The 58,244-nt window shown below is 43.4% G+C and overlaps 1 protein-coding gene and 1 long non-coding RNA gene across 2 annotated transcripts; both read left to right on the top strand.

Moving 5' to 3' along the window:
• The first annotated feature begins 15,664 nt into the window (after positions 1-15,664).
• Positions 15,665-43,262, top strand: LOC124262946 (adhesion G-protein coupled receptor D1-like). Its single transcript, XM_046697561.1, has 18 exons — positions 15,665-15,741; positions 16,595-16,671; positions 18,533-18,739; positions 19,015-19,053; positions 22,069-22,177; positions 29,172-29,261; positions 29,683-29,849; positions 30,548-30,597; positions 31,232-31,346; positions 32,011-32,114; positions 32,333-32,432; positions 35,537-35,754; positions 37,691-37,757; positions 40,004-40,089; positions 40,501-40,627; positions 41,706-41,747; positions 42,026-42,178; positions 43,053-43,262. The coding sequence occupies exons 1-18, from the start codon at positions 15,669-15,671 to the stop codon at positions 43,080-43,082; spliced, it is 1,854 nt and encodes a 617-aa protein (XP_046553517.1). The 5' UTR covers positions 15,665-15,668; the 3' UTR covers positions 43,083-43,262.
• Positions 43,263-45,980: 2,718 nt separating this feature from the next.
• LOC124262947 lies at positions 45,981-47,625 on the top strand. Its single transcript, XR_006894731.1, has 3 exons — positions 45,981-46,018; positions 47,109-47,150; positions 47,538-47,625. It is a non-coding gene; the product is annotated as an uncharacterized LOC124262947 (long non-coding RNA).
• Positions 47,626-58,244: the final 10,619 nt, after the last annotated feature.

Genomic DNA, 58,244 nt, shown 5'->3' with positions numbered 1-58,244 from the left:
TGTGGTCTGTGTTGGTGTATTTCGGCTTTAAGGTGAGGTCGCCTACTGCTGGAGGTGAGATATATGTATTATCCACCACCAGGATGTAGCAGTGATGTGGTCTGTGTTGGTGTATCTCGGCTGTATGGTGTGGTCGTCTGCTGCTGAAGGTGAGATATATGTATTATCAACCGCCAGGATGTAGCAGTCATGTGGTCTGTGTTGATGTATCTTGGCTGTGTGGTGTGGACTTCGACCAAAAGTTAGATATATGTATTATCAACCATCAGGATGTAGCAGTCATGTGGTCTGTGTTGGTGTATCTCGGCTGTATGGTTTGGCCGTTTGCTGGAGGTAAGATATATGTATTATCAACCAACAGCATGTAGCAACCATGTGATCTTAGTTGGTGTATCTTGGCTGTATGGTGTGGCCGTCTGCTGGAGGTGAGATATATGTATTATCAACCGCCAGGATGTAGCAGCCATGTGGTCTGTGTTGGTGTGTCTCGGCTGTATGGTGTGGACTTCGGCCAAAAGTTAGATATATTTATTATCAACCGTCAGGATGTAGCAGTCATGTGGTCTGTGTTGGTGTATCTTGGCTGTATGGTGTGGTCGCCTACTGCTGGAGGTGAGATATATGTATTATCCACCGCCAGGATGTAGCAGTCATGTGGTCTGCGTTGGTGTATCTCGGCTGTATGGTGTGGTCGTCTGCTGCTGAAGGTGAGATATATGTATTATCAACCGCCAGGATGTAGCAGTCATGTGGTCTGTGTTGGTGTATCTCAGCTGGATGGTGTGGCCGTCTGCTGGAGGTGAGATATATGTATTATCAACTGCCAGGATGTAGAAGTCATGTAGTCTGTGTTGATGTATCTTGGCTGTATGGTGTGGCCGTCTGCTAGAGGTAAGATATATGTATCATCAACCACCAGGATGTAGCAGCCATGTGGTCTGTGTTGGTGTATCTCGGCTTTATGGTGCGGCCGTTTGCTGGAGGTAAGATATATGTATTATCCACCTCCAGGATGTAGTAGTCATGTGGTCTGTGTTGGTGTATCTCAGCTGGATGGTGTGACCGTCTGCTGGAGGTGAGATATATGTATTATCAACCGTCAGGATGTAGCAGTCATTTGGTCTGTGTTGGTGTATCTCGGCTTTAAGGTGAGGTCGCCTACTGCTGGAGGTGAGATATATGTATTATCCACCGCCAGGATGTAGCAGTCATGTGGTCTGTGTTGGTGTATCTCGGCTGTATGGTGTGGTCGTCTGCTGCTGGAGGTGAGATATATGTATTATCCACCGCCAGGATGTAGCAGTCATGTGGTCTGTGTTGATGTATCACGGCTGTATGGTGTGGACTTCGACCAAAAGTTAGATATATGTATTATCAACCGTCAGGATGTAGCAGTCATGTGGTCTGTGTTGGTGTATCTCGGCTGTATGGTTTGGCCGTTTGCTGGAGGTAAGATATATGTCTTATCAACCGCCAGGATGTAGCAGCCATGTGATCTTAGTTGGTGTATCTCGGCTGTATGGTGTGGCCGTCTGCTGGAGGTGAGATATATGTATTATCAACCACCAGGATGTAGCAGCCATGTGGTCTGTGTTGGTGTATCTCGGCTGTATGGTGTGGACTTCGGCCAAAAGTTAGATATATGTATTATCAACCGTCAGGATGTAGCAACCATGTGGCCTGTGTTGGTGTATCCCTGCTGTATGATTTGACCGTTTGCTCGAGGTGAGATATATGTATTATCAAGCGCCAGGATGTAGAAGTCATGTAGTCTGTGTTGGTGTATCTTGGCTGTATAGTGTGGCCGTCTCCTGGAGGTGAGATATATGTATTATCAACCGCCAGGATGTAGCAGCCATGTGGTCTGTGTTGGTGTATCTCGGCTGTATGGTTTGGCCGTCTGCTGGAGGTGAGATATATGTATTATCAACCGCCAGGATGTAGAAGTCATGTAGTCTGTGATGGTGTATCTTGGCTGTATGGTGTGGCCGTCTGTTAGAGGTGAGATATATGTATCATCAACCGCCAGGATGTAGCAGTCATGTGGTCTGTGTTGGTGTATCTCGGCTTTATGGTGTGGCCGTCTGCTGGAGGTGAGATATATGTATTATCAACCGCCAGGATGTAGCAGCCATGTGGTCTGTGTTGGTGTGTCTCAGCTTTATGGTGTGGCCGTCTGCTGGAGGTAAGATATATGTATTATCAGCCGCCAGGATGTAGCAACCATGCGGTCTGTGTTGATGTATCTCGGCTGTATGGTGTGGCCGTCTGCTGGAGGTAAGATATATGTATTATCAACCGCCAGGATGTAGCAGTCATGTGGTCAGTGTTGGTGTATCTCAGCTGTATGGTGTGGCCGTCTGCTGGAGGTGAGATATATGTATTTTCCACCGCCAGGATGTAGCAGTCATGTGATCTTAGTTGGTGTATCTCGGCTGTATGGTGTGGCCGTCTGCTTGAGGTGAGATATATGTATTATCAACCTCCAGGATGTAGCAGTCATGTGGTCTGTGTTGGCGTATCTTGGCTGTATGGTTTGGCCGTCTGCTGGAGGTGAGATATATGTATCATCAACCACCAGGATGTAGCAGTCATGTGGTCTGTGTTGGTGTATCTCAGCTGGATGGTGTGGCCGTCTGCTGGAGGTGAGATATATGTATTATCAACCGCCAGGATGTAGCAGCCATGTGGTCTGTGTTGGTGTATCTCGGCTGTATGGTGTGGCCGTCTGCTGGAGGTAAGATATATGTATTATCAACCTCCAGGATGTACCAGTCATGTGGTCTGTGTTGGTGTATTTCAGCTGGATGATGTGGCCGTCTGCTGGAGGTGAGATATATGTATTATCAACCACCAGGATGTACCAGTCATGTGGTCTGTGTTGGTGTATCCGGGTGCATGGTGTGGCCGTCTGCTGGAGGTGAGATATATGTATTATCAACCGCCAGGATGTAGCAGTCATGTGGTCTGTGTTGGTGTATCTTGGCTGTATGGTTTGGCCGTCTGCTGGAGGTGAGTTATATGTATCATCAACCACCAGGATGTAGCAGTCATGTGGTCTGTGTTGGTGTATCTCAGCTGGATGGTGTGGCTGTCTGCTGGAGGTGAGATATATGTATTATCAAGCGCCAGGATGTAGCAGCCATGTGGTCTGTGTTGGTGTATCTCGGCTGTATGGTTTGGCCGTCTGCTGGAGGTGAGATATATGTATTATCAACCGCCAGGATGTAGAAGTCATGTAGTCTGTGTTGGTGTATTTCGGCTTTATGGTGTGGCCGTCTGCTGGAGGTGAGATATATGTATTATCAACCGCCAGGTTGTAGCAGCCATGTGGTCTGTGTTGGTGTGTCTCAGCTTTATGGTGTGGCCGTCTGCTGGAGGTAAGATATATGTATTATCAGCCGCCAGGATGTAGCAACCATGCGGTCTGTGTTGATGTATCTCGGCTGTATGGTGTGGCCGTCTGCTGGAGGTAAGATATATGTATTTTGAACCGCCAGGATGTAGCAGTCATGTGGTCAGTGTTGGTGTATCTCAGCTGTATGGTGTGGCCGTCTGCTGGAGGTGAGATATATGTATTATCCACCTCCAGGATGTAGCAGTCATGTGATCTTAGTTGGTGTATCTCGGCTGTATGGTTTGGCCGTCTGCTGGAGGTGAGATATATGTATTATCAACCGCCAGGATGTAGAAGTCATGTAGTCTGTGATGGTGTATCTTGGCTGTATGGTGTGGCCGTCTGTTAGAGGTGAGATATATGTATCATCAACCGCCAGGATGTAGCAGTCATGTGGTCTGTGTTGGTGTATCTCGGCTTTATGGTGTGTCCGTCTGCTGGAGGTGAGATATATGTATTATCAACCGCCAGGATGTAGCAGCCATGTGGTCTGTGTTGGTGTGTCTCAGCTTTATGGTGTGGCCGTCTGCTGGAGGTAAGATATATGTATTATCAGCCGCCAGGATGTAGCAACCATGCGGTCTGTGTTGATGTATCTCGGCTGTATGGTGTGGCCGTCTGCTGGAGGTAAGATATATGTATTATCAACCGCCAGGATGTAGCAGTCATGTGGTCAGTGTTGGTGTATCTCAGCTGTATGGTGTGGCCGTCTGCTGGAGGTGAGATATATGTATTTTCCACCGCCAGGATGTAGCAGTCATGTGATCTTAGTTGGTGTATCTCGGCTGTATGGTGTGGCCGTCTGCTTGAGGTGAGATATATGTATTATCAACCTCCAGGATGCAGCAGTCATGTGGTCTGTGTTGGCGTATCTTGGCTGTATGGTTTGGCCAGTCTCTGCTGGAGGTGAGATATATGTATCATCAACCACCAGGATGTAGCAGTCATGTGGTCTGTGTTGGTGTATCTCAGCTGGATGGTGTGGCCGTCTGCTGGAGGTGAGATATATGTATTATCAACCGCCAGGATGTAGCAGCCATGTGGTCTGTGTTGGTGTATCTCGGCTGTATGGTGTGGCCGTCTGCTGGAGGTAAGATATATGTATTATCAACCTCCAGGATGTACCAGTCATGTGGTCTGTGTTGGTGTATTTCAGCTGGATGATGTGGCCGTCTGCTGGAGGTGAGATATATGTATTATCAACCACCAGGATGTAGCAGTCATGTGGTCTGTGTTGGTGTATCCGGGGTGCATGGTGTGGCCGTCTGCTGGAGGTGAGATATATGTATTATCAACCGCCAGGATGTAGCAGTCATGTGGTCTGTGTTGGTGTATCTTGGCTGTATGGTTTGGCCGTCTGCTGGAGGTGAGTTATATGTATCATCAACCACCAGGATGTAGCAGTCATGTGGTCTGTGTTGGTGTATCTCAGCTGGATGGTGTGGCTGTCTGCTGGAGGTGAGATATATGTATTATCAAGCGCCAGGATGTAGCAGCCATGTGGTCTGTGTTGGTGTATCTCGGCTGTATGGTTTGGCCGTCTGCTGGAGGTGAGATATATGTATTATCAACCGCCAGGATGTAGAAGTCATGTAGTCTGTGTTGGTGTATTTCGGCTTTATGGTGTGGCCGTCTGCTGGAGGTGAGATATATGTATTATCAACCGCCAGGTTGTAGCAGCCATGTGGTCTGTGTTGGTGTGTCTCAGCTTTATGGTGTGGCCGTCTGCTGGAGGTAAGATATATGTATTATCAGCCGCCAGGATGTAGCAACCATGCGGTCTGTGTTGATGTATCTCGGCTGTATGGTGTGTGCCGTCTGCTGGAGGTAAGATATATGTATTTTGAACCGCCAGGATGTAGCAGTCATGTGGTCAGTGTTGGTGTATCTCAGCTGTATGGTGTGGCCGTCTGCTGGAGGTGAGATATATGTATTATCCACCTCCAGGATGTAGCAGTCATGTGATCTTAGTTGGTGTATCTCGGCTGTATGGTGTGGCCGTCTGCTTGAGGTGAGATATATGTATGATCAACCTCCAGGATGTAGCAGTCATGTGGTCTGTGTTGGTGTATCTTGGCTGTATGGTTTGGCCGTCTGCTGGAGGTGAGATATATGTATCATCAACCACCAGGATGTAGCAGTCATGTGGTCTGTGTTGGTGTATCTCAGCTGGATGGTGTGGCCGTCTGCTGGAGGTGAGATATATGTATTATCAACCGCCAGGATGTAGCAGCCATGTGGTCTGTGTTGGTGTATCTCGGCTGTATGGTGTGGCCGTCTGCTGGAGGTAAGATATATGTATTATCAACCGCCAGGATGTAGCAGTCATGTGGTCTGTGTTGGTGTATTTCAGCTGCATGATGTGGCCGTCTGCTGGAGGTAAGATATATGTATTATCAACCACCAGGATGTAGCAGTCATGTGGTCTGTGTTGGTGTATCCGGGGTGTATGGTGTGGCCGTCTGCTGGAGGTGAGATATATGTATTATCAACCGCCAGGATGTAGCAGTCATGTGGTCTGTGTTGGTGTATCTTGGCTGTATGGTTTAGCCGTCTGCTGGAGGTGAGTTATATGTATCATCAACCACCAGGATGTAGCAGTCATGTGGTCTGTGTTGGTGTATCTCAGCTGGATGGTGTGGCCGTCTGCTGGAGGTGAGATATATGTATTATCAACCGCCAGGATGTAGCAGCCATGTGGTCTGTGTTGGTGTATCTCGGCTGTATGGTGTGGCCGTCTGCTGGAGGTGAGATATATGTATTATCAACCGCCAGGATGTAGCAGTCATGTGGTCTGTGTTGGTGTATTTCAGCTGGATGACGTGGCCGTCTGCTGGAGGTAAGATATATGTATTATCAACCACCAGGATGTAGCAGTCATGTGGTCTGTGTTGGTGTATCTCAGCTGTATGGTTTGGTCGCAACTGCTGGAGGTGAGATATATGTATTATCAACCGCCAGGATGTAGCAGCCATGTGGTCTGTGTTGGTGTATCTCGGCTGTATGGTGTGAACTTCGGCCAAAAGTTAGATATATGTATTATCAACCGTCAGGATGTAGCAAACATGTGGTCTGTGTTGGTGTATTTCGGCTGTATGGTGTGACCTTGTGCTAGAGGTGAGATATATGTATTATCAACCGCCAGGATGTAGCAGCCATGTGGTCTGTGTTGGTGTATCTCGGCTTTATGGTTTGGCCGTCTGCTGGAGGTAAGATATATGTATTTTCAACCACCAGGATGTAGCAGTCATTTGGTCTGTGTTGGTGTATCTCAGTTGGATGGTGTGGCCGTCTGCTGGAGGTGAGATATATGTATTATCAAGCGCCAGGATGTAACAGTCATGTGGTCTGTGTTGGTGTATCACGGCTGTATGGTTTGGCCGTCTGCTGGAGATGAGGTAGATGTATTATCAAGCGCCAGGATGTAGCAGTCATGTGGTCTGTGTTGGTGTATCTCGGCTGTATGGTGTGGCCTACTGCTGGAGGTGAGATATATGTATTATCAACCACCAGGATGTAGCAATCATGTGGTCTGTGTTGGTGTATTTCGGCTGTATGGTGTGACCTTGTGCTAGAGGTGAGATATATGTATTATCAACCGCCAGGATGTAGCAGCCATGTGGTCAGTGTTGGTGTATCTCGGCTTTATGGTGTGGCTCTCTGCTGGAGGTAAGATATATGTATTATCAACCGCCAGGATGTAGCAGTCATGTGGTCTGTTTTGGTGTATCTCGGCTGTATGGTGTGGCCGTCTGCTGGAGTGGAGATATATGTATTATCAACCGCCAGGATGTAGCAGTCATGTGGTCTGTTTTGGTGTATCTCTGCTGTATGGTGTGGCCGTCTGCTGGAGATGAGGTAGATGTATTATCAACCGCCAGGATGTAGCAGCCATGTGGTCTGTGTTGGTGTATCTCGGCTGTATGGTGTGAACTTCGGCCAAAAGTTAGATATATGTATTATCAACCGTCAGGATGTAGCAACCATGTGGTCTGTGTTGGTGTATTTCGGCTGTATGGTGTGACCTTGTGCTAGAGGTGAGATATATGTATTATCAACCGCCAGGATGTAGCAGCCATGTGGTCTGTGTTGGTGTATCTCGGCTTTATGGTGTGGCTCTCTGCTGGAGGTAAGATATATGTATTATCAACCTCCAGGATGTAGCAGTCATGTGGTCTGTGTTGGTGTATCTCGGCTGTATGGTGTGGCCGTCTGCTGAAGGTGAGATATATGTATTATCAACCGCCGTGATGTAGCAGTAATGTGGTCTGTGTTGGTGTATCTCGGCTGTATGGTGTGGTCGTCTGCTGGAGGTGAGATATATGTATTAGCAACAGCCAGGATGTAGTGGCCATTTGGTCTGTGTTGGTGTATCTCAGCTGTATGATGTGACCGTCTGCTAGTGGTGAGATATATGTATTATCAACCGCCAGGATGTAGCAGTAATGTGGTTCCGTGTTGGTGTATCTCGGCTGTATGGTGCTGCCGTCTGCCAGAAGTGAGATATATGTATTATCAACCGCCTGAATGTAGCAGTCATGTGGTCTGTGTTGGTGTATCTCAGCTGTATGGTGTGGCCGTCTGCTGGAGGTGAGATATATTTATTATCAACCTCCAGGATGTAGCAGTCATGTGGTCTGTGTTGGTGTATCTCGGCTTTAAGGTGTGGTCGTGTGCTAGAGGTGAAATATATGTCTTATCAACCGCCAGGATGTAGCCGTCATGTGGTCTGTGTTGGTGTATCTCGGCTGTATGGTGTGGCCGTCTGCCAAAAGTTAGATATATGTATTATTAACCGCCAGGATGTAGCAGTCGTTTGGTCTGTGTTGGTGTATCTCGGCTGTATGATGTGTCCGTCTGCTGGAGGTAAGATATATGTATTATCAACCACCAGGATGTAGCAGTCATGTGGTCTGTGTTGGTGTATCTTGGATGTATGGTGTGTCCGTTTGCTGGAGGTGAGATATATGTATTATCAACCACCAGGATGTAGGAGTCATGTGGTCTGTGTTGGTGTATCTCGGCTTTATGGTGTGGCCGTCTGCTGAAGGTAAAGTACCCGGTATATGTATTATCAACCAACGGAATGTAGCAGTCACGTTGTCTGTGTTGGTGTATCTCAGCTGTATGGTGTGGTCGCCTACTGCTGGAGGTGAGATATATGTCTTATCAACCACCAGGATGTATCAGTCATGTGCTCTGTCTTGGTGTATCTCGGCTGTATGGCGTGGCCGTCTGCTGGAGGTAAGATATATGTATTATCAAGCGCCAGGATGTAGCCTTCATGTGGTCTGTGTTGGTGTATCTTGGCTGTATGATGTGACCGTCTGCTGGAGGTGAGATATATGTATTATCAACCGTCAGGATGTAGCAGTCATGTGGTCTGTGTTGGTGTATCTCGGCTGTATGGCGTGAACGTCTGCTGGAGGTAAGATATATGTATTATCAACCGCAAGGATGTAGCCTTTATGTGGTCTGTGTTGGTGTATCTTGGCTGTATGATGTGACCTTCTGCTGGAGGTGAGATATATGTATTATCAACCGTCAGGATGTAGCAATCATGTGGTCTGTGTTGGTGTATCTCAGCTGTATGTTGTGGCCGTCTGCTGGAGTTGACATACACGTATTATCAAGCGCCAGGGTGTAGAGGTTATGTGCTCTGTGTTGGTGTATCTCGGCTGTATGATGTGGACGTCTGCTAGAGGTGAGATATATGTATTATCAAGCGCAAGGATGTAGCAGTCATGTGGTCTGTGTTGGTGTATCTCGGCTGTATGATGTTGCCGTCTGCTAGAGGTGAGATATATGTATTATCAAGCGCCAGGATGTAGCAGCCATGTGGTCTGTGTTGGTGTATCTCTGCTTTATGGTGTGGCTCTCTGCTGGAGGTAAGATATATGTATCATCAACCAGCAGGATGTAGCAGTCATGTGGTCTGTGTTGTTGTATCTCGACTGTACGGAGTGGCCGTCTGCTAGAGGTTAGATATATTTATTATTAACCGCCAGGATGTAGTAGTCATGTGGTCAGTGTTGGTGTATCTCGGCTGTATGGAGTGGCCGTCTGCTGGAGGTAAGATATATGTATTATCAAGCGCCAGGATGTAGCCTTCATGTCGTCTGTGTTGGTGTATGTCGGCTGTATGATGTGGCCGTCTGCTGGAAGTGAGATATATGTATTATCAACCGCCAGGATGTAGCAACCATGTGGTCTGTGTTGGTGTATCTCTGCTTTATGGTGTGGCTCTCTGCTTGAGGTAAGATATATGTATTATAAACCAGCAGGATGTAGCAGTCATGTGGTCTGTGTTTTTTTTATATCTCGGCTGTATGGTGTGGCCGTCTGCTGGAGGTGAGATATATGTATTATCAACCGCCAGGATGTAGCAGCCATGTGGTCTGTGTTGGTGTATCTCGGCTGTATGGTGTGGCCGTCTGCCAAAAGTTAGATATATGTATTATTAACCGCCAGGATGTAGCAGTCGTTTGGTCTGTGTTGGTGTATCTCGGCTGTATGATGTGTCCGTCTGCTGGAGGTAAGATATATGTATTATCAAGCGCCAGGATGTAGCCTTCATGTCGTCTGTGTTGGTGTATGTCGGCTGTATGATGTGGCCGTCTGCTGGAAGTGAGATATATGTATTATCAAGCGCCAGGATGTAGCAGTCATGTTGTCTGTGTTGGTTTATCTTGGCTGTATGGTGTGGCCGTCTGCTTGAGGTAAGATATATGTATTATCAAGCGCCAGGATGTAGCCTTCATGTCGTCTGTGTTGGTGTATGTCGGCTGTATGATGTGGCCGTCTGCTGGAAGTGAGATATATGTATTATCAAGCGCCAGGATGTAGCAACCATGTGGTCTGTGTTGGTGTATCTCTGCTTTATGGTGTGGCTCTCTGCTTGAGGTAAGATATATGTATTATAAACCAGCAGGATGTAGCAGTCATGTGGTCTGTGTTTTTTTTATATCTCGGCTGTATGGTGTGGCCGTCTGCTGGAGGTGAGATATATGTATTATCAACCGCCAGGATGTAGCAGCCATGTGGTCTGTGTTGGTGTATCTTGGCTGTATGGAGTGGCCGTCTGCTGGAGGTAAGATATATGTATTATCAAGTGCCAGGATGTAGCAGTCATGTGGTTTGTGTTGGTTTATCTTGGCTGTATGGTGTGGCCGTCTGCTTGAGGTGAGATATATGTATTATCAAGCGCCAGGATGTAGCAGTCATGTGGTCTGTGTTGGTATATCTCGGCTGTATGGTGTGGCCGTCTCCTGGAGGAGAGTCATATGTATTATCAACCGTCGGGATGTAGCAGTCATTTGGTCTGTGTTGGTGTTTCTCGGCTGTATGGTGTGGCCGTCTGCTGGAGGTGAGATATATGTATTATCAACCAGCAGGATGTAGTAGCCATTTTGTCTGTGTTGGTGTATCTCGGCTGTATGATGTGACCGTGTGCTAGAGGTGAGATATATGTATTATCAAGCGCCAGGATGTAGCAGTCATGTGGTTCCGTGTTTGTGTATCTCGGCTTTATGGTGCTGCCGTCTGCTAAAAGTGAGATATATGTATTATCAACCGCCGTGATGTAGCAGTCATGTGGTCTGTGTTGGTGTATCTCAGCTGTATGGTGTGGCCGTGTGCTAGAAGTGAGATATATGTATTATCAACCGCCAAGATGTAGCAGTCATGTGGTCTGTTTTGGTATATCTCGGCTGTATGGTGTGGCCGTCTGCTGGAGGGGAGATATATGTATTTTCCACCACCAGGATATAGCAGTCATGTGGTCTGTGTTGGTGTATCTCGGCTGTATGGTGTTGTCGTCTACTGCTGGAGGTGAGATATATGTATTATCAACCGCGAGGATGTTGCAGTCATGTGGTCTCTGTCAACATATAGCATAAGAATTTTTGTGCAATCCGTTCTGATAAATGTCATTCTGATAATGAGAATATTTTTATCTATTTGCGTTTCAGCGACGTGCGCACACCCAATCGACACATCAAGGGCAGTGTTCTCTTCTAGTTCCGGTACAGTTTCAGTGAAGACAGGATATGGAGGAAACCATGGCACCTGGTGCCCGGATGACACCGACGCAAGCCCATGTCTACACATGGTCCTTCAATACACCGTAAAACTAGGGTATATAGAGATACATGGTGAGAAAGTGGTTTATCGAGGAATATACAACACTGTACACGAGTACAGATGTTCCTTATTTTTGGTTGGCTCTCCGAGACTAATAACATAAGAAATTACATAAATCTTTTCCTGGTTTATTTTACACAACAACGCTGGAGATTTGTAGAAATAATTTAAAATCAGCATCACGAACCAATGCAAATCAACCCAAAAGGCTGAAATACTTGAAAGCACATTAAAATCATGTTCCACAGAAATCAGATAAAAAACTGCTGACGCAGCTGTTCATTAGTCAATTTGAACCGCACGGGTAAAATAAAGTATTAAGCAATGTCAGATAATGGTTGAACCAATTCTGATAAAAATGGTTATTTGTAGGTGATGTTCTTCATACTGTTATCACAGTTGTCATTCTTTCATCGGTGTTCTAGAAGTTCATGAGTCAGTAATGAAGCATAAAACTGTTTTGGCTGACAATGTATTTCAACGTAATTCTTCCCTATGGGCTGTTTTACTTACTACTCACTCACTCACTCACCTACTCACTCACTCACTCACCTACTCACTCACTCACTCACTCTCACTCACTCACCTACTCACTCACTCACTAACTCACCTACTCCATCACTCACCTACTCACTCACTCACTCACCTGCTCACCTACTCACTCACCTGCTCACCTACTCACTCACTCACCAATCCACTCACTCACTCACTTCAGGTGAAGACCGTAATGGGGGCTCCTGCCGTGCAGACAGATTATGGCTGGGAGTCAATGGGACAAGTACCATCCAACTAGACGTAAGTTCTTTAGTCAGCAATGAGATGTAACAGGCCTACGTGCATGCACGTGTGCGTGTGACTGTTTATACACTCGGGAGAAATGCAAGGTTTATCACTTGCCGACTGGCATATAAACTGTTAACAATTATTTGCATTTTCTGCAACATGTCACAGCATTGGCAATGGGTGGTCACTATTTTGGTCACGTGGAGTACATGTATACTCTCCCAAAAAAGAAACGCACATGGTGTTTTCACGAAATTCTGCTAACTTTAAACTGATGTGACACATGTTAATTCTGCATCAGTTGTAGCCAAAATTCACAGTATAAAAGATCAAATGTGTGTTAACATGTATAGCTTATAAATGGTTCAATACGTGAAGGCGTCTTTTCCCAGACTTCAATATCTGTTGTGGTCACCTTGAGCCCCCCAAAACTGCTCTGCACCGTCTCGGCATGAACTGATTAAGTTTTTGATTTCGGCCTTTTGGAATTCTTACCCATTCCTCTTGCAATGCCTGCGACAGCTGATCTAACATCTGGGGTGCCGGTTCACGTACGTGTCGGCCGAGGTCATCACACAAATGTTCCGTGGGGTTGAGGCGGGCGATTTTTCATCTATGACATTTTCATGCAAGTCGACACTTAAACATATATATACCTGCATTAACGTTTCCGAAGATGCGTTTCGGCGCTGTGCATTCGTTTCATTTACACAGACCAGCATTACAAAAGTATAACAATCAACCACTAATTTGGCAAAATATTTAAAATTTCATATATCAAATCTCACCTATGCGTTTCTTTTTTTGGATTGTATATTCCTAATAATGTATACATAGAGGCAGGGTAGGGTACTCTCCTGCTTCGTCAAACACCTCAAAGAAGAAACAGGGTTCATGTATTTACCAGCAATGACGACATTTTCTAACTGATTTTTTATCAATCAATCAATGTTTATTGGGCCCAGGCTACACTGACTTACACCGGCTAACTGACTTAATACATTCTGCCCCAGAAATCAGACCCTAAATTTGAAACCGATCTTTTTCCTGAACTTGATTGGAAGAGACAGAAAGATTACTCAGGCTGAAAGAACATAACACATGTATAGTAAGGAAGTATTAACTGCTTATTGTTTAAAATACCTTATATTTTTACAGACTATGTATTAGCTTGGGTGCTACAAACATATCATATTGCATCTTCGAGAATATGTGAATGTTCACGAATGTTCGTCATTTCGTTACAACAATCGGGATTTCGCCATTTGTGACGTCACAATTGTCATGGAGTTGCATTATGACGGCGCAGGAAATATCAGCGAAACAATAAGACGTCATTCACAAAATCATAGATAAACTAAATATGTGCTTTGGTGTATAATGAAAAGACTTCAAAATTTATATTGTTTCCTGTGAGAATGCCTGTGTGTGATCCGCAAGAAACTTGGCGACTAACAGGATCGTGTGGTCAGGCTCGCTGACTTGGTTGACATATGTCATCATATCCCACAGACATATAGCAATATTCCAGCTACATGAAATGGGATAAACATTAACAACAACATGTAATTGATCTGCTGTTGTTAAAACATATTGTGTATATATTCCCCTCTACATCTGATTGTATTCACTTTTAGCTTGATATCGATGTAACAATCTACATCGAAACGTCGCTTATGCAATGAACAAGAAGTTGTCATCCATAAAGTTGTATGTTTCATTTTTGAGTCACCAACTTCTAGAATGCCCATCAAACAATTGGAATATTGCTGTTGTTTAACAACAAACAAACGCAAGAAACTTACAGTTTCAGGAAAAAAAAGGAGCAGTAGGGTATATGATATACGTTGACGAGTTGTCTCATAGGTCAGCGGTACTGCTTCTGATCCACGTCCGGTTCTGGATTTTACCATATGTCCATACCCTGATTGGTGGTTGCTGTGGTAACCTGTAATGGTTGAGCATATCAAGGTGGAAATGTTGAATAACAAAAATAATGTTGTGCTTAACTCGTCTCGATGGTGTATACAGTTCCATGCCACCGTGTACCTAAACTGCCATATTTATCTTGTCCTCAGAGAGTGAATGGCACCAAGTCATTCAACAACCATTCATATCCGGCCCTGGAGAACAGCGTCTTTCAGATAAACACCCCCGCCAACAGCAACTGCTGCTTCCGGTTTCTTCTGATGGGATGCATTGTGGGTAGGTTTGTTAAATAGCATAGCATTGAGGTGCTCCGTTTGTTGGAAAGTTCAGTAGTAATGCTTAATACTGAAATCTGAAATCGTTTCTTTCTAACAAAAAAATAATTAATTAATTTATGGGTAACTCATTTTTTTTTGAGTTTTCAGAGGAACAAAATGTCTTGAAGTAGTGATCGGAATTATCTTCTGTCTTTAACAAGCATCCAATGTGACCGTTTTCTTTCGTTATAGTCAATAGTTCTATATTGCAGTGGCATTAAGGTGTTCTGTTTCAGGTCGTAAATTCTCCGTATTTAAGTCCAGAGATCACCTCCCTGCTCTAGTGGATAGTCTCCCGGGGCTAGCAGAGGGACCACAACATCGTAATCTAGACCCGTGAAGATCCGGGTTAGCATTGATCTTCAGTAACCCATCTTGTCGTAAGAGGCGACTAACGGGATCGGGTGGTGAGACTTGCTTATTTGGTTGACACATGTCATCGTATCCCAATTGCGTAGATCGATGCTCATGCTATTAATCACTGGATTGTTTTGTCCAGACTCGAATATTTACAGAGCGTCGCCATATAGCTTGACTATTGATTAGTGCGGCGTAAACATAAACTCACTCTGACTTCAGATGTTTGTTAGAGACAGAATATTCGTTTGCTTGACTTCTAAAGTCGTTAAAAGGTGTACTTGATGTTGGCCCGCCTGGCGCCGAGCAACATTGGGAATAAGAGACGGACCATTGTACATACACTGAACCACTGGTATGCGCATGCGTGCGTATGGCTACGGTGTTAAGGGACTGGGATACCGATGTGGCAGTTTAGCATGGATACCCTACACAGACTCTGAGCTAACCAGTCTCTTTAACATTGCCAGGCAGGGTAACATAAAGTATCATCTTATAACGTCCTTGGTATCACACAGTCACGCATGTGAACCCCCTTTCCGGGTTGACGTTCTGCCAACAAAACTCCGAAGCCGGTCAACTCTCTCAAAAGTTATCAAACACAATAAAAAGATGTTCCCTTCCTTGCAGGTAACAAAGATAGCGACAGTGTCGTCGGTAGAACCACGAGTCCTCCAGCCAGTAATTTGAGCTCTTCAGCCGTCACGCCTCCCATGACTAACGTCACCAAAAATGTCAAGGGCATGCCCCCCTCGGATCGTAATGGCGTCGTAAACAAGCCTTGCAATTGTTGCAAGGGGCAGGAAGACTTACGAAGTAATTATTCATATTTTCATTTAGAAAATGTTTTGTTTTCATTCTGCTATAAACGTGCGGAGGATGATGACTGAAACACACATATGAGTCCAATCTTTTACATATACATCTACAATAGTAACTTCACTGCGTAGTAAGGGACGGTAGGGAAGCCTAGTGGGGCAATTTGGGGCGGTGGGGTAGCGTTCGCTTGTCACACCGAAGACCCGGGTTCGATTCCCGAAATGGGTACAATGTGTGAAGCTCATTATTGTGTCCCTCGCCGTGATAATCAAATAAGACCGGGATCATTGTTTCTTCATCCTGACAAGCACCCCAGCGCCCCTCTAACAGTAAAGGATATCTGTGGTGTTTAGGCAAAAATGCACACAATGTTTGGGAGTTGAAAGTCACAATCAAAACGCTCTTCAAAATAGTTACGTTTTTTGGGAAAAATAAGGACCCAAAGCACCAGGCGTGTACTGAATTTTGTTACTATGACTGACTGAGTGAGTTTGGTTTTACGCCGCTTTTAGCGATATTCCAGCAATATCACGGCAGGAGACACCAGAAATGAGCTTCACACGTTGTACCCATGTGGGGAATCGAACCCGAACGGCCAGCGTGACGAGCGATAAGCTTTGACCACTGGGCTACCTCACCGCCCCCTCAGTTTATATGAACCTGAACCTGTTCAGCGCAACAGCGCAACACAAACCCAGGAAGCAGTAGTCCGTAAGTGGGCGTGGCATACTCTATTTAGCTTGTGGAAAAATTAAGACAAAGATATTTGCTTGGTGATCAGTCAATTGAAGATTATGTTAAATGTATTGTACAGTCAAATTTATAAACTTGCACTCCAATTTACTTGAAGGTTGCAGTAGACAGAGGAAGAGGTATTCGGGTCCAGAGAAGAAAAACATAGAAAAAGACGGAGAGAATATGAAAAAGGTGATAAGTACGGTGTGAGTGAGTGAGTTTGGTTTTACGCCGAATTTAGCAATATTCCAGCAATATCACGGCGGGGAACACCAGAAATGGGCTTCACACATTGTGCCCATGTGGGGATTCGAAACCCGTGTCTTCGGCGTTACGAGCGGACGCTTTAACCACTAGGCTACCCCACCGCCCGAACCAACTGTAATGTGATATACAGTACAACCAGAAATTATTGAGAATTTAAAGATTGTAATTTTTTATATTTTTTAAACATAACTCCAGTTCAAAGACAGGTGAACAGTTAGTATTTTGTCAAGTCACCATGGGCAGCAATGCAGGCTTCAATGCGGCGGGCTATACTATTGATCAAAGAAGTTAGAAAGTCGTGGTCCATGCTGTCCCAATATCGGACCACCTCTTCTTTCATTTCAGCAATATTTGTCAGAATGTTCTTATTGACACTTTCCTTCATAAGTCCCCAAACATTTTCTGTTGGATTTAGGTCAGGGCTATAGCTTGGCCAATCTAATAATGTCATATTTTGCGTCCGAAACCAAGCCTGTGAATGCTTTGAACGATGTTTTGGGTCGTTGTCCTGCTGGAAAGTCCAAACATTTCCACAGAACACGTGAGCAGATGGAAGTAAATGTCCCTCGAGAATATCTGTGTACCGCTCACTGTTCATATTCCCTTCAAATACACAGAGGGGCGTTGCCCCTAACACAGATATGCCACCCCACACGTTAAATTTGGGACTGTACTTTGGGCGCTGATACAAAGGTTTTCAGTTTGTTTGGTCCAGAATTTCAGTGTATTAGGAAACAGCCACACAGAACTTTCATCTGAGAAAATTACATTGTCCCAGTTAAAATTTCTATGCTGTAAGCACCAGTTCAACCTTCGCTCCTTCTGTTCAGGTGTCATGATCGGTGATGGAATTCCTCGACTTTTCTGCGAACCATTGCATGCAGCTCAGTTCTAATTGTCTCCTTACAGACAGCCACAGTTCCTCTATCAATCATATCCAGCCTTAAGTTTTCTAAACTCCTTCGTTTGTTTTTAGAAACAAGAATACCAAACCGCCTCCTGTCACCGACAGTCAATTTTCTGGGCCTACCTGCGCCTCCCTGGTGCTCAATGCCATATCAATTTGCAATATTTTTCAAAACACGATAAACAGTGGACAAAGGGATGCCTGTTCTACTTGAAATCACTTTAGCTGATCTGATGTCCTTGTTATAAAACAAGACTGAACAAAGGGGGTAACTCTTCACTGAAAATGTCGTCTGAAAAACAAAGGATAACTCTTCACAAACTAATGAAAAGAATTAACGGAGTTGTCTCTCTTGAATGAAACCAAGCACTTGATAGCTGGTCAAGGTTGTTTATGCTAGAAATCCAATTAAACATATTCCTAAAATTCTCAATAATTTCTGGTCATACTATAGCTATAGTAGTACTGACTGCGCCGTAAAACAACATTCAGTGAGACAGGCAGTACTCACATGGGAGTGGGAGGTGAGTCGGGTCTTACACCTTTACTAGAGAAAACCGCGGACAACAGTATAGCGATGCCTAGGCCTACTACCTTGACGAAAGATACCCGTTTATCTTTATAAAATGGATTTATATATCCTATGAGTCAATCAGTATGTTTCTGATTGACATGTCTCAATAAATTCTTTTGTCGTTTTGTATGGTAATATTAAAGGTCATATTTCGATACCTGTCACAGCGAACACGTATTTCTAAGGCTATTGTTATTTGGATATACTTCAATGTAATATACATTTCACTCATACACAACCGTTTTCACAATCAACCCAAGTATTGGCAACGTCTAAAGGTATCTTGAAACCGATATCTTCTCCAGAGAAAACACCCGTACACGGCGTCAGGTGCTATGGCAGACGTCAACGCCTTTCTACGCCAGAGGACGCCTCATCGGAAGGGCAAGAAAAATGAAGATGATTCCGGCCTTGACCTTGAAGCGGCGGAAGCATTGCTGTTGACCGTCCTTGAAACAGAGGTCAACGTCACAGATCTGGACGGGGACGTCTATGCAGGAAATCTCACAATGGTCAGTTGAAGTTGTTGGTTGAGATTGATGTGAGACGGATTCTAGGTTCTGATTTACACGATGAATTTGTAAGGCACACACGCACGCACGTGTGCGTGCAGGTCGCGATGCCACTGCATTTGTACGAACGTTTCGGAGTCGGTATATTGTCTCTGAGTGGGCTATCCATTTCAAACTGTCCTATATGGTATATCGGTGTGCAATCATATCTCTGTAGACGTTTAACCCTATGTTACCTCACTCCTGACACGAAGCTTATGTTTCATGATTTCCAGGACGTTCTGGAGGCGGTGTCGAGGATAATGTCGCTACACGTGGGTATTCCTTACTTTACATGCAGACCATGTATGTCAGATCAGCTGTTCCGTAGTTCCATGTGAATGTCACATATGTTAACATATGTGACATTTGGCCAGTTTCTAAATGGCATAGTGTAATCATAGCTCTCGGCCGTGGGAGCCGTGCCAATTTACATTTATTAGAGGGGTACACAAAGTCCGAAGTCTATACTACCAGTTATCAGATTTCCATTTTTTGTGGAAGTCGCGGTGGCTGAGAAGGTTAGGCGGCTGACTTTGTGTGCTGGCGATTAGGTGCCTGACTGAGAGGGTGTGGGTTCGAATCCCGGATGGGACTCAACCCAACAAAAGTACTAGAATCTGTACTTCACTAAGAAAGTGTAATCCCAAATATAACATATGTTACATATGACCACTTTCTAAATGGCATTGTGTAATGATGAGCTATCACCTGTAGATTCCCTGTTGATTGTCTGTAGATCAATTGTAGACTATATAAGCTGAAGGTCAGTTGTCAGTTATTACCAGCAGGTAAGCTGTATGTCAGCTGCAGTCAACTGCTGTAAATCTGCAACTTAGAATTGCAAACAAAGTGAAGACCAGCAGTAGGTCCTGTGTGTGTTGGATTGAAACTGTCCAACATCTGTAGATTACAAGCTCATGACAGGTGCGTCCAGATGGTCCACACACATGACTGAAACTGTCCAACATCTGTAGATTACAAGCTCATGACAGGTGCATCCAGATGGTCCACACACATGACTGAAACTGTCCAACATCTGTAGATTACAAGCTCATGACAGGTGCATCCAGATGGTCCACACACATGACTGAAACTGTCCAACATCTGTAGATTACAAGCTCATGACAGGTGCATCCAGATGGTCCGCACACATGACTGAAACTGTCCAACATCTGTAGATTTAAGCTCATGACAGGTGCATCCAGATGGTCCACACACATGACTGAAACTGTCCAACATCTGTAGATTACAAGCTCATGACAGGTGCATCCAGATGGTCCGCACACATGACTGAAACTGTCCAACATGTGTAGATTACAAGCTCATGACAGGTGCATCTAGATGGTCCACACACATGACTGAAACTGTCCAACATCTGTAGATTACAAGCTCATGACAGGTGCATCTAGATGGTCCACACACATGACTGAAACTGTCCAACCTCTGTAGATTACAAGCTCATGACAGGTGCGTCCAGACGGTCCACACACATGACTGAAACTGTCCAACATCTGTAGATTACAAGCTCATGACAGGTGCGTCCAGATGGTCTACACACATGACTGAAACTGTCCAACGTGTGTACATTACAAGCTCATGACAGGTGCGTCCAGATGGTCTACACATGACTGAAACTGTCCAACATGTGTAGATTACAAACTCATGACAGGTGCGTCCAGATGGTCCACACCCCTGACTGAAACTGTCCAACATCTGTAGATTACAAGCTCATGACAGGTGCGTCCAGATGGTCCACACACATGACTGAAACTGTCCAACATGTGTAGATTACAAGTTCATGACAGGTGCGTCCAGATGGTCTACACATGACTGAAACTGTCCAACATCTGTAGATTACAAGCTCATGACAGGTGCATCCACATGGTCCACACCCCTGACTGAAACTGTCTAGACTACGCGTAGTCTCTGAATATACATAACTGTGCTAAACCCATTCAAATTGAAAATAAAACACAGGGAGGCCAGCGATTCACCTGAACCTGAGGAAATCAAGACTTGCTCCATTTAGAGCTTAAGCATTACAGGGATGGCTAGACTGTGGAGAAAATAATATGGTTCAGGGACTGTGAGACAGACTAGAAACTAACTGTCCAACATCTGTAGATTACATGAAGGGCATGCTCATGACAGGTGCGTCCAGCTGATCCGTACACAAACTGAAACTGGTAGATCATGCCGCTAAATTTTTCTTGGTTTGTCGTCAACGGTTAAATTTGTCTTTAAAGGCACAATGTCACACATTTTCGACAATATTTTGTCCTAAATTAAACATATGGGACATATGCACTCACTTTGGCATGATATTGATGTAGTAAAAGACTTAGTATCCCTTCCCTTATTATCCCAGAAATCGATAACTGAAACTTCGAGGAGAACAGCTTCCAAACAGAGGACACTTTCCCTAAATGGAATATTAACAATTGCTCCGTACATCGAAAACCGTCGCACGCGGTGTTGTCGGTGTTTGTCGAACTGGTTTCAATCACATAGCTGTGCCATTCGTAACTACTCGTCTCTTTCCGTAAGCTGAGAGTAGACTCGTACCCCTCTCGTAGCCATGTCCGGGAGAAATATTCCCCCAGCCAATCAGAGAGCGCGTATGTAGTTGGGTTAAAATAGGTCTTTGAAATATTTTTCATTTCGGCTTGCTTAATGTTTTCCCAGACACTTCAAGTATATTCTAACTATTGCATAGTCCTCCTGGGTTTCCTGAATTTTTATAACCAGGATATATTAGCATTATGGCGTAGGAAAGTATTTAAGCATGTTAAACATATCCTTTGAGGTTACTTCCTTGGCGTGTCTACTTTCAGGTTGCGGAAAGGGACGAGTAGTTACGATTGATAGTTGTGCGTAGGGTATTCGTAAAGGGCGTTCTAAGGGACATAACTCTATGGGGGTTCGCTTGAAATAATGATTGGCCGGTAGATGGCGCGAGAGTAAATTTAATGCAACGTTGCAATAATTCATTAGAAAGGTTCAGTTTAATATTGCAATCTAAATGCGTAATTTTGGGAGAATTTTTTTTTATGGTACTAGCTTCCCTGAGGGCTGATAGTTAGTATTATTGAGAGAAATGCATTATGTTTGGTGTGACATTGTGCCTTTAAGTCCCATTTGCAACGGATTTCTGGTCCAGAGTCGATGATTTAATAACCTCCGTCAAAGAAGTGGAATATTACTGAGTGCGGTGTTTTTAACAAACACTTCTAGAAATAACCTCTGAAGAGTCCACAGTTTCCTATTTTGGTGTTACCCTTCAGCAGACAGGTCGGCATCACAGAATGATTCTCGGGGCTGACAAATTCCTCCGTAAGCTGGAGAAGGAACTGCTTCGAGACAAGACGGAACTTACCTTCAAGGACAATAACTGCAGTAAGATGCATTGTTTATAAGTCACATCTATTATCTTGTACAACGTCCCTGTTGTAACATAGTTCACTTTGCTTCAGGTTCCAATGTTGCAAGTTCGGTCAACAGCAAGTGAACTAATGTGCAACAACATCCATATGTTCATCGTATAATATACGTTTGCTATTTTAATACCACTTGTAAATGCTTATTTTGATTTGTTAACTCTTGCTTGGGAAAATATGTGAATTTATTAATTTTGCATATAAAATGCATAAAACCTCGATTCTCAGAAAACAACTGAAAACCTAAAACATTTAATAAATATAGTTACAAGCAACGATGTGGGCTCATTGGCTTTAGTTCTATCTATTGTATTTGAGGGCTAGAAATGATCGTCCAAAACGGAGCAAGAACACGTTTTTGACAGGCGAGCGGATCTTCCAAATACAGCCGGGGTCGCGGGGGTCATGTATCTTTTAAGAAGATTTGGAGAAGAAATAGTTCCCTCTTTAAAAGGTTGTATCTCAGTTGTTCTTGGGTCTACGGTCAAAACAACTAGTGTTCTGGAATCACCAAGACTTCATCTATCATACTGGCACTTTTTGTGCAGAACTTGCACAATGGTTACTGGACATCAGTTATGGAAAATTTGGAATGTCTGGAGCTGATGGTTTTGGGAGCAAACTACTCAGAAAACTGCTGAAAAACATGGCCAAAAACTGAAAACAAAAATAACTGCCAAACGGTACATTTTAGCGACTTGACCTGTCCAGGCAAAGTTGTTGAGAATTCGATTGTTCACCTGTAGAAGAGATTTGGAAGTGTTGGAAGAATTAGTTCTTGAGATATTTGCTGTCAAACGTTGAAATGTTGGAATTAATTTTGAATTATCTTCCCTTTGCTATTGGGCCTAGAGCCTAGAGATTTTTACGGTGAATATCTTCACCTCGGTGGGCATCTGTGTGATGTTTGAGGATTGGTTTAGGAGGTATGTTTGGTACAAAAATCGGCGGAATAATAAATAATGATAATCATTCTATTTATGATGAAATATCTGATATACCTTTAGAATATTGGAGGCCAATTAAACAAACAAATGAATCTTTTCCCCAAAATGAAATCAATTTATTAAATGATATTATTTCTATGAAACTTTCATCGGACTGTTCATTACATGAAGTTAATTGTTGTGTCTATGCTGCCGCTCGAACCTTGGAGGAAATTCACACAGTTTCCAAAGAAAAAGCATCTAATACTAGGAACAATACACCAAAGAAAAACCGGTTTCAAGTAATAAAACTAACGGAAACTAGAAAATACATTTCCTGGATAGAGCTGTGCCTGAAGTTAAGATCATCAGGGAGTCCAATGTAAAAACGGCAAAAGGCAATTTGGAGAAAATTAAAATTACAATACAAGACAACAAAAGACAGGGTACTTCTCCAAATTGTTCCCTTAAGGCCAAAATAAAGGTTTGGACTGAAAGAAAGAAAAAATGGGAAAAGAAAAATAAATTCATCAAACAAAATAAACTTTTTAGAAACAATGAAAAACACTTCTACAGGCAACTGAAAACAAAGGGTGATGGTGAACATGACAAACGGCCTCCCATGGATGCCAATGAAAGGTTCTGGAAACAGTTGTGGTCTGTACCCGGCAACTGTAACCTTGAGGCACCATGGGTCCGTGATTATGACCATGCAATGCATGAGAAGGTAATTAGGTCGTGTGTCTGTTACATCTCACCAGATTGCCTGAAAAGTGTCATCAAAAAGTCCAAATCTAATACAGCTCCAGGGCCTGATGGCATTCGAAACCGGTACTGGAAACTGTTCCCCTGTGTCCAAACACCATTACTACACTGTTTCAATTCTCTCGTGGACACAGGTGATGTTCCTCCATGGTTCTGCAAAGGTCGCACAATACTTCTCCCCAAGAAAGGAGACTTGACTGATCCCCAAAACTTCCGCCCTATCGCATGTTTGAATACTCAGTATAAAATATTCACAGGGTGTTTGACAAACCTCATGTCATCTTACTGCTCTTCCAATGATATCATTTACAGAGAGCAGAAGGGATCAAGAAAGGGATGTTCGGGATGCGAGGATCAACTTCTTGTACAGAAAATGATTTTGGAAGAGGCTAAAGCATATCACCGCAACCTCTCCATGTGCTGGATTGACTACAAAAAAGCATACGACTCTGTTCCTCACGAATGGATTCTGAAGTCTCTTCATTGTATTGACCTCCCTGAGCGACTACTTGATTTACTCAAGTCTTTAATGAGTTGCTGGTCGACTCAACTTGAGATGTACTCGCAAGGGCAGGTGCAGACTTCGGAATCTATTCCAATCAGAAGGGGGATTTTCCAGGGGGATTCTTTTTGTCTTTTGCTTTTTTGTCTGTCTTTAAATCCTTTGAGCTTTCTGCTCAATAAAGAGGAGGGTTACCATCCCGGACCTCCTCAGCACAGATCCCCAACACCTCTTACTCATCTCCTTTACATGGATGACATCGAGCTCCTTGCCAAAGGAGATACCAATTTGAAAGAACAGGTTCTCCTTGTCGAGTCCTTTTCTAATGATATTGGCATGACATTTGGACTCGACAAATGTAATACTCTTCATTTGAAACGTGGCAAGGTAGTTAATGATGGATCGGTCAAGTTACAAGAAGAGGAGTTATTGAGCATCTTGTGGAAGATCAGGCCTACACCTATCTTGGAATGCAAGTTCGAGACAAGCTCCAGAAAGCCCAAATTCAAGACAAACTTCGGGCCGAGTACAAATCTCGCTTAAAGAAAATCTGGAGCTCAGAGCTAAATGCTCGAAACAAGGTCAAAGCCACCAATACTTTTGGTGTGCCTGTCCTTCCCTATTCCTTTGGAGTAGTTGACTGGACGAAACAAGACATCCAGTGTCTTGACCGCCTGACCAGGAGGATCATGTCTGATAACAGAGCCCACCACCCTCGTTCCTCTCTTAACCGTTTATATATGCCAATCAATTCTGGAGGTCGGGGTTTGATTAATGTGGAGGCTCTTCAAGACAGAATTTTATTGTGTACTTTTGCACATATTTATTTATCGGATGATCCTCTGGTGATGCATGTCAAGACCCATGATGAAAGCAAGGAATTCCACAGCTTTTTTAAGCGTGCCAAGGTTGTTGGACAGAATCTGAAATTTGAGGTTGACTTTGCTGATGGCGATGTACTGCTGGACGGTACAGCGATGGGAGTAAACCAGGTGAAGTCCTTCACCAAGTCTGCCCAGAGTCGGTCTTTTCTGGAGAAGCTTTCTGAGAATCCATTGCATCGCGTGTACATGCAGTGTGTTGAACAGAATAGCAATCCCACCGACTCCTTCGCCTGGATGAAGTCGGCTGGTCTTAAATGTGAAAGTGAGGGCTTCCTTTTGGCTGTTCAGGACCAGTCACTTCCCACTCGCAATCGCCTAAATGTGATTCTTAAAGAAAATATCAATATGAAATGTCGTCTTTGCAATGAATTCACGGATACTGTCCAACACCTTGTCAGTGGATGCCCTTCCTTGGCACAAACAGCATATCTTAAACGACATGATGGCATGGCTCGTTGCTTTTACTACCGTCTCCGACATGCCTGTGGCTTTGACTCCGAGGTCAATCCATGGTACGACCCTGAACATGTCCAGGGCGTCATGGAAAATGATGCTTTCAAACTTCTGTGGAATAGGCCCATATACAGCCTCAGAAGAATTCCAGCTAACAAACCTGATCTTGTCCTTTTTGATAAAGCCAATGAATTTATTTATATCATTGAATTTTCTGTCCCTTTTGACACCAATGTGATTGGCAAGATTAAGGAAAAGCATGATAAATATGCGGACCTCGCCTTTGAAATGTCTCGCTTGCATCCCACGTACACTGTCGTCAGGCTCCCCATTGTTCTCGGTGCGCTTGGTTTGGTACCTCCTGATCTCTTGGCGCAGATCAGGAGAGTGCCCGGGTTCTTCACCGGGAGCACAGCCCTTCTGACACTCTGGGTAATGCAGAAGGCTGCAGTGTTGGGGAGCCTTCATATTCTCCGGAAAGTTCTTGGTGGGTTCGACTAGGCAGCGTTTCCTGGGAGAAGTCCCATTCGCTGTCTGGGCTGCGTGTAGAGGGGGCAAGGGCCCTGAGCTGATGATGAGCCTTACCAGCCTGACTGTGCCAGTATCACCCGAACCCTCTCTGCTGCATACAATTTTTAATCTGTAAAACATAATAATAATAATAATAATAATAATAATAATAATAATAATAATAATAATAATAATAATCAGGCTCCCATTGTTCTCGGTGCCCTTGGTTTGGTACCTCCTGATCTCTTGGCGCAGATCAGGAGAGTGCCCGGGTTCTCCACCGGGAGTACAGCCCTTCTGACACTCTGGGTAATGCAGAAGGCTGCAGTGTTGGGGAGCCTTCATATTCTCCGGGAAGTTCTTGGTGGGTTCGACTAGGCAGCGTTTCCTGGGAGAAGTCCCATTCGCTGTCTGGGCTGCGTGTAGAGGGGGCAAGGGCCCTGAGCTGATGATGAGCCTTACCAGCCTGACTGTGCCAGGATCACCCGAACCCTCTCTGCTGCATATTATCTTTAATCTGTAAAACATAATAATAATAAGCCCTTGGTTTGGTACCTCCTGATCTCTTGGCGCAGATCAGGAGAGTGCCCGGGTTCTCCACCGGGAGTACAGCCCTTCTGACACTCTGGGTAATGCAGAAGGCTGCAGTGTTGGGGAGCCTTCATATTCTCCGGGAAGTTCTTGGTGGGTTCGACTAGGCAGCGTTTCCTGGGATAAGTCCCATTCGCTGTCTGGGCTGCGTGTAGAGGGGGCAAGGGCCCTGAGCTGATGATGAGCCTTACCAGCCTGACTGTGCTAGGATCACCCGAACCCTCTCTGCTGCATATTATCTTTAATCTGTAAAACATAATAATCCGAACGATTTCAATTGGTCTCCTGCCTAGAGGCAAGGAGCCCTAAAACTACCCACGGAGGTGGATGCGTGTCCTAACGCTCTGTTACAACTGGGCGACTGAGCACAGGGCAGCAGGGCTGGCTCGGACAGCATGTACCGCACGTGCAGGTTGTATGCGCGACAGAATGGACTTGCGCTAAACTATAATCATAGGTATTATTACGCCTATATACGAGGGTGTTTTGAATTTTCGATCTTTGAATAATATATATACGCATGGAAAACTGAATTGTTAAACGGTACGGCTTTGGTTTGGACGAGATTTGACATAACCTGATTAATTCCAACACATGTGATCGATAGTTGTTCGTGTAAGACATTTAAATATAGAACGCATCAGATTAATATAACAAATCCAGTTAGCCGGGCACAACCGACTAACTGGCTTCCGTAACTAACGAGCTCTATCTTGATTAATATAACTGATACCGTCAAGACAAAGTCATTACATTCACAAATGTCCGTCATGAACGGATGGAAGATATAAACTTTCAACCTTGTCATCTGCTGCTGAAAGTGTAACAGCTGGCAAAGGACCGGCACTTCCGTTTCTGTTAATGGCCGCCGTGTCCAGTGTGTTATAATAGGCGGTCTTTTCAATTTATCTTCCCTTCACTAATCCGCTAGGTGCGCTGATTCGGAAGGTTCAACCTTAGAAATGACAAATCTTTATGGATGATCAACTTCTTTACTGTACAATAGCAATGTTTCGGTATAGATACTTATACTTAACGGTATAACGTCGGTATTGTACAATAAAGACGTTAATCATCCTTAAAGACTTGTCATTCTTAGTACTTTCATGTACAACTTCTAGAATGCCTCTCAAACGGTCCAACCTTAAACTGACAGCGCATGTCGTATGCGCGATGGGAGCTGTACGTGTTACTATTACACTTAGAGACAGTTAACCAGTATAGCCTTCGCCCACACCGGTAACGTTCACGCTGGTGCATAGACACCAATTTTTACCTTGAACGTTGATATATCAAGTGCTATGCCCGTGTTCTGTGATTCCATGATGCATGAGTGATATATGTTGCAATAATGAATCGTGAGAAAACCGTTCGAAGAGAGGCGGTGGAATCAGACAATCATTCAAACAGATCACGTGTTGTCGTTTTGTTGACGGTTAGCAATCGGTAATGAAAGTCTTGTACTAGATGCATGAAAATCCTACTTTTAAATCTGGAGTGTATTTTCATTGTATTTCTACTCAAATCTCTTTCGTATTACGGCCGATTAGGGAAGCTGAAGCGGTGCACGAAATGTGAAGGTCTTGTATGCAACGTGTAAATTTCATCGGCCCGAATATATTGGGATATTTTTTCAACAACACGGATATTTAGAAGATATATAACGTAGAGAAGTGAAAAACAATGTTCAAGTAATTGTAAAAAATATATAGTCGCGGACGAATAATATCAAACACGTAAGAATGGCTCTGTCTTTACATGTCGAAAGTTGTCGCAGAGCACGTTGAATCGGGAACCAGACCGGAAGCGAGAAGTTGGACCATGCATCGCTTACATCATTTCAAAAGGAGAGTTATCGCCCCTCGTAACAAAAAGATCGCCCATTTACAATAATTACGATAACACTATGTACAGAGTTATAAGTTCTATAACCTTACTCAGTAAATACCCAGCCTCTTAGTAGGTGGTTTGGTAGCCCAGTAGTTTAAGAGTACACTCCTAACGCACATGGGTTCGATTCCCAACCTAGTCCCTACACGTTTGACACATTGACTATATAAAGCAAAATAAGAATATATTTAAATGTTCACAGCCAATTTCTGTGGCGCACAGCAATGCGTTATTGAAAACGAAAACATAAGGGATCATGAATATTTTTTGCGATATATTTGAGATTGTGTGCTTCGTCTTCGCTACATAAGGGATCATGAATATTTTTTGCGATATATTTGAGATTGTGTGCTTCGTCTTCGCTACAAAATATCCCCCAAATATTTATGATTCTCAACTTTTTTTGTTCAGTATATTTTCATTCTTTTTCAGAGTTTCATGCTGAGAAATTTGACGGGAAGAGGTCGGCTAGGTTTCAGTTTGATAAAGTCTCCGTTATAGTTCCTCCGCTTGAATCTAACGGTAGGTTGCAACACCTGGTGTCATCGCCAGGTTTTAGGGGATCTGTTCATTTCCAATTTCCATCAGGGGTAGCCTAGTTGTTAAAACGTTCGCTCGTCCCAACGAAGACCCGGGTTCGATTCCCCATATGAGTACAATGTGTGAAGTCCATTTCTGGTGTCCCCCGCCCAGATATTGTTGAAATATTACTTAAAGCGGCGTACAACCCAGCTCACTCACTCACGGAATTATCAGATTGGCGGAGTAAAACTAAAGCCACTCACTCACTCACTCAATGGAATCAGTCCAAAGATTACTCTCTGGCGCCGCTTCTGAATGTACTGACTGCAACCATGGCAACAGAAGATTGCGTTGGGTTGGCAAAGCTCACAGTGTTTGCGCGTTGATGATTCCATAACTTTCCTTTAATATCATTTTCCAGCAACAGGTGACTCAAAGTACGGCCAAGTGATGGTCGCCATCTTGGATTCTGAACTGGGTGCTGTCAACGAGTCGTCACGAATCACACCCATTGTGTCAGTGAACATCGGCGCACATGATTCGATGACGTCAACACTCGATCTACAGTTCACGCATGTGCCTTTGGATGTAAGTGTTCAATCGTCCTTACTGTCATGTATACGGCTACTATGTTGAGGGGGCGGTGGGATAGCATAGTGGTTCAAGCGTTCGCTCGTCACGCCGAAGATAATGCTGGAATATTGCTAAAAGCGGCGTAAAACCACTAACTCACTAATTCACTCACTCACTCATCAGGAGGTTGTGAGTCATATTTCTGGACCCTAGTCATCAGCAATGAACAAGTGTAAAATTTAGCCTTCCATTATAGCACATCAAGCGTTTGGAACACTGGTTCCAAATTACATCTGTTTGGACAAAGCTGGGATGATATATTACTGTTTACATCTTGCCAAGAAAAATTTAAATGTCGTCCTATATTTTACAGCCTTTGTACAACTGTTTTGTTCTATGACAAGCACCTCCATAGAAATGCAATGGTTGATATGAATCTATCACCGTGCATGATCCAGTCTACAACTGCAGTTCATGTAACACAATTATTTTTCGACGAACTTGTCATCTCGAAATGGCGATGTGCAGATTTTACGATTTTTAGATTACTTTTGCCATAAATGATCTACGAACTCAGGATTGTTTGTGTCAAGTATCTCAGTTCTGTTGCACATATTGTCGTATTTTCACACATTGATCGATTTGGGGACGAGTCTTCTTACAGATCACGGAAAAGGGCGAGTGTTGACGAATGAATGTTCCGTTCATTGCAGCGCAACAGACTGAGTCCATTGTGTGTGTTCATGAAGGAAGATCTACACAGGTATGTTCCGATTGTTTGTTAGCCAGGTCATTAGGAACTCCACTTGTTAGATGCACATCATCGTATCCGAACTGCATAGACTGTACCTCGTGAAGATCCGAATAAGAATTGGGCGATCACACTATCCGCAGTTGTAAAGGCTTGTTGGCTCGCATTCTGTGTACCCTGACGTCATAGAGCGGCGCTCATGATGTCAATCACGGGTTTGTCTGACTCACAATCGACCCGTGAAGGTCCGTTTTAGAATATTGACCTTCCGTAACCCATGCTTGTCGTAAGAGGCGACTGACGGGATCGGGTAGTCAGTCTCGCTGGCTTGGTTGGCACATGTCATCGGTTCCCAATTGCGCAGATCGATGCTCTGCTGTTTACCACTGGATTGTCTGGTCCAGACTCGATTATTTACAGACTGCCGCCATATAGCTGGAATATTGCCGAGTGAGGCGTAAAACAACAAACAACAACAACAACGTGGATCGGTGCTCATGATGTCAATCACTGAATTATCTGGTCCGAGCCGTAAGAGGCTGCCGTCACACAGCTGGAATATTACTGAATGCGGTGATGAATATCAAAACAAGCAAACAAACAATTTACAGGAGGCTAGTGACCTTGAACCTATTTCTTTCATCAGTTCAGAGTGGTCCCCTTCCGGTATAGAAACTACCCGGATGACGGACAGTAGTACCGTGTGCAAATCCAGTCACCTGACCAACTTCGCCATCATAATGCAGCCAGTGAAACTGACGGTGAGCGTTAACGGGTTCCTTACAATATGATAGTTTCTAAATGGTCAATGTGTCAAACATGTATATATGTTTGTTGTACGGTATTTGAACATAGCTGACAGTTGTAACGTTGCGTGCCGTGCGTCGATGCTTCAAGAAATGAATGCTGTTTATCTAATGGGGCGATACCAGGGGTGAACAAGTCAATCACATGAAGAGAAATGATATGGGATATCTTAGGGCTGCCAAACCTGCAAGGGATATTGCACATGGGACGCTGACGTCCAGTTTATTACAAACTAGCTAGATTGGTGATCTACGTCCCGTGAAAAGTGTTTGAGGCCATTTAATAATATATTAAGAATGGTCAACGAAATCATTTTGAGAAAAAATACATTTTGGACTACTGAGCAAAGTTGTTTTTTCTGGACGCGTGAGACCTATCTAACATAATTGTCAGGATAACAAGAACCTCCCAGAACCCCCACCTCCACCCCCACGCTCTACACCCAACACAAACACACACGCACGCCCCCCTCCCTCCGAAACAAAAAAAACCCCACACCCACAAACACCCACATAAATTCCATAATGGTTGAACTACATCACGTGTTACCCCAGATCTTCCAGTCGTTTGACATCGCTCGATGGCTTCTTTTATCTTGTTACTGTCTATTTCTAAAAGGTGCCCCTGTCGGATGTTGCCGGTCTGGAAGTAACGTCACTGATCGGATGTGTCGTCTCAATCACGGCACTGTCCATCACTTTCATCATGCTGATAGGAGTCAGGTGGGTGAGATGAGGAGGGATATGGTGAGGTTAGGTGAGGTGAAGTAAGGTGAGGTGAGGTGGGATGAGGAGGGTTATGGTGAGATGGTTGAAGGAAAGGTTAAATGACGTGGTTTAAGCTGAAATAAGGTGCGCACGCGTGCGTGAGTGAGTGTGTGTGAGTGTGAATGACCGTATCAGAAAGTGTCACATTTGTACCAGCACAACTGGTGTTCCAGACGGGCGTCCAAGAGGCTGTACATACTGAAGAACCTGGTGTTCATGCTGCTCCTGTCCCAGACGGTGTTCCTGCTGGGCATCGATAAGACCAACAATGAGGTAAAGGACCGTCCATTTGTTAACCCTCCCCACGGGAGTACCTATCATTATTAAAAAAAGCTTAAACAGGATTGTTGCTAAAAGCAACTCAACTTGCTAAAAGAGAACATCAACAATCTTCAACCAGACAACACACCGTCATCAGAACATCAACAATCTCTACCCAGACAACACACCGACATCAGAACATCAACAATCTCTACACAAACAACTCCAGAACAACAACCATGTTCACCCAGACAACACGCCGTCATCAGAACATCAACAATCTCTACCCAAACAACTCAAGAACATCAACAATCTTCACCCAGACAAAACGCCGTCATCAGAACATCAACAATCTCTACCCAGACAACACGCCGTCATCAGAACATCAACAATCTCTACCCAGACAACACACCGTCATCAGAACATCAACAATCTCTACCCAGACAACACACCGTCATCAAAACATCAACAATCTCTACCCAAACAACACACCAACATCAGAACATCAAAAATCTTCACCCAAACAACACACCATCATCAGAACATCAACAATCTCTACCCAGAAAACACACCGTCATCAGAACATCAACAATCTTTTCCCAGACAACACGTCGTCAGCAAAACATGAACAATCTCTACCCAGAAAACACACAGTCATCAGAACATCAACAATCTCTACCCAGACAACACACCGTCCTCAGAACATCAACAATCTCTACCCAGACAACACACTGTCATCAGAACATCAACAATCTCTACCCAGACAACACACCGTCATCAGAACATCAACAATCTCTACCCAGAAAACACACCGTCATCAGAACATCAACAATCTCTACCCAGACAACACACCGTCATCAGAACATCAACAATCTCTACCCAGACAACACACCGTCATCAGAACATCAACAATCTCTACCCAGACAACACACCGTCATCAGAACATCAACAATCTCTACCCAGACAACACACCGTCATCAGAACATCAACAATCTCTACCCAAACAACACACCGTCATCAGAACATCAACAATCTCTACCCAGACAACACACCGTCATCAGAACATCAACAATCTCTACCCAGAAAACACACCGTCATCAGAACATCAACAATCTTCACCCAAACAACACACCGTCATCAGAACATCAACAATCTCTACCCAGACAACACACCGTCATCAGAACATCAACAATCTCTACCCAGACAACACACCGTCATCAGAACATCAACAATCTCTACCCAGACAACACACCGTCATCAGAACATCAACAATCTCTACCCAAACAACACACCGTCATCAGAACATCAACAATCTCTACCCAAACAACACACCGTCATCAGAACATCAACAATCTCTACCCAGACAACACACCGTCATCAGAACATCAACAATCTCTACTCAAACAACACACCGTCATCAGAACATCAACAATCTCTACCCAAACAACACACCGTCATCAGAACATCAACAATCTCTACCCAAACAACACACCGTCATCAGAACATCAACAATCTTCACCCAAACAACACACCGTCATCAGAACATCAACAATCTTCACTCAAACAACACACCGTCATCAGAACATCAACAATCTTCACTCAAACAACACACCGTCATCAGAACATCAACAATGTCTACTCAAACAACACACCGTCATGGGAACATCAACAATCTTCACCCAAACAACACACCGTCATCAGAACATCAACAATGTTCACCCAAACAACACGCCATCATCAGAACATCAACAATCTTTACCCAGAGAACACACCGTCATCAGAACATCAACAATCTTCACCCAAACAATACACCGTCATCAGAACATCAACAATCTTCACTCAAACAACACACCGTCCTCAGAACATCAACAATCTTCACTCAAACAACACACCGTCATCAGAACATCAACAATGTCTACTCAAACAACACACCGTCATGGGAACATCAACAATCTTCACCCAAAGAACACACCGTCATCAGAACATCAACAATGTTCACCAAAACAACACACCGTCATCAGAACATCAACAATCTTCACTCAAACAACACACCATCATCAGAACATCAACAATCTTTACCCAGAGAACACACCGTCATCAGAACATCAACAATCTTCACCCAAACAACACACCGTCATCAGAACATCAACAATCTTCACCCAAACAACACACCGTCATCAGAACATCAACAATCTTCACCCAAACAACACACCGTCATCAGAACATCAACAATCTTCACTCAAACAACACACCGTCATCAGAACATCAACAATCTTCACCCAAACAACACACCGTCATCAGAACATCAACAATCTTCACTCAAACAACACACCGTCATCAGAACATCAACAATCTTCACCCAAACAACACACCGTCATCAGAACATCAACAATCTCTACCCAGACAACACACCGTCATCAGAACATCAACAATCTTCACTCAAACAACACACCGTCATCAGAACATCAACAATCTTCACCCAAACAACACACCGTCATCAGAACATCAACAATCTTCACCCAAACAACACACCGTCATCAGAACATCAACAATCTCTACCCAAACAACACACCGTCATCAGAACATCAACAATCTCTACCCAGACAACACACCGTCATCAGAACATCAACAATCTTCACTCAAACAACATACCGTCATCAGAACATCAACAATCTCTACCAAAACAACACACCGTCATCAGAACATCAACAATCTCTAGCAAAACAACACACCGTCATCAGAACATCAACAATCTCTACCAAAACAACACACCGTCATCAGAACATCAACAATATTCACCCAAACAACACACCAACATCAGAACATCAACAATCTCTACCCAAACAACACGCCGTCATTAGAACATCAACAATCTGTAAACTTACAATGAAATGTAAAATGCTGACCAATACAGACAACAGTTTACTGGTGAAATACTTTGAAAGAAGCGTTAAACCAAATTCTCTCACTCATTCACTGCCTCACTCGGTGTGACATGACGTCGTATTACGAAAACACTTTTCAAAGCGGGCTTACCAAACCCGCTCACTCACATTATTGACGCTGCGATATTTTCCGAAGGGTTCCGTCCACTGCTTCTGAATCTGCTGTTTCAGATGGTGTGCAAGTCAGTAGCGATCCTGCTACACTACCTGTTCCTGGCCTGCCTCACTTGGATGCTCACACAGGGGATGGAGCTCTACTTCAAGGTGTCAGATGTCTTCAACCAGAAGAACCACTCTGTGGCATACACGGTCGCCGCCTACCTAACACCCCTTGTCATAGTGGGAGTGTCCCTGTTTACGTCCTACCATTTGTACGGAAATGAAGCATAGTAAGTTGTTCCCATGTTACCCCTGGGATCCTCATGGTTTGACTGGGCGAATAACTGAGTCTCATCTCATCTTTATTCTCAAAAACCCACCAACGGTGGTACATGAGACAAATAATTGAATACAATAAATGGCATGCATGATAGCAGGTATGTACATCGACGTTTGTAATACATATACAAACTTAAGATATTCTAATTGAAAAAGCGTAAATGTTACAAATTAGATTTTATTTGGAACTTTTTGGAAACAGTTCTAATATATTTTGCTAAGTTAAGTAAAGTGTTTTGATTTGAGAAGGTTCGCCGTTTTTGCGAGATTGGGCTATTGTAGAAATTGATTTGGGATAAAATTGGAAATGAAGGCTTCACATTTAAAATGATAATGGTACTCATCTGAAACTGCTGGTGAGCTGCAGAGGGGGCAAAGTCGCTCTTCTCTGGGTACTCCACTCCAGCGGCCAGTCTCAACCGGTAGGTTCTGGTTTGATGTTCTGAATGTCAAAAGTTGCTGTGATATAACTTTAGGAAAGTGAAGATATATTTCAAACTCTGGGGAGTGTTTGTACCAACGATGATAAATAGCTTTTGGGCTTGCCATGGCTGCGGATATGAAGATTTGACATATTTTGTCTTTACGTTGTCAAATGTTTGGTTTGAAACGTGAATCAAAAGGGCGATCACACGATCCGCAGTTGTACAGGCTTGTTGGCTCGCATTCTGTGTACCTGATGTCATGGGGCGGCGCTCATGGTGTCAATCACGGGTTTGTCTGACTCACAATCGACCCGTGAAGATCCGGTTTAGAATATTGGCCTTCAGTAACCCATGCTTGTCGTAAGAGGCGACTTACGGGATCGGGTGGTCAGACTCCCTGACATGTCATCGGTTCCCAATTGCGCAGATCGATGCTCAGGCTGTTGATCACTAGATTGTCTGGTCCAGACTCGTTTATTTACAGACCCCCGCCATATTGCTGGAATATTGCTGAGTGCGTAAATCTAAACTCACTGACTCACTGACTCACAATCGATTTGGGGCGGTGGAGTAGCCTTATTGTTAAAGCGTTCGCTCTTCACGCCGAAGATCCGGGTTCGATTCCCGACATGGGCACAATATGTGAAGCCCGTTTCTGGTGTTCCCGATGTGATATTGCTGCAATATTGCTAAAGGCAGCGTAAAACTAAACTCACCCTCTCACCCACACACTCACTCGATGATATTTGATGGTAATAAGTGTTAGCGTCATGAATGTGGTTTACAGCAGACAAACACAATACCGTCCCAGTAAACAGTAAACTCTCTCTCTCTCAAAATGCCGATTCTATATACAAGAAATGTCAACAACGGATGTATTTCATGAGGAGGCTCAGATCTTTTAACATTGACTGACAATACCATTTGGAATGTATCCAATCTGTTTTACTGTTCTCTGTTCAGTGTTGGTGCCCTTTCCCTCCAAAAGAAAAACAAACTCCAAAAAGTTGTAACCCCCTGTTCAAAAATTGTCGGCATGAATTTTAACCCCCTTTGTTATATGTATAAGAATCGTGTTTTAATGTCTGCGAACAAAACTTTATCCGACCCGTCTCATGATTTACATTCTTGTTTTAAACTTTTACCATCTGGACGTAGATTCCTCGTACCTAAAGTTCGCACAAAAAGGCCACAAACATCTTTTATACCTGTTAGCATTAAACTTTTATATGAATGTTGGACATAGCCATAATTTTAAATGTATTTGTCTACTAGTCTCTTACAGCATACACTTGTCATTCTTCTCATCCTGTTTATCTGTGTGTTTTAAGGTGATCGTGTTTCTGTGCTTAATTTGTTTTAACCATGCTGTATATCTCACTGTTGTAAAACGAATTCCTTTGTCGGGCAATAAAGTATTATTATATTATTAAATTATATAATTATCATTAATATTTTTCAGCTGCTGGCTGTCGCCGGATCAAGGTCTTGTGTTTGCATTTATTGCCCCAGCAGTGTCCGTGTTTACGGTAAGTCGTCTTACAAGTTGTGAAGTTCATTGTTAACAGTGTTGTGATTGTATTACAATTTGGCTGTTAAAATTCACTCGAAGTTCATTAAAATTATGTTTTAGCAATAATTAGTTGTCATGGATGTATAACTATATATATACTGTAAGCACTGGTTAGCATGTACGCATATTTCATATTTTTTGAGTCGTGTATAATCTAGAATATTTTAGAAGAGCATAGAATCTTCAAGCATGGTAAAGGAACAACGGTTGTGCGAAGACCATAGTATGCTGAATCGCAAAAGAAACGTCACAGCGATAGAGGTTTCTTAAAACACACACTTTAATTCGCTCTAATTAACAATCAAAGCAGATGACTGAGTTCAATTTTGACAATTATGGTTAACATATTTTCGGGAATCACATTTAGTGTTCACACAAACGAAATCACCAAAAAATGGTACCATTAAGATACCTCCAATGGCATCGATGACGGCGTTGCATCGTCTGTACATGGAATGAATTAGCCGGTTGGTGAAGGCCAAATAATAGGCACTTGGGTCCATACTCTGCGAAATACCTTTGGCTTTGGGGGCACGAGCGTTGTCTTATTGGAAGATGTGATTTCTGTGACATCCAAAATGTGGTACAACGTGGGGTCTTATGACTTGGTCAATATAGCGAGCAGCTGTCATGCCATTTCCTCGTCCTGGACATAAATTATGGAACACCAAGGGGCCAACTCTCTGGTTCAGACCGATTGTACCCCAAACGCTTGGACCACCCCTCAAGTCTCCTAATAACACACTCATTGGAAAAGCGTTCCCCACGCCTTCGCAATACTCTCACTCTGCCGTCGGCTGTCTAAACACAATATCGGCTTTCATCAGAAAAAAAAGCACAGTCGATTGTCGATAACGCTAATTTCGATGCTGAGTTGCCAATTCAGTCGGTTTGGGCGGTGGCGAGCGGTGAGGACAGAACCGCGATATGGTCTGTGATTGCAGAGGTTGCTTCCGCGCAAACGTCGACGCACTGTATCGGCACTAATATATAATGGAATATAATGGGTCTGTTGTGAATCCCAATGGTCTGGCGTGCTGTTTCCGTCGCTCTGGTGAAGCAGATAGTTGCACACGGTCTGTCAGTCTTGGCGTTGTGATGTTACTGAAGGTTGTCCACTGCGTGGACGGTCTTGGATGCTGTTAGTGGCCTGATACCGCTCCTGCAGTCGGTAGATTATCCTAACATGAACAGTAAAACGATTGGAAACCCACCGTGCAGTCAGGCCAACTTGCAATCGTCCGAAGACCTGGTTCCTCTGATCTCTCGTAAGTCGTGCCATGGCGATTGTGTCCAAACAAAAATTACTGCAGGCGAGTTTGGGACTCGCTTTCATTGGTAGGGTTGTCACAATATGCACGTGCATTTCATTTTCACGAATGTCATACGGAAGCTTTTACCACGTCTACCTATTTAGGTGCGTTCGGTCGATATGTTTTTGCATCAGAAAACAAACTGATGTTGGTAATAACTGTAAATTTGAATTGACATGGTAACAAAACGGTACAATCATAAAAAACACACCACCTTGTAAGAATAAGAAAATTGCATTTTGTTTTGAAAGGTGACATTTCTTTTGTGTTTGAGTATATATCTGAATGTCAAGCCTATTACTGTTTTGGAACAGCAGGGATGCTGCTAGGTGTATGCTATCATCTCTGGCTTAACGATTATTATTGTTTCACATTGAGCGAGATTCTGTTTATCGTTCACTCTTGTCAACTGGAATATGGAATAGGTGCAGTTTCCTGAAGGCTGCAGACTGCATTCTGTGTCAGAGGGATAAGTAATGCCACTGGAGCTTGACGTCATGGTAACCAGTGACGTCACAATGATGAACAAACTTAAGAATTGCGATACAAGTTATTTGTACCGATATCAAGGGATGGTTGATTTCAGCCAATCGATATCTCCTGTATAAGCCAGTGTCTCGACTAATCAGATTCAGTGGCTCGGGAGTTGTGATGGTAACCGATGACGTCACCGTTGTCTGAAGGCATCGTGATGTAATGGTAATATGACCTATCAGATATAGCTTGATCTCACTCAACCGATGTCTCCAGAAGAAGCCAATTTTATAATTGCTTTAATATAGTTTCAGTTTTTAAGTTTTTACTTTCATGTGTTTCTAGTGGGACCCATATTCGATCACGTTTACCCTCGAGCTCCATGTTGTCTGAAAGTGATGTTTTGACCTTGCAGGTCAACGTCCTTGTCCTTGTGCTCGTGATGTTTAAGTTCAACAAGGTCAAGGCCAACGAAAAGAAGACAGACAATCAAAAGATAAAGTAAGCGATATTATACTATTCCTATGAATGGGATTGACGTTTGGACATTAAATGTATGACATTCTTTTTGTGTTATTTTCCGTTTGGACAATATTTACATGGACAAACGAGGCATACATAGGCTAGTGTATTTTGGGAGTGTAACTAATCTGTATTAACAAAAAAGAAAATGTATTAATGAAATGTAATGTAAGCATGGCGGTCTGTAAGTAACCTACCGGCAGTGTGATTACAGGCGAATTGCGATGACTACCGCAGGCCTTACACCTCTGTGTGGTCTAGGAGCGCTAACGCACTGACGGTTCCTCCATCTGAACACTCCAAGAGGATATGTAGGCTACGTGAATATTTTTGTGACTCAGAACTTGTGTATACTCACCTGTCCCTCAATGATCACTCACCTGTCTGCAGGTGCAACATCCGGGCCTGCGTGATCCTCCTCCCAGTGTTGGGGCCGACATGGATTGTGGGAGTGTTTGCCGTGAACAGCTCCACTGTCCTGTTCCAGTACATCTTCTCCCTGCTGAACGGACTGCAGGTACCCCGGGGATTTCCCCAACACTTCAATGTACTATTTATATACTGCCCCGCTAAACAACATTCCCTCTATGTGACGGCGGTCGGTGTGTAACTGAGACGCGATCACACTATCAGGTGATAGATATCATGAGCAAGATGAATCTACGTAAGTACATGAACCAAGTGAACGCGCCTCACCCATGGCGCATGTTAAGACCAGCAATTCACACCCGGTTCTTCATGATGATCCAAACCAAACTACCCCATCTTAAAGGGCGACATAACGACTCTGGTAACTGGTGGATTGCATATACTCAGTCCCTTGGCTGTGTGGACTTTGCTCACAATATCAATCACTGGTTTGTATGGTTCAGACTGGATACCTACTGGCTGTTGTCTTACAGTCTTGATCAAGCTGACATGACGGCCCTGATGGTATAATATAATTGAATTACCCCCCTCTGTTGTCTGCTTCTATGTTTGTTTGTTTTCCGTGATGGTGTAAATGGACTAATGGACCTGGGTCCCGATCCACAAAGCAGTCGTAACTTTACGAGCTATCGTAACTCTATACTATATCGGGGCGGTTAGGTAGCCTAGTGGTTAAGGCGTTCGCTGGTCACGCCGAAGACGTGGGTTCGATTCCCCACATGGGTACAATGTGTTAAGCCCATTTCTGGTGTCCCCAGCCGTGATATTGCTGGAATATTGCTAAAAGCGGCGTAAAACCAAATTCATTCACTCCCTCACTATACTATATCACTGGCTTACGAACGGCGTACTCCTACGAACGTTTAGTGGATTGGGCCCTTGCAGGCTATCCTGGTCAAAGTATAAAAGCTAAACGACCAACGCTAAACGCCAGATCAGTAAGCAGGATACACTTTCTGGATAACTTCTATTAATTCGACGTTCGCTATAAATCCACATACCAAAACACTGGATCGTAACAGAAAAGAGAAGGTGTCATATTTACAGGTATCTTATCTTTAATGTTATTTGCCTACTTAACAGCTGATAGCCGGACCATCCTGCTGGTTATCCTTGGACACTGACTTTTGCGTGGTGACCTGACCTGTTTCCGTTGTTTGTTACAGGGGATGCTGGTTCTCATCTTCCACTGCTTACTCAATGAAGACGTGAGTTTGTGTACTATGTGTCGTCTCTGCGTGGGTGTTTGCGAAACCCCTCCCCATCCTCTCCCTCTGAGAGAGTCCGTTCTTAGTCTCAAATACAATGTCCCACCCAAACAATATTGGTCCATGGTTCGGATATGTTGGCGATGAGGTGATCCACTTTCATGTTCTTGAGTGGGGAACTCGCTCGCTCCTTCCCTCACTCCCTCACTCCCTCACTCCCTCACTCACTCACTCACTCACTCACTCTCACTCACTCACTCACTCTTGTAATCATGTAGGTGATGACATCGTGGAAGAAGAAAATTGGTCTCCGCCAAAGTAAAGTCCACACATCGGAAGTGAAGGTCACTACACCGACACAAGATGCATGGACGGGGCAGTTCCTAAAGCCAAAACGAGGTCTTCGGAGTGTTCAGGACATTTTCACTGTAGTAAGTGTATTTACTGTTTATGAATCGGAACATACGTATTGTGCTGGTAATACACCTCGGGGATGACGAGTGGCCAGTAGTCCAGCGCTTGTTGCCCACGGCGCACTCCGAGTATACAGTGAGAAGCTACTTGTGAGAGTAAATTCCAGTTCATAATCTGTGAACATTGCATACAGTGTGAAATTATCGTCTCTATGTTGTTTGAGGCAGCACACAGCAACCTTCCATCTGCATGACGACCGGCTAAATAGTCGAGTCTGGACTAAACAAACCAGCGTGTAATGTCTGTTTAGATTTTAGATTTCAACTGACAGTACCCAAATAAGAATTGATTTTCAGCAACCCATGCTTGTCGTAAGAGGCGACTAATGGGATCAGGTGGTCAGACTCGCTGACTTGCACATGTCATCAAAATCCCATTTGCGTAGGTCGATGCTCATGCTGTTGATCACTGGATTGTCTGGTCCAGACTGGATTATTTACAGACCACTGCCATCTAGCTGGAACATTTCGGAGTGCGGCGTAAAACTACAACCAACCAACCACTGCTATGATCCCTGGCTTGGCGATGGCTCACTGTCAACTTAGCTCATACGAGCACCTGACTATAAAACAACCTTCATGTTTCCTGTGATATAGTGGACATTATGCCTCAGCTCCAGTGTACCTACGTGGGGAATCGAACCTAAGTCAGCTTTAACCACTAGGCCACCCTAACGGACCCTTCTTCGGATATGGTTTGACATACACATTTACTGACGCAAATATCATTTTCCCGATTAGCTGTTATTTGCGACAGTATCTGTGTTGTTTGCGATTCTTATCTCTATTGTTTGCAACTTAAGAACTTAACAGCATTATATTTCGTTTTCAGACAACATCCAAACTGAAGCAAATTTCCTAAGAGACCCGTGTCCCTGCCGTTTGTTGAGGAAGACACTGTTTGAACAGGCCAAACTTGCCCAAAGCGAAGTATGACGAGAATCATGGCATCGCCTGTTTCAAATGTCTTTGGCGATAAACATATATAGTTAATTGCTAAAGTTTTAAGAAATAAAATATCATGAAGTATTTGAGGACAGTTTGTCTGTTGTTTTCGATCGTGTTTTATCAAAACCGTAGATATTGTTTTCGTCGGTTTGGTAGTCGGCCTTGGTACTATTGGGAGATTACCGGAATAGGTATAAAAATAAACTCACTCACAGTCGAATAAACAATCTTGAGCTTCGCATCTAGAGTAGGCTCTTCTGATTTAAGCTATAGAGATCTGTTTAAGATTATACTGATTTTAACACTCTCGAGTATCAGTTGTTTATGATTATATTGATTTTAACACTCTCGAGTATCAGTTGTTTATGATTATATTGATTTTAACACTCTCGAGTATCAGTTGTTTATGATTATATTAATTATGTCACCATCTATTATCAGCTGTTTTAGATTATATTAATTGTATCACTCTCGAGTATCCGTTGTTTAAATTATATTAGTATGTGAAAGAAAGTGTCACTGTAGCATCATTTGGGCTATGACTAGACCACCACACTCGTTACCCTCTCACATAACACAGAAATGGTCTCTTTCAGTGGCAATATTTTATGGACGCCTCTCTCGGTCCAACTACTGTAGTCAGTGACGCTAATTTAGAATTACCTTTCCTTGTTGCAAGTCAGGGAAAAGACACGTATTAACACAAAATGTTTCTGCGTGTTAAATTGGTGAGTGAGTGAGTTTAGTTTTACGCCGCGTTTAGCAGTATTCCAGCAATATCACAACGGGGGACACCAGAAATGGGCTTCACACATTGTATGCATGTGGGGAATCGAACCCGGGTCTGCGACGTGACGAGGGAACGCTGGTCGTCATACGAACAACGAAGCTATAGTGGCAGTGGTACAGAAAACAGAAGGTAACACCCCGCGTTGTCGAGGATAGACAAATCTCTTCTTTGTGTTTACAATGTAAATAGAGTGAGTGAGTGATTTTAGTTTTACGCCGCACTCAGCAATATTCCAGCTATATGGCGGCGGCCTGTAACACCGATCTACGCAATTGCGCTCTGGTAGGCAGATGAATGGTGCGCGGTCTATCGGTCTACGCGTTATGATGTTACTGAAAGGTTGTCCACTGCGTATGGACGATCTTGGATGCTGTTAGTGACTGATGCCGCGCTCGCAAGTCGGTGGGTTATCTAACATGAGCAGTTAAAACGATTGAGCGCACCGTACAGTCGGTAACTTGCTGTCGTCGAGGCCTGGTTTCCTCTAAGTCATGAAGTCGATACCATGAACATTGTATCGAATGCTAATTGACTGCAGGCAGGTTTTGGGACTCGCGTTCATTATGGGTTGTCACAATGTGCATGCATTTCATTTTTCGCGAATATCATGCGGAGCTTTTACCGTCTACCTATTTGGAATTGCGTTAGGTGGAATATGTTTTGCATCAGAAAACAGAGCTGATATTTAGTAATAACTGTGAAATTTAGATTGACATGTTAACACGACGAGTACAGTATAAAAACACGCCACCTTGCAAGAATACAGAAAGTTGCATTTTGTTTGAAAGGTGACATTTCTTTTCTGTTTAGTATATATCTGAGATATCAGAAAGTAACCTGTATATTTTGGAACAGCGGGATATACTGGGTGTATGCTATCATCTCTGACAACGATTATTATTGTTTCACATTAGGCGAGATTGTTGCATCGTTCCTCTTGTCAGCTGGAATATGGAATAGGTGCAGTTCCTGAAGGCTGAACTGCATTCTGTGTCAGAGGATGATAATGCCTGGAGCGACGTCATGGCTTGGTGACGTCACAATGATGAACAAACTTAAAATTGCGATACAAGTGTTGTACCGATATCAAAGGGATGGATTGGTTCAATGATCGATATCTCATGTATCAAACAGTATCTCGACTAATCAGATTCAGTGGCTCAGGTTGGCGTGATATGGTGCCGATGGACGGCGTCCTGCGTTGTCCTGAGAGGAGATCGTGATATAATGCAAATATATTATGGATATAAGCTTGATCTCACTCAACCGGTATCTCCAGATGCTGTTTATTTAATTTCTTTAATGCCGTTTCAGTTTTTAAGTGTTTTACTGTCATGTGTTTCTGATGCGGACCCATATTCTGATCCACGTTTGCCACTCGGAAACCAGCGTTGTGTCACAAGTGATGTTTTGACGCCGAGGGTCAGCATCCTTAGCGCTTATTGCTCGTGATGTTTAGGATTCCAACAAGGTCAAGACCGGCAGAAAGAAGACAGACAAATCAAAGATAAGTAAATAAGCGATCTTGCCACTATTCCTATAGAGGCGGTTGACGTTTGGACGTTAAATATATGACATTCTTTTTATGTTATTTTCCGGTTGGACAATGTTACATGGATATTGAAAGGCGTGCCGAGGCTGGATAATATTGGGGAGTGTAGCTAATCTCTGTAATAAAAAAGAAAATCTTGGCTAAACAGATATGATATAAGCATGGCGGTCTGCTAAGTATGGCTTCCGGCAGTGTGATTACAGACGAATGGGTATGACTACAGCGGAGCCTTACACCTCTCTGGCGTTAGGGGCGCTAACGCGCTGGCCGGTTCATCCATCACGGGCGCTCAAAAGGAGGATGGCGAGGCTGCGTGAATGACGGCGGGCTTCCAGGGCATTAGCCATACTCACCTGTCCCTCAATGATCGCTCACCTGTCTGCAGGTGCAACATCCGGCCGCGTGATCATCCTCCAGTGTTGGGGCCGACATGGATTGTGGGGGTGTTTGCCGTGAACAGCTCCTGTCGCTGTTCCAGTACATCTTCTCCCTGCTGAACGGACTGCAGGTACCCGGGATTTCCCCAACAGCTTCAATGTACTATTTATATACTGCCCCGCTAAACAACATTCCCTCTATGTTGACGGCGGTCGGTGTGTAACTGAGACGCGATCCGCACTATCAGGTGATAGATATCATGAGCAAGATGAATCTACGTAAAGTACATAGAACCAAGTGAACGCGCCTCACCCATGGCGCATGTTAAGACCAACAATTCACCCGGTTCTTCATGATGATCCAAACCAAACTACCCCATCTTAAAGGGCGACGCGTAACGACTCTGGTAACTGGTGGATTGCATATTATCAGTCCCTTGGCTGTGAGGACTTTGCTCACAATATCAATCACTGGTTTGTATGGTTCCAGACTGGATACCTACTGGCTGTTGTCTTACAGTCTTGATCAAGCTGACATGACGGCCCTGATGGTATGATATAATTAGGTTTCCTGCCTTAGTCTGTTGTCTGCTTCTATGTTTGTTTGTTTTCCGTGATGGTGTAAATGGACTAATGGACCTGGGTCCCGATCCACAAAGCAGTCGTAACTTTACGAGCTATCGTAACTCTATACTATATCAGGGGCGGTTAGGTAGCCTAGTGGTTAAGGCGTTCGCTGGTCACGCCGAAGACGCGGAGTTCGATTCCCCACATGGGTACAATGTGTTAAGCCCATTTCTGGTGTCCCCAGCCGTGATATTGCTGGAATATTGCTAAAAGCGGCGTAAAACCAAATTCATTCACTCCCTCACTATACTATATCACTGAAGCTTACGAACGGCGTACTCCTACGAACGTTTAGTGGAATGGGCCCTTGCAGGCTATCCTGGTCAAAGTATAAAAGCTAAACGACCAACGCTAAACGCCAGATCAGTAAGCAGGATACACTTTCTGGATAACTTCTATTAATTCGACGTTCGCTATAAATCCACATACCAAAACACTGGATCGTAACAGAAAAGAGAAGGTGTCATATTTACAGGTATCTTATCTTTAATGTTATTTGCCTACTTAACAGCTGATAGCCGGACCATCCTGCTGGTTATCCTTGGACACTGACTTTTGCGTGGTGACCTGACCTGTTTCCGTTGTTTGTTACAGGGGATGCTGGTTCTCATCTTCCACTGCTTACTCAATGAAGACGTGAGTTTGTGTCCTCCGTGTCCTCTCTGCGTGGGTGTTTGCGAAACCCCTCCCCATCCTCTCCCTCTGAGAGAGTCCGTTCTTAGTCTCAAATACAATGTCCCACCCATCCATGGTTCGGATAGTTGGCGATGAGGTGATCCACTTTCATGTTCTTGAGTGGGGAACTCGCTCGCTCCTCCTCCCTCCCTCCCCCCTCCTCGCTCCTCTCCGCACGCACCACGCTTCACGCACGCACGCACGCACGCACGCACGCACGCACGCTCGCTCTCCGCTCCTCCCTCCTCCTCACTCCTCCACTCCTCCTCTCCTCCTCCTCACTCCTCACTCCTCCTCTCACTCCTCACTCCTCCTCCTCCTCACTCACTCACTCTTGTAATCATGTAGGTGATGACATCGTGGAAGAAGAAAATTGGTCTCCGCCAAAGTAAAGTCCACACATCGGAAGTGAAGGTCACTACACCGACACAAGATGCATGGACAGGGCAGTTCCTAAAGCCAAAACGAGGTCTTCAGGGTGTTCAGGACATTTTCACTGTAGTAAAGTGTATTTACTGTTTATGAATCGGAACATACGTATTGTGCTGGTAATACATCCTCGGGGATGACAGGTGGCCAGTAGTCCAGTGCTTGTAGCCCTCGGCGCACTCCGAGTATACAGTGAGAAGCTACTTGAGAGTAGAATTCCCGTTCATAATCTGTGAACATTGCATACAGTGTGAAATTATCGTATCTATGTTGTTTGAGGCAGCACACAGCAACCTTCCATCTGCATGACGACCGGCTAAATAGTCGAGTCTGGACTAAACAAACCAGCCTGTAATTTCTGTTTAGATTTTAGATTTCAACTGACAGTACCCCAATTAGAATTGATTTTCAGCAACCTATGCTTGTCGTAAGAGGCGACTAACGGGATCAGGTGGTCAGACTCGCTGACTTGCACATGTCATCAAAATCCCATTTGCGTAGGTCGATGCTCATGCTGTTGATCACTGGATTTTCTGGTCCAGACTGGATTATTTACAGACCACTGCCATCTAGCTGGAACATTTCGGAGTGCGGCGTAAAACTACAACCAACCAACCACTGCTATGATCACTGGCTTGGCGATGGCTCACTGTCAACTTAGCTCATACGAGCACCTGACTATAAAACAACCTTCATGCTTCCTGTGATATAGTGGACATTATGCCTCAGCTCCAGTGTACCTACGTGGGGAATCGAACCTAAGTCAGCTTTAACCACTAGGCCACCCTAACGGACCCTTCTTCGGATATGGTTTGACATACACATTTACTGACGCAAATATCATTTTCCCGATGAGCTGTTATTTGCGACAGTATCTGTGTTGTTTGCGATTCTTATCTCTATTGTTTGCAACTTAAGAACTTAACAGCATTATATTTCGTTTTCAGACATCATCCAAACTGAAGCAAATTTCCTAAGAGACCCGAGTCCCTGCCGTTTGTTGAGGACACTGTTTGAACAGGCCAAACTTGCCGAAAGCGAAGTATGACGATAATCATGGCATCGCCTGTTTCAAATGTCTTTGGCGATAAACATATATAGTTAATCGCTTAAGTTTTAAGAAATAAAATATCAGGAAGTGTTTGAGGACAGTTTGTCTGTTGTTTTCGATCGTGTTTTATCAAAACCGTAGATATTGTTTTCGTCGGTTTGGTAGCCGGCCTTGGTACTATTGGGAGATTACCGGAATAGGTATAAAAATAAACTCACTCACAGTCGAATAAACAATCTTGAGCTTCGCGCCTAGAGAAGGCTCTTCTGATTTAAGCTATAGAGATCTGTTTAAGATTATACTGATTTTAACACTCTCGAGTATCAGTTGTTTATGATTATATTGATTTTAACACTCTCGAGTATCAGTTGTTTATGATTATATTGATTTTAACACTCTCGAGTATCAGCTGTTTATGATTATATTAATTATGTCACCATCTATTATCAGCTGTTTTAGATTATATTAATTATATCACCCTCGATCATCATATGTTTTAGATTATATTAATTGTATCACTCTCGAGTATCCGTTGTTTAAATTATATTAGTATATGAAAGAAAGTGTCACTGTAGCATCATTTGGGCTATGACTAGACCACCACACTCGTTACCCTCTCACATAACACAGAAATGGTCTCTTTCAGTGGCAATATTTTATGGACGCCTCTCTCGGTCCAACTACTGTAGTCAGTGACGCTAATTTAGAATTACCTTTCCTTGTTGCAAGTCAGGGAAAAGACACGTATTAACACAAAATGTTTCTGCGTGTTAAATTGGTGAGTGAGTGAGTTTAGTTTTACGCCGCGTTTAGCAATATTCCAGCAATATCACAACGGGGGACACCAGAAATGGGCTTCACACATTGTATGCATGTGGGGAATCGAACCCGGGTCTGCGACGTGACGAGGGAACGCTGGTCGTCATACGAACAACGAAGCTATAGTGGCAGTGGTACACAAAACAGAAGGTAACACCCCGCGTTGTCAAGGATAGACAAATCTCTTCTTTGTGTTTACAATTTAAATAGAGTGAGTGAGTGATTTTAGTTTTACGCCGCACTCAGCAATATTCCAGCTATATGGCGGCGGCCTGTAACACCGATCTACGCAATTGGGAACCGATGTCATGTGTCAATCAAGTCAGCGAGCCTGACCACCCGATTCCGTTAGTCGCTTTTTACGACAAGCATGGGTAACGGAAGATCAATCCTAACCCGAACTTTCTGTTTATAATGAGTGAGTCGATATCGGCAATACCTTATATACAGTGACTGGGTAATTGCTGCCTTACGCCACACCAGCAACCTGGCACCTATACGCAGCGAAGTATGCATATTCTTGTACTACAAGTGGTAAGACTGAAAATAATGTCCATTCTCAATAGACTACACAGTCCACTATGTCGGTAAAGCAAAATATTAAGACTGAACTCTAAATCTGATTTTATTAGCTTTTTTTCAATTAAGCCCATATCAAGTGATGAGATACATGATTAGACTAAAACCGACATGACGAGATCGATAGAATGACAAGACGAGATCGATTGAATGACATGACGAGATCGATAGAATGACATGACCAGATTCACATGTTCTATATATGCACACTTAACTGATATTATAGAAGCAGAGGTGTTACACTATATATACAAGGGGACAATGTTTTGTATGCACACTTAACTGATATTATAGAAGCAGAGGTGTTACACTATATATACAAGGGGACAATGTTTTGTATGCACACTTAACTGATATCATAGAAGCAGAGGTGTTACACTATACTATATATAAAGGGGACAATGTTTTGTATGCACACTTAACTGATATTATAGAAGCAGAGGTGTTACACTATATATACAAGGGGACAATGTTTTGTATGCACACTTAACTGATATTATAGAAGCAGAGGTGTTACACTATATATACAAGGGGACAATGTTTTGTATGCACACTTAACTGATATTATAGAAGCAGAGGTGTTACACTATATATACAAGGGGACAATGTTTTGTATGCACACTTAACTGATATTATAGAAGCAGAGGTGTTACACTATATATACAAGACAATGTTATAGAATCATAGAAGAGGTGTTACACTATATATACAAGGGGACAATGTTTTGTATGCACACTTAACTGATATTATAGAAGCAGAGGTGTTACACTATATATACAAAGGGGACAATGTTTTGTATGCACACTTAACTGATATTATAGAAGCAGAGGTGTTACACTATATATACAAGGGGACAATGTTTTGTATGCACACTTAACTGATATTATAGAAGCAGAGGTGTTACACTATATATACAAGGGGACAATGTTTTGTATGCACACTTAACTGATATTATAGAAGCAGAGGTGTTACACTATATATACAAGGGGACAATGTTTTGTATGCACACTTAACTGATATTATAGAAGCAGAGGTGTTACACTATATATATAGAAGCAAGGGGTTACAATGTTTTGTATGCACACTTAACTGATATTATAGAAGCAGAGGTGTTACACTATATATACAAGGGGACAATGTTTTGTATGCACACTTAACTGATATCATAGAAGCAGAGGTGTTACACTATATATACAAGGGGACAATGTTTTGTATGCACACTTAACTGATATTATAGAAGCAGAGGTGTTACACTATATATACAAGGGGACAATGTTTTGTATGCACACTTAACTGATATCATAGAAGCAGAGGTGTTACACTATATATACAAGGGGACAATGTTTTGTATGCACACTTAACTGATATTATAGAAGCAGAGGTGTTACACTATATATACAAGAGGGGACATGTGTTTTATGCACAACTGATATTATAGAAGCAGAGGTTTACTGATATTATATAAGCAGCAGAGGTGTTACACTATATATACAAGGGGACAATGTTTTGTATGCACACTTAACTGATATCATAGAAGCAGAGGTGTTACACTATATATACAAGGGGACAATGTTTTGTATGCACACTTAACTGATATCATAGAAGCAGTGGCGTTCACTATATATACAAGGGTTCAGTCAATGACATGTTTTATATGCACGCTTAAATGATATCATAGAAGCAGTGGCGTTCACTATATATACAAGGGTTCAGTCAATGACATGTTTTATATGCACGCTTAAATGATATCATAGAAGCAGTGGCGTTCACTATATATACAAGGGTTCAGTCAATGACAATGTTTACATGCACAGTTAACTGATATAGAATCAGATGTGTTACACTACATATACAAGGGTTCAGTCAATGACATGTGTTATATGCACGCTAAGCTGCTGGAGTGAGAATTCTGTCCCTAACACGAACCCATACATCACTGTGGGGATCGGGGAAATCGTCTAGTTGGATGATATCCTCTTCATCTGTTACATTCAGGAGCAGTTCCGGTAGCCGACCATGGTTTACGTCCCCTACCAGCAGCAGGATCACCCTGTTGGGGTTCAGGTTGGATATGTAGTAGGTTGTGGACTTAATGATGAAGTAGGACCAGGGGTCATCTAAGAAATCGTCGGATACAACCAGCACCGTCTTCCAGCTCCTGTTAATGCTTTCTACAACATGGTCAGCTACGAACGGACCAGGCAGGAAATCTCTGTCGGGTAGAATAAGTTTCAATCCGAGTATTTCCTCCAGGCCTATGCGTAGATCTTGCATCACAAACTGAAGCTCTTGATCCGAGTGGGCAATGTATGCATCTTTGTTGAAGTCTTGTCTGTTGACTCGCTGGATTCCTCGACCCATGAAGACCAAAATATGATGAGCAATTCTCGTCCAGTTCCGTGACACCAACAGGGCACACACAATCAGAAGAGTTGTGACACAGATCAGCGAAATGGCCACAGGAAGCCAAAAGCGACCTTGACATGATGTCCAGTGGTAACTGAACTCTTTGTACATTGTATTGGTTGTTGTAAGGACACCGAATTCAGTAACACATGAATAATTCCCATTGCTGTCAAAGGTAACCGACGATGAAAATATCCACTGCACAAACGCGAGAGACTTGCAAGAACAGGAGAAAGGATTTCCCGTCAGCTTCAGAACGAGCTTGTTCTTCTTCCCGAGATTTTCCAGCATCTCGATTGTGTCATCGTCAAAGAAGGTGATGGAATTGACCGACATGTCAAGAATGAGCAGGTCAGGCAGGTCATTGTCTTGAAAGGGACAGACACTAGGTTATTTCTCGACACGTTCAGACTTCTCAGTGTTCTGAGAGACCCTAGGTCCATATACCGCAGGTCATTCCCCGCAATCTCTAAGTAACGCAATGCGTGCATTGTCTTTAGTCCCTCAAGCACAGGTCCTCCTTCTATGAGGGTGTCATCGTCCAAGCGCATATTGTTCAAAGCGAGATGCGTCAGATTTGGAAAAGACTTCAAAAAGTCCTCTGTCATCCCCAATCCCTCATTGGCTGAAATATCGAGTTCATTTACAAAATTTAGCCCCTGAATTGGGCTTACAAAACCCCAAGCTCCATTGTAGGATAGATCTAGTTTTTCTAAATGGGAAGCCCTGTAATACTGGTTATAAAAACTTCCCAAAATGACCACTGTTTGCCCTTAATAAACAGATACGAAGATTTGGGGAAGGGCATACTCACTTCCAAGTTTGATACTGACCTAGTTGTGGACCTCCTGGTAGTAAAAGGACTGTTGTCAGTCTTTGTTACACTGTCTGCTCCAGGGGGTTTAATGTGATGGTTAATTACACTTTGATCAGAAACATCCAAATACAACAATTGTTTACATACATGAATTTCGAAATACGCGAATGCGTCCCCAGAATGTTGTTTTGACAAATCTATATATTTTATACAACGTGACATCACTGGCAGAAGGGACCTGTCAATGTAGAGGATGTGGTTATAGCGGAGATCTAGATGTTCGATACATATATCTGACAGATGAGTCAACGTTTCCTTGTTTAACAGCTGGTTTTGAAGGTTTCGATTCAGACTTACATACTTGTTGGATTTTTCAAGAGAACTTGAGATACGTTTTGCCATTGAGACCAAAGAATGCGCGTACAGCAAGACCTGTTGGTAGGGTCATTACATTTTCCAGGACTATTTTTGAAATATGTTTGAAGGGTAGATATGCTTCAACATCAACTGTCATAAGTTTGCAATCGTGTACATCCAGTACTTGGACAGATGTATTCTCGAAAACGGAAAATGTATGGTTTTGTATGACGGTAATAGCACAATAAATACAGTTATCATCCACTCCAGTTGCAATGTTCAATGTTACTAGTTTCTGTAAATATCCGAATCCACTTCCAAATACGTCATACTGGAATGTGTCGATTGTCAGTGTTTCCAGATTCATTAACCATTTGAAGACCCAATCCGGTGCTGATCCGCTGATGCGGCAGTCGTTGTAACCAATGTTCAACTCTGTGAGACTTTGCAGAGGACTGAAGACGTGTTCAGGATATGTGTCATTATCAAGCTGGAGATTATTGTGATCAAGGTGTAAACTGAGAAGGCGGGTTAACCCTTTAAACGCGTTCGTTTCCAGTCGTGATACTTGGCTGTATGCAATGGTTAAAGACAGTAGTCGGGGAAGACGCACAAACGCGTTGTCAATGAGAACCGTTATGTTGTTCCTGCTGAGATCCAGGCTGACCGTGTTTGGCGGGAGATTATCTGGTACAGACGTGAGGTTGAGGTTCTGACAGTCAGCGCGGACTCCACCCAGCTGAGGGGCTGGCCAGATCTGACACGACTGCTGACAGGAAGTGGCCACAGTTAGGACCAGGATTAGGCCACACGTAATCTTCATTGTAGGGGCGGTGTGAACTCATCTCATGTCTGCTCCTCGGCAGTTGTAGTGAGTCTGGAATGGATGAACAACTTCGTTACAATGCTCCTCGATATCCAAATATCAAAATGCATTAATGAGCACATCACCAAGACGTTTCTACTTGTATGTACGTTGGATTTACTCAATGAAGAATTAATCGTAGATATGACAGGCCGTTTTCACATTTGACTGTTTTCAATTGTTTGAAAGATATCGCTGTTATATTGAAAGACAACAACGATGTTTTGAAGTTATCAAGATGTAATAGAAGATAACTTCAATAATATATGATATTCAAAGTATCATAACTGATATCTTGTTATTGTACTCCATGTACTGTCTTCGACACAAAGGTCATGTTTCAGTACAAACGTCACCGTCAGTGAAGTCGCATCCTCTGAAGTGCCTGTCGCAGATAAAAGTTGACCACTCCAATGGACAAGTTCTGTTTGTACGCCTGGTAATACAAGTTGTAGTGTTGTCATGAGGAGTATACGGGCGTTTATGTGACCCGTGCTTGGTTTTATCCATCGATTCCGAGGCGAGTTCGATAAAACCGAACGAAGGAAGCATAAGACCCCATATAGCACCAATCACGATGCTGCAACGAATTTATCTTACCGAATGTTCAAATCTCTCATTATGTAAATACAACATTACAACGAACTGAAATTCAATCATATACTTTACTATAACGCACGTGATGGAAAAAGCCAACAACATTGTAAAATGTGTATTAGCGTGAAATGTCTTACATGCCACGGGTATTTACATTAGCAAGCTTAATTGATATCAAAGATCGTCAGCACACAGGTTGAAGAGTAGTTGTGAAAACGATGTTCTTCCAAAGATGCCCTGCAAAATCATCAAAAGAGTTCACAACTTTTTCAGAAGCGCGAGGCAAATTGTAAAACCCTCTTATCTCAATTGCTTGTTTTTACCAAAGAACAATTATGCCACCAAGATCTGCCAAAAGAACTTTTGCAAAGGTTATCTCCCCATGGTACTATTTCAGAGCTTGATGATGACATGGCGGTTAACTCGGGGGCTGTCTCAAAACATGCAAAGAAAAGAAAGCTTGATTAATTCGATAGAGATGGTTGTGAGGGACCTCATCCGTCGGTTATCGATCCGATAAGGTCCATGTCGTCAAGTAAATTGAAGAACATATTGAAAGAAGACCATGACATCAGTTAATATCAAAGTATATACCATATGCAGGCTGTTGCTCAGATTTGGATATAGATACAATAGATTGAGCAACCAGAAACTGACTCTATGTGAAAGGCAGATATCACTTGTATGAGGGCCCATTATCTGAGAAGAATGCGCGACAAGAGACAAGAGGGGACGAGAGAGATCGCGTGGCTAGATGAGACATGGGTGAATGCAAATAATAGCAGCACTCTTATCAGTGGCAACATCAGGGAAGCGATCAACAGCAGGGAAGGATTCCATTACCGGGAAAAGGCGAGACTTATCGTTGTTCACGCAGGCTCTCATTTGGGTTTATTCCCTGGTTGTGACCTTGTTTTTCGTTCCAAGTCCACGGATGAATGCGGCTACCACTCGGAAATGAACTCAGCTGTGTTTACTGGTGTATGTGACAGAGCAACTTATCCCAACACTACCCGCTAAATCTGTCGTAGTCGGGGATAATGCTCCTTACCATAGCTGCAGAGAACCGAACAACCTCTGCATCAAGGAAGGTGGATATGGTGCAATAGTTGGACCAGACTTGGCATTGAATATCCCCAAATGCAACAAAGGTAATGCTGTATAAAATCACCCTTGCCAGGAAACCACCGCCAGTGTATCAAATTGACAACTTGCTGAAGCTTCATGGACATCGAGGTCATTCGGTTTGCCGCCTTACCACTGCGATCAAAATACTATTGAACTTGTGTAGGGACATATAAAAAAACAACGTGGCCAACAGAAAACGTTCCTTCAAATTAAGAGATGTGAAGAACATCGTTCATGAAGAAATCCGAGACGTTACGCCAGAGTTGTGGGAACCGTTGTGCACAGCATGTGCTAGATATTGAACAGCAGTACTGGACAAAAGGATGGTTTGCAAAGGGTGTGTTAACCCAGTGATTGTGGATTTGAACTCAGACAGTGGCACAGACGTAGAACTATAGGTGTAATACGACACTTCATAGGATCAGATGGAGAACAGTGACATTCTTTAATCATGTACTCACATACTTTACCCCAGGTATTTAAAGACTTCAATAAATCTACTTGTTTTAAAATGGATTTGTGTTGATTATACAGTCCCTTTAGATTTGCTTGCAGGCGTAACAATGTAAACGAGATGCACGTGTGCTCACACCATGTTGTTGGCTGTTCCATCATATAATTTACTCCCCTGTATAACTACTTCTATTTTTCATATTTTTATGTGATGGCTACTTAAGATGAAGCTTTAATAATTGAAGCATAAACTTATGAAATTTAAATATAGATAAGTCATAAGATATAAAGAGCGTATGCACAAAAACATTTCAAGAAGGCATTTTGGTTAAAAGGTAAATTGTAGAAAAACAGAGGTGCCAAAAGTTCAGTTGACGGACTATAACATGGCACCAACTAGATAGTCGATCGAACAACTGGTTCACGCGGTTCATTGACTGCCGTGGACGCATTCTTTTCAGGCGGGAGTATAAAATGCATGGTTTGCAAAGGGGTGTGTTAACCCAGTGATTTGTGGATTTGGACTCAGACAGTGACACAGACGTAGAACTAGGTGTATAGCGACACTTCAGGATCAGATGGAGAACAGTGACATTCTTTAATCCTGTACTCACATACTTTGCCCAGGTATTTAAAGACTTCAATAAATCTACTTGTTTTAAAAATGGATTTGTGATGATTAACCACAGTCCCTGTACATTTACTTGCAGGCAGAGTATTCTCCCTCGCAAAGATTTATACCCCCGTTTGGGTGCTGCTGCAGCCGATGCCCCAGGCATACATAGTATTAATTTGTTCCAAGGTCACGTGGACCAATCAGAGATCGAGGCTCTTACATGAGGGAGGATAATATCCGATGTCCAACCAGAACATGGACCACCTTTACACCTCCACCCTGTCCAGAGTGGAACAGTTCTACCACGTGACCTCTAGCTCCACATGGACTGTCAGGAGATATCGACAACACTGACATCTCCTCCTCGGAGGAGTGGCCATTTCCAGCTTAGGTTCAGATTTGGCTGTTATTAGCGTAGCTGCAACCTCTTGGGACAATGTCCAATCAGGTCTTAGAAGCATATGTAAGTGTTTTCTTACATGTAATTTTGCAGTCCCAAAGTTTACCGAGATTATAGCACAAACTTATTTTCTTGTGTGGCAATACAGAAGTGATCGGAGGAGAGGGGGAGAAGGAAGGTTAACACCGATGTCCTTTCAGTAATGAGTATTTTTATGTTGCTTGCTAATAATTTTTCTCAAGTGTTTATGGCATATCGTGGTTGAGAGCCCGAACAAAACTTTGATTTAGGTTGGTGAAATATGCGAGTATTAATGATGGAGAAACCACTCCTTGACATACTTTCCGGCTGACATACAAGTGTTCTGTCTGTTATATATGTAATGACACCGTGGGTTTTGGCGAACATTGTGAAAGTAGGTCGGAGTCTGTCTGTATGTGTGTGTGTCTGTCTGTGTGTGCCTCCCTCTGCCTGTGTATGTGTGTGTGTATCCCCCTCTGCCTGTCTGTGTGTGTGTCTGTCTGTGTCTCTGCCTGTC

This window comes from Haliotis rubra, unplaced genomic scaffold (genome assembly GCF_003918875.1).
Source record: "Haliotis rubra isolate DU_JTF1 unplaced genomic scaffold, ASM391887v1 Scf860, whole genome shotgun sequence".
Classification (NCBI taxonomy): domain Eukaryota; kingdom Metazoa; phylum Mollusca; class Gastropoda; order Lepetellida; family Haliotidae; genus Haliotis; species Haliotis rubra.
This window is presented reverse-complemented; position numbering and strand designations above follow the sequence as displayed.

Coding starts and splice junctions, on each gene's coding strand:
- LOC124262946 (XM_046697561.1), top strand. CDS start 15,669: ATGCCCCCCTCGGATCGTAATGGCGTCGTAAACAAGCCTTGCAATTGT. Junction 19,054..22,068: donor CGAGGATAATGTCGCTACAC/GTGGGTATTCCT, acceptor ACCCTTCAGCAG/ACAGGTCGGCATCACAGAAT. Junction 41,748..42,025: donor ACTGCTTACTCAATGAAGAC/GTGAGTTTGTGT, acceptor GTAATCATGTAG/GTGATGACATCGTGGAAGAA.